Here is a 72089-nt window from a genome sequence, read left to right on the forward strand (position 1 = left end):
TTGCTTTCTAGACAAGAACACATGTCAGAGCTCGAACCCAGTGTCTCGACCGGCGCTTTAATTATAGAAGGTTGTTACGATGACCATGCATTAACGCAGCTACATAAAGAACTCGCGGCTGTTCATACATATGCTTGTCGTGGAGCAGCTTTGCAAATTGTCAGCCCTGTGATATTTTTCAAAAAGATTATTTGCATGTGTGATCATGATATATTAGGGTATGAGTGCTAGCTCTTCTGACTTTAAGCTATTCTTGTCACTTTGAAAGAGCGTAGCCGCATCCTAACAGCCGGCATCAAAAAGAATTCGCGGATATAATAGTTTCAGTTTATTATTTTGGAGATTAATTAAGAAAATTTGATATAGCTTTGCTCAGAAACATTCAGAAGCTGTTCATCTGTCGTCGCGCATAACATAGTATTTGGAGTCTAGAAGCAGACAGCATCTAGATAGACGTTCAGGTTGTTACTGTCACGTTCACCTGTAAGGCTTTCAAATTAGTGACTCTAGCGTTGTACGAATATGGTGACTGGAGTTTGCACTTAGGGTTCTAACCTGTGTTCAGAACCTTTTGTTTTTGTACACTGATTTTAATAAAAGTGCTCGTTTCAATCGAAAATATACTAGTGTGAATGTGGGAATGAAAAATTTAACGGATTATAACTATTAATACTTTTATTGCTACAGGTATTGGCGACCTTCTTTTGTTTTTTGCTGTCCTTTCATTCAGTCTTCTTTAGTATGCATGTATGATGTATTGCAGGGATCCCATCTGTGGAACACGACTGCCAAAATGAGGCTTCGCTTTTGAGGTAGGAAACTTAGCTTTTAAAGATACCACAATATACCACCAGCATTTTTCTATTTTTACAAATAAATTGGTGAATTCAATTTTGTACACTTCTGTCCTACAAAAAGGCGCTTTTACACGCACGTCATCAAGGATGCGGTTCTAACTATATATATATATATATATATATATATATATATATATATATATATATATATATATATATATATATATATATATATATATATATATATATATATATATATATATATATATATATATATATATATATATATATATATATATATATATATATATATATATATATATATGGTAAATATTGTGGCTGTCGCATTTTGCGACGCTGACAGTCGCTACGCTGTCAGTCGCTGCTACGCTGCTGCGTCGTCCGATTGTGATGATATCGCAGTTAATTATCCCGCAGCTCCCAGTGTGGCATCGCAAGAGGCCGCCAGGTGCAAGAGGATTAACCACAGATTAACAGAGTTAGCCGCGATGTCATATCAATCGGTGGACGACACCGGCTTGAGCGCCTTTTTTGGGGAACGTTTGCATCTGTCCTGCGAGGCTTGGCTGTAATCATTATAGAGAATAAATTTTTCTATTTTACCAGTATAAGAGATGAGTTGCGTTATCGCAAGCAGCTTGATTTTAAGATCCATCTTATTCTTCAAAATGCTATGAAAACGTGTAAAATATTGATCGCCAGAAGCAAGATCAAAGGACGTTAAGGGATATAAACTAGAGGGGAAAGGATAGTAAAAAACAACTAAGTGTCCTGCCCCCACTAGGACAAATACATCAGTGATATTGTTAAAAGAATGAAGACTAGAAGTGCTCCCCGTCAGGACGGGCAACAAAAATCAAAGAGAAACCATCCCACAAACACAGTGAAAGAGAGAGAGAGTGGCGGGGTGGGGGGGGGGGGGGGGAGTCTTGCATAGGGTGTAGAGTGATGTAAGGCCGGCTCAGAACCCAGCCGCTATGCCGACATCTCAGCCGACGCGAAATGCAACAACGCCCAGGCTATTTACCCTAGGGGGTCGAATTAGTTCGAAGCGCTCCAGTGCGCTGTCCCTCATAGCCCGCAACCAGCGAATTTGTATTTTTTCATTGTATAGCTTTTGCCAGTTCCCAGGTTACCCTGCCTGCGGCAGCTTTGAGCTATGTGGTCGCCTGAAAAACAAACTATACTGCACTGAACAATATTATCGCATTCTTTGACAGCAGCAGCGTTTCGTAAATAAAAGCATAGACAATTGTAATAGAGAGGTAGAGCGCAACGCTAAACGAAATGTACCAATAAAAACAGTCACGAATTACATACCATGTTATAAAGTTATTGAGAATATCAAATAGGCAGGGAGGTCCTTATAGACCGCAGCGGAAAGCACAATGTCCACAAATTATCATGGATGAAGGGGAGCCTTTGTAACGATGACACTGATGTGAAATGATCTGTTATGTTTACAGTAATATTCGAAGCACAGGAGATTATATTTTTTCTTCTCCTGCCTCTTCGAGGAGGAAATCGAACAAATGTAATAGGTCTATTTTCATGGCGACGCTTTAAACAAACTTGCACTTGTCACACTATCTGATAGCTGATGCAGAAGGGGTTATAACTTCGCCGCAATAAGGCAATGACAAGGGCTATAGTGCGGACATATAATGTTTTATTATACATTTTTTATACATTTGGAAAGAAAATCTCTACAGCCACAGTCACATAGCATCATTACCTTGTGTTCATGTTACATGTGCAACCAGAACGATGCACTCCAAACGTCACGAATATGAATATAACTAAACACATTTCACAGCAAAATAGCATTCAAAAGAAGCAAAAGTTTGCGAAAAGAAAAAAGAATAAGGCCAACTTTTAATCTGTTGCCAAACAAAATCAGTCAGCAAAGAAGGACGTACAAATCAACATAAATGGTGGCATGGAATGTAGTACTGCTGTCATGACTTTTATCGAGCCTGTTTATCAGATGAGTATCAGATGCTCTGCGCCCGATACATCCGATCAGTTTTCTTAGATTCGGTGCAATAAATCGCTTCCCAATGCTTTGATTAGATAAAAGATTTTTCTTACGCAAAGAAAAATCAAAAGATCATTTTAAAAGTGATGATGGCAATACTTACAAACAGCAGATATCACGTTTATTTTACACCAAAAATTTCTCAGCGCATATATGGCAGGTAAACACTCACATAATACAAATACACTATTTTTAGTACACACCGAACACGCCTTTGGGAGCAGGTTACATAAGGAAACGGGAACAGTACTCTTCATCTTCAAACAGTGAACTTTCTAAACCAGAGGTACAGCACAACACTATAAATAAAGGAGAAAACACGCAAAACTAAAAGGCACCTCTCACAATATAACTGTTATCTCCTCCTGTGGCTACAATCATTGCTTTTCTCTTTCTTTCCTTACAAGCTTGCGGAGTTTTTCAATTGATTTGACTTTCGTCGACATTCCCATAGCCCGAAGCTCCGTGCGCAACTCCCGCATCCATATCGTCTATATTTTGTAGAGAGTTTCCATCTCTCACTTTTTCTTCTGCACAGCGTGGCCTCTTCGCCCGTATCTCTTGAATAAGTCCCTCAAACCAGTACTCTTGGTCCCGCTTTTTATATGCACGGCTTAGTCTGGCTTCTCGGCTCCTCATTCACGGCTTATCATTCACTTCAAGCCTTTTCGCCAGCTTCAGGGCGTCACCGGCTGCATTACACTTGTTCGAATTTCCGTGGTGTAGATGCTTTAGCACGTCATTTTTTCCCTAACCCTTGAATTGAAAACCAACTAAGGTACTTGAATTTTTCGTCCTTTGCGGAAGCGTGGTTGCGTGAAGAGTATGAATATACGGCGTAACTCTATCGCCACCATTGCCTTTGCAACCTTGCGCTCCAAATTCTAAGAATGTGTGAAAGATTTCTGAGGTTTTTCTTTCTATGCTGCGACCTTCAACATCATTTTCCAGGTGGTACAAAATTTTTCGCAGAAGCTTCCAAAGGGGCGAAATTTTTTCCTGTGTTTGAGGGTGCATTTTTCCGGTCAGTTTTCCAGGCAAAGCCTTCAGCAGGCGCTCACAATCGTGCCCCGATACCGAGGTGAATGTTTTTCCTTTGTTTCTTTCATTGGCTTCCCGGACGTGAAATTTAATCCCACAGTTATTTATGGCGTCAACGATGTCCTGAACGTGTATGGTCATACAACGTGGGTTGCGGACTTTTTCACGGTAATCTCTGTCTTCTGCTTCTGAAAGCAATCCATCTACAAGGCGGTTAACTATTCTTAAGTTCATGTCAATACATCAGGAATTATTAAATCAGAGTCAAAGTTAAACAATGGCACGTTTTTCATCCCGTTCGCCTCTGCGCAGCAGTCAGCTTTCATGTTCTCAAGAGTGCGGATCAAAGGAGGCTCATTAAAGCTCCTGTTACTTGTCAGAACTGAGCACCTTGTCTGTGGGTTTGCTCAACAAAATGAACAAGGATAGTGTGATGCAGCAGACTGCAGACCCTGAACAACAAGCAAAAATTTCAAATCTGACCCTAGACAGATGCGAATCGGAATCTCGTGGTCCCCTACAGATATGCTACCCCTTCGTGCGAAAACATTAATTTCTTTTATCAAATCCCGAAAAGCCTCTCTTATTTCAAAATAACCCTCCGAGGTCTCCGCCACACCGAGAAGGCGATGAAGGTTATGGCTTTGTAGCTGCCGCGTTTTGCAAATGGTGACGAATGATAATGTTGTCCAGGTCGTGCGTCTACTCACAACGCAGCCATCACCCTCTATTTTTACAAGGAGCGCCTCCGTGGAGATCTCTGTCACACTCATGCCTACATCTTTAGCTAGCTCTCGCGCAGCTAACACAGTCTTCCTCAAATGAAACATGAGCGCCAGGTGAGGTACCTGCTGTCTTGAAGACAGTTATTCTGCTATCTAGGTGCACTCTGTAAGAATTATTTAGCCTTATGGTAGGAAGATTAGGAACGCTCGCGGAGAGGTGCTCCCAGAAAACGTTACTGACAAAATGTACGTCCAAGAGGGCTGCAACTCCTCGCAAGTTTTTTATTTGGAAGAGAAAGGGCATTGTACTTAACTTGACCATTGCGGCAGAGACCTCTTTTTACATCGCAATTACAAATAATTTCTCCATATTCCCCGAATGTCACATTATGCAGCAGGCCCTTTAGGTCAGTTAGGAGAAGTTGGCATATATCTACGCCGTGGCTCTCCAGTACAACTTCAAGTGCTTGCGTGATGAAATATCCAGTGGCATTAAGCTTCCTGCGGTCTGTTTTTTGCACCCCTCGCCGGCCATTATGCATTTGTTGAGTATCAATGTAGTTTTTTTCAGATTTCAGTTTTTTATTCTGCTTCTCTATATAAAGAAGCTTAGCCTTACAGGCATAGACGGTGTCTCATAGTTCATTTATGGGCTTTTCTGCAACTGTTCCTACTCTTTCGAGTTCTTTTTGCAGAGAAGAAATTATGAAATTCTCTATTTATTCTCCGGTATTCTTTTCAGGAGGGTTAGAATGAGACTCGAAGTGAATCTTTATGAACCTATTTTGTATGAAGGACGCTTTCGCACGGCCTGTCAAATTCCTGTAGCGCCTATCCGCAATATTACACAGTGACGTAAACCGGACCTCAAAATATTTACCCATATTGGGAAGCCTTACCTTCGGGGGCAAAAATGATTGCACAGTTTCAAAGTATGTCTTTCGAAGAGGTCCTTCTTGTGTCATATCTTTATAGCTGTCTCATTGGTCAGCGTGAATGTGACACTGCAACTGTCAAAGATAGTAGACAACATTCTATCGTTATCTGGCGTGACCATTTCGTGGAACTATAAACAACAAACTAGATAAAAATGTTAAAATTTGACGAAAAAGAAGGCATATTGCCACAGTACCAATGAATCCAGTGGCGCCATACTGCGGCCGAACTGTTTTAGATAGGACTTGCCATGCCTTGCGCACTCTAGGGGCTAGAGGTTTTTATCTTCTTCCTCGCTCGAGCTCCCCGCTGTCTTGCACGCCCAGCACGTTTAATTAAACCTGGTTCGAGTGCTTCGACCGTTTATCAGTGACATATTTGGTGGAGATGCGAGGTAACGGTCCATGTACGCTGACCTCGAGGACACTCTTGACGTCAGTTCCCAACGCGTGGCTACAACATCAATCCACAAGGCGAGCCGCCTGCGAGGCCTACAACCAGAGTTCGGTCAACTCGCAAGATCAGCAAGGGCCATGACGTCCGCTACGGCTGGCCAGACAGGTCAGCTTTCCGGGAATGCCCCGCCGTTCGTCCTTCACACTCCTCGGTCGCCCCCATCATTCCACGGTGAGAGGTTTGATTACGTCGAAGACTGGTTGGCCAGCTTTGACCGTGTGGCGGGCTTCAACGAGTGGGACGGCGAGCGCAAAATGCAGAACGTGTTCTTCGCACTACAGGACTCGGGCAAGACGTGGTATGAGAACCACGAAGCTTCCTTCACTCAGTGGGAGATCTTTCGCCGAGAGCTCTTAGCCACGTTAGCACCAGCGAACGAAAGGAGAAGGCTGAAATTGCCTTGCAATCAAGGTCGCAGCAGCCGAACGATAGCGTCGCCGTGTTCATCGAGGACATGACGCGGCTCTTCAATCGCGCCGACCCTGCTATGACCGAGGGCAAGAAGGTACGCCACCTAATGCGCGGCGTCAAAGAGCAATTATTTGCCGGACTGGTACGTGACCCGCCAAGAACGGTGGCCGACTTTGCCAAGGAGGCAACAAGCATGGAGCGTTCTCTGCAAGAACGGGGCGCACACTACGGCCGTCAGGCTAGTGTAGCAGCCGCTCACCACTATACGCCCTCGACGTTACCAACTGAGGAGCTTCGAGAGCTCGTGAGGAGCCTGGTGCGCGAAGAACTCGAGAAACTTCGCTTCGAAGCTCCACAGGCCAGCGTCGCTGCAATACAGGACGTGGTCCGAGATGAAGTCCGGCGAGCTGTTCAGTCGCCACCGGCTCCGCAGCCAGCGCCCTATGTGATGACATACAGTCAAGCACTACAAAGTCGTCCTGGGCAAGTGAGACAAGCATTTTCTCCTGTCACTCCTGTGCCTTCACCGCGGTACCCAACAGCAGCTGTACCCGTCGTACCGCAGGAGCCCCTGTCCACCGTGAGCAAAGCGCGCGTTTGGCGTACGCCAAATAATAGACCGCTCTGCTACCACTGCGGGGAGCCCAGCCACATCCTCCGCCACTGCCCCTACCGCAGAATAGGCTTAAGGGGTTTTTCGCCTGACGTGCCTCGACCACGCTACGGAGAACGGCTGCTGGACATCGAGCAGTATCTGTCCGATAACGTGCAGCCAACGACCTCGCGGCACATGGCGGTCCCGGTCGCCATCCCCAAGGCGGTTTTCTTCGCCAAGCCGCCCGTCTTTTTCTAGCCAGTTCAGAGGCGCGTCCCCACATCGGGAAAACTGAAGACGGCGTCCCCCGGGGGTAGGGCCGCCGCTATTGGATCAAGTCAGGAGCCCCCACCCGACGATTCGCGTCTACGATCCGACCGACGACGACCTCAACGACAACGACGTGCTGCGACCGACTGGTGTCTGCCGAAATCCCAGTTATCGCTGATAATCGCGATATGACCGCACTTGGGGATGCTGGCGCTGATTTTTCTGTAATGGGCAGTCGGTTAGCCATGGCCCTCAGAAAGGTTCTGACCCCTTGGTCTGGACCACAGATCCGCACCGCCGGCGGCCATGTGGTTACGCCATTTGGCGTCTGGACGTCAGGAATAGAGATACGCGGTGCTACTTTCCCTGGTTGCTTTGCTGTACTGCCCGAGTGCTCCAAACACCTGATACTTGGTTTGTATTTCCTTCGGGAGTACGGTGCTATCATGAACCTTCAGGAGCTTGTCGTGTCATTTTCCACTCAACCCCCTGTTAACGGCGATCCCGAGCCACGCAGGACTAAGTTACGCGTCTTTGACGACCACGTATTAATCCCGTCGAGAGCTAGCATGTTTGTTACCGTAGATTGCGACAACATCACTGGAACTCGTGGCATCGCTGAAACCAACATGTCGCTGCTCCTTGGTCGGCAAGTCTGTGTTTCTCGCGGAATAGTTGAGCTGAACAATGGTCGAACCGAGCTCTTGGTAACCAATTTTGCCTGTAAACCACAGTGTTCGCCCGGCAGAGTAGTTATTGCGTATTTCGAAGAACTCGGCGACTTCGCGGGACAGCACGCTTTGTCCGAAGCCTCGGCATCAGTGGAGGCACCGACCACTCCCATAAACACTGACGTGAACCCGAACCTCCCGTGTAATCAGAAACGCTGCCTCGAAAGCGTTGTCCAGTCTTTCTGTGACTGCTTCGCCCCGACCTCTAAGGTTAGGCAGACACCGCTCACAAAGCACCGAAGCCGCCTTACCGGATCTCTTCAAAGGAGCGTGATGCCATTCGCCGTCATGTTTAAGAAATGCTCAAGGACGACGTGATACAGCCGTCGACGAGCCCGTGGGCGTCGCTTTTTGTTCTAGTAGGAAAGAAAGATGGAACCCCACGGTTATGCGTTGATTACCGAAGTTTAAACGAAGTCACAAAAAAAAAGATGTTTATCCTCTGCCCCGCATTGATGACTCCCTGGATCCGCTGCGCCACGCCAAGTACTTCTCATCGCTAGATTTACGCAGCGGCTATAGGCAACCTGCAATAGCCAGGCGGCGCCACTGTCGCGCTGCTTTCAGCGCCGCCACCTTATGTATTTTTTTATAATGGGTAGGGCGGGATCTATTCGCGGCGTGCGCTCCCAGTACGAATTTGAAAATGTCTGTTGTTTTATATTGCGGATTCAAGCATATTGATACCATCGATGTGTATTTTCGGCGACCGGAGCTCGAAAAAGGGCGTCGCTTTTACGAGAGCAACCATGTGCACTCACTGAATGAAACGGACGGCGCCGAAATTTCGGCGTAGTGTCAGTCTCAGCAGGGCAAACACGTGTACAACGTTCAATTTGTGGTGAGTTAAACTTGGGCTTACTTGCACCCTCATGCATGCTTCCTCCCAGTGAGGTTTCTTTAAGAAACACTTGTTGCTTTTGCTTGGAGCTTAGAGGCTGTGGCACTGGAGAAAAGTTGAAGCGGCGGTTCGTTTGCATAGTTGCCGTGGCGGTTTGCTTGCGATCTGCGAATTTGAGTCAGCATTGCGACTAAACTCGCGTCTTTCATTCGCAGCTGGTGCCTGGAGGACGACGAATTCTACAAGGGAAGTGCAGCTGCCGCTACGGCATCCTTGGCGATTGTAAGCACTGCGCAGCTGTCACTCTGTACATAAACCTTCATGAAGACGCCTCTTGTACAAGTGGCCCGCAGGCTTTGGGAAAGCCATCATGAGAAAGCCATCAACGCCTGCTACTAACGCTAAAACGTCGATCGGAGAACTCTTCGGAGCTATGGTATCACTGGCGCGCTGTTTCGTCAGTATCGCACTGCGTTTTTTCTATTTCCTCTACTGCATGTGTAAGCAACCGTTTCGCCGCTTTGTATTGGTACCTGATCTGAAAATTAATATTTATAAACATAACGGGACAAAGTTTAGATGCATGGGACCCGCGAATATGTGAATTTTTCCCGTAGCGTGTAATTGAAAGCACAGGAAACAGTGGTGGATATACTGAAAGAATTGCTTCTGTCGAGCCCAGACTGAACGTCCAAGCAACGACACAGTGAGCCTCTTTATGGCTCCCGCGGTATCCAGGTGTTTCCAGCTGAATTCAGGTTGTTTATAATGTTAGGGCAGTTTCGTGCATGACCTTGCTTTTTCTGCAGTACTTTAAGTTTTTGGCTGTTTTTTTCCTGCCAGTACTGTGGCACAATCACTAAACTAATTGCCCACTCCCACCTTTCTGTTCACTTCTTGCAAAGTACCTTGACGCATGGCACTGCATGTAACTGACTCGGTATTGCAAGTGTCCATTTTTAATGTGCCACTATTGTTCTTGTTTTTCCTATTTCCAGACAAGACCAGCCCCTTTGTTGGAAACAGGCCACCTACAGAGTTCTCACCTTTTCACATACTTGAATATTTCAGTGCAATTCATTCGCCCTTCACTGAGGTGTTGCAATAAATGCAAAAGAGCGAGGCTGAAATCATTTGTTCTGAGATTGTTGACGATGCCCTGCAAGCAGCAGTCGCAATTTCACAGCGGAAGCGTATTGACGCATTAATTGAGCCGTCTTGCAAACCACTGCATATGCTTGAAGTGTCGGTAATCTTTCCGATTGTACGCATTGCACCAAAAAACCACCTGCAACAGCTGACAGCCGAGGAAAGGGATTTATACAGAGACCGCATTGTATGCCAGTCAGTGCGTGAACTCTGTGTGCAAGCCATTGATCAGTCAAGTTGCCAAAGGTAACATAACACCGACGCGTTGTGTCGGACATGCTGCATGACCTTGTACAGTGTACTCCCTACTTGTTTGGTTCTGTCAATGCTTTCAGGTGGCACGAAGAAAGAAAACTGCGCATCAGCAGTACAGCTGCAAACACCATTCTTCGCACCCGACGTTGTCCCGAACAGGCCCTTGCTAGCATACTGCAGAAGAGGCATTTTTCTTCAGAAGCTACATCATATGGTACGTAAAACACATTACAGCTCTGTTTTCGATTGTTGCTTTGTTTTAGGGCTGCGGAAAGAGCCAGAAGCAAGGAGAGACTTCGAGCAACATCATGGTGTTGAAGTCACTGAGGTGAGCAAACATTTTATCCTTGCTTAGATATTGTGTAACTTCAGTCATAAGCAAATAAAGGGCACCTTTTTGACAAAGTGGTCAAGCATTGTTCAGAGGCCTTCATAAGCTAGGCAGGATGCAAGGCTATGAATTCAACAGTTGGTGAACTGCTGGGATCTCTTTTCAGGTGGGCCTCCTCCTCCATCCTGAGCAACCATGGCTTTGTGAAAGTCCTGATGGTATTTTTTTAACATCCAAGGCGACATGCTTGCTAGAGATTAAGTGCCCACATAAGTGCAGAGATAAGGACATTCTAGATGCGTCAGGAAACAGTGCTCTTGAGTATTTACAGTGGACTGGCGGCCAGCTGATGCTCAAGAAGTCGCACATATACTACACACAAGTGCAAATCCTCCTGTATCTACATAACGCGAAGGAGTGTTTTTTTTGTTTATTCTAGGAAACAAAGTGTCACTGTTCCTGTTAGCAGAGACTACACTTTTCTCCAGCAGGCTATTCTAGCCCTGGAAGATTTTTACTTTAAGTGGCTTTTGCCCGCCCTTGTGAAACAGCAAAATACATGAATTTTTGTTCTCAGCCCGAAAACCGTTTTGTATTTATTCAGCACGTGGCATTGAGAATTCTAACAATTGTAAAGTGCGAGATAAAAACAGCAAAGGAGCACCCATGTTTTGTACAAAAGCTACAGAAAGCAATGATTTATCATTTCTTTTAGTGTATGAACACTTTGTGGAATAAAAACTTTATTGAAGCACACAGTTCACTGAACTTGCATTCTTGGCAACGTGTAGGGAAACAAAAGCACATATATACTGTAGGTTCCCAGAAGCATAAAATACTACCTTGAAACGTTGGTTGTTACACCATGGCAACGTAACCTTGATTGTGAGTGATTAAACTTCTGTAAAAGAAATTTGGACAAGCATAACCACATAGTCAACACATCATCAGACTAACTACACCCACTGCAGCACAAAGCTGGACTTTGCCCACTGACGTCAATTTAACCTTTAGCAGGAGGAGCGGAAAGTGGGTAAGGGAACAAATGTAAGTTGCTGATACCCTAGCTGAAATCAAGGAGAGGAAACGGGCAGGGCTCGTAATTAAAAGAGAACATATCTGATGGTCCCTTTGGGTAACTGAGTGGATGCCAAAGGAAAACAAAAAAGGCAGGAGGCATCGGGAAGGTGGATGAGATTAGGAAGGTTGCGAGGACAAAGTGGCTGCAACTCAATTAAGGTGCCTTGAATATCCACCACCCTAAAAAAGTGACCCAGAGATTGACAAAAACAGAAACCCGCCACGATGGCTCAGTGATTATGGGCTTCGGCTAATAATCCCAAGGTCCCTGTTCTTCGCATTTTGATTGAGGCGAAGTCCAAAAGCACCCCCGTGCTGTGCAATGTCTGCATACTGTACCCCAGGTGGTCTAATTAATTTGAAACCCTCCACTACAGCATCCCGCAATACCCCGTGTGTTGGTGTGGGGCGTTAAAACCCGCAATTTACAATTTTTATGATTGACAAAAAAAGTGGCTGTACGTGGCTTGTAAAAATGTGACCAACCAAACCATTGTGTATCGCTCGTAGCCTAAATAGTTTTGGGACGTTAAACCCCACAAAATCAAAGCAGGGTGTCATTAAAAAAATCATTGGGAGGAAAAAAAGATACACTGTTTACATTTAATAAGTGCAGGCTGCAGATTTTCTTGTACACAACACATGTGAAAAACATCTGTCATTAGCGGAATTAGCTGAATTGGCACCCTGTTGTTTAAAATGTTGTGCGTTTTAATCCTTCGGATCATTCGCTCGACATGAATCCTCACTTGTGCCACATTATACGTATCCCTGACCTCTTGTGCAGTGAACTCAGGGCCTTGTAAAAATGGAGGCATCACAAGCACAGCATTCCTTGTTACCAAAACTATGCGGATTCCAGGAAATCCTTTGTCTGCTAGAATTAAATCGCCAGCCTCAACCAAGTCAAGAAAGCCGGAAGCAGTGATGTGGGTGTCGGACATCCTGCCTCCATAAGCATTTGAATGAAAACAAATTGCTCCAGATGGCAATATTCCAACCAGAAATTTCAGCGTGTATCCACCTTTGTACGTGGAATACAGAGCTCTCTGTTGCTGAATTGTTGGTGGCCGCTCAGTGCGAACTTCTGTGCAGTCAATAATCATAGTGAAGCCAGGATAGTGTGCTTTGAAGCAAGTTGGCATTGTAGCTTGAATAACTCTAGTTGGTGGACGGAAAAACCACTGTTTTGTAGCAAATGCAAAAGTTTTTAAAACGCTATTGAAGTGCCGTAATGCCGAGGTTTCATTTATGTTAAATACGCTGGCAAATGACGAATAGCTAATGCCGAGCTTGAGCTTCATTAAGAAAATGAGGAGCCTATTTTCTTTCGAAACATCACACTTCCGCTCATGAGATATGGGAAGCATACTTATCAATAGCGCAAAAACCACACAGTTGACACTGCACAAATCTTCAAGAGCACCCAAAGACTTTTCAATGCTGTCATAACCAGCAAAGTAGCTCGTCCTGTGGTCTGGTCCGCTGAAGGTGCTGGTAACAGCTGGCTTATGCTGCACTTTACAGTCACGGGTCTCACGATGTGTGATCTGGGTCGACACATCACACCCTTGGGCACAGCAAATTAACACAGAAAATCTGCCACTGCCAGCACTTCCGTGGTCTGTTTGAGTTTCCTGGAACAAATTTCAAAGTGAACAAGAGATTACAATGCCATTACAATGGCCATACTAAAAAACAATTGTAACAAGTGTTATTCTTTGTAGCTTATGTTGTAAATGCGCTTGCTGGCCCAAAAAGATAAAAAAATTGCCTGTTGCATTCTGCGTCACATTAGGTGGAGGAAGACGATGTGTCGCAGTTAGCAGAACTCTACGCCAGTGCACTGGAAATATCGCTTTTCCTGGCCCGTCATGCACAGAGATAGCAAGCATAATGCAGAATATTACAGCACAGCTGAGTCAAGGGAGAAAGCTACATATGACTAAGTTTCATAATTCAGAAATATTTTTTCACTTGAGCACTGCAACTTTACGGCCCTCATGCATATGTTCTTAATTTCCCAGAAAATTACTGATTTTCACCTCCCTCAGTTAGATCATATTTCAAAACATTTGGTCATTTAGTGTACTGCTCCTGACCTGGTAATAAACAAAACCAGGAACGTGTGGTCCTCAACAGCTAAAAAAAAACATCTGCACTGTGGAGTCACATTTCTGAGCCCTAGCATAAAGTACTGCAGGAAAAAGAGGCAGTTGCACTTAATGTGATGCTGGAAATGCTGGAAAGCATATATATTGCTGCAAACACAGTGCTTGTGCTGCTAAACTGCAGTGAAACGTTCCTGACAGGACATCGAAGCTCACCACAGAAGCAATTGCTGAATGGATTTCAGCTGCAGCACAGAGGAAGTCTAGGCCATTCCAAGGTTCTCCACTGGATATGTCCAGCTCAGATTGGCCAGATGTAAGGGAATGGCCATCGTCAGTGGCACATGCTACAGATTCTAGCTCTTGTGGACCTGCGGTAGCCGGCACTGCAGATCTTTGCATCCTCCTGCAAAACCATTGGAAATCCAGATATGAGGAGTCCTTTCTATTCAACATGCATGCATACGTTTAGTTTTAATGCAAAGAAAAACATGAGTCACAGTCTTGTATGAAGTAAATAAATATAAACAAGCCACCTGTTAAATCTTGACAACTGGCCAGCAGAATCCCCTGACCGTTTCCTGTACACAGGTGGGAAGATTGTCGGGAGATAACCGGGATGCGTTTCAATGGTACTCTTTTCACCATTGACGAAGTGCTTTGAACATATTCTTGTGTTGTCATTTGGGCTCCAGTTGGAGAAGTCTTCACCACTGAAATATAATGCAACGAAATTTGACACGCAACTGCAAAAGCAATTCACCCCTTTAGTTAAAGCATGTAAATCTGCGCGAGGCGCGCAAACACATAAGGGAACGACAAACGGGAGGTGGGACCTGAATTAATAACTTGCGATTCGCCCCGCGAGGCGTGATGCTAAATTAATTCAAGGTACCTCGACACGAACGCGCTAACGTTGTGCGTACGTACTTGAGTGCCGGCATAGGACAAAACCGCGACCAAGAGCCCCGCTTTCGAACACGATGAATCACGATTTGAAGACCGCGATTCTGACAACCAGAGAAACGGCTCCTTAGCGCGGGAGCGCGACCGAAATTTGACGATACCACGCGAGAGAACTACTAGCAGTGAATTTAATAAATGCTCAACATTATAGCTTCATTCAGCCGCTCCGCATTTATACCTTTTTTTATCCTTAGCTTGACACGAATTATAACACCAGCGCTACTTACTTGACACGACGCACTGCGACGATCCACTTCAGTCGCCGGGTTGACTCGTACGGCCTTGCAGGAAAACGAAACAGCTTCACGTCTCCGTTCCCTTCTCGGCTATGGCAGTCTCTGACGCGGCAGTATCACCGGTTAGTTTTTTTTCCGAGTACGACCGACATCCATGGTGTAGGATGGCCGAGGTCAGAAAATCCGCAAAGCTGCACAACCTCGCTGTTGGCGCCTCTCTCGTGAAGCGGAGCCGGCCGGGCCGCGCCGAGCTGCCGACTCAGTGCTGTCGCTTTAGACCACGACACGGCGCCACATGTACCGGCAAACTTCACTGCAGGTTGCCTATTGGCAAATCGAGGTGGACGAACGCGACCGGGAAAAGACAGCCTTTATTACACCGGACGCTCTGTACGAATTCCGGGTGCTCCCTTTCGGCCTGTGCTCGGCTCCTGCAACCTTCCAGCGGATGATGGATATCGTTCTTGCCGATCTGAAATGGCAGCCCTCTCTCGTGTACTTGGAAGACGTTGTCATCTCTGATACGTTCGAAGAGCACCTGACATGCCTGCGCGCTGTGTTCGAAGCAATTCGGTCGGCCGGTCTTTCCCTGAAGGCCCAAAAGTGTCACTTCGCTTTCGAAGAGTTGAAGTTTCTGAGCCACATCGTGAGTGCTAAACGGGTTAGCCCCCGACCCCGATAAGACTGCCGCCGTGGCTGCTTTTCCTGTGCCCACCGATAAGCGAAGCGTGCGCCGCTTTCTGGGTCTCTGCGTATATGATCGGCGTTTTGTGCAGAACTTATCCCAGATCGCTGAACCCCTTACCCGACTCACGAAAGATTCCGAACCGTTTTTCTGGGGCATGGAGCAACAGAAGCCCTTTGAAGACCTCCGAACTCGTCTCCAAAGTACGCCCATCCTTGGACACTTCGACGAGTCGGCCGCCACTGAACTGCACACAGACGCCAGCAACATCGGCCTCGGTGCGGTCCTTGTGCAGTGGCAGGATGGTCTCGAACGCGTAATCGCATACGCGAGCCGCACCTTGTCACGATCTGAGGCAAACTATTCCACCACCGAAAACGAATGCCTGGCCGTTGTGTAAGCAGTGACCAAATTCCACCCGTACTTATATGGCCGGCCTTTCAGGGTCGTCAGCGACCACCACTCGCTCTGTTGGCTGGCGAACCTCAAAGATCCCTCGGGACGGCTTGCACGCTGGAGCCTTCGCCTTCAGGAATTCGATGTGACCATTGTCTTCTATAAGTCTGGTAGGAAGCACAGTGATGCCGACTGTCTGTCTCGTGCTCCTATCGAGGACCCCCGAGCTGACCCCGGCGACGATTCAGTTTCTCTTGGCGCCATCTCCACGTCCGTTCTGATTCAACACCAAAGAGACGACAGTGAGCTACGGCCCCTCATTGAGTATCTCGAAGGAAGCGCTCAGTCTCCCCCACGAATCTTCTTACGCGGACTGTCGTCGTTCTCTTTACGAGACGGCATCCTGTATAAGAAAAATTACAGCCCGACAGATGCTGTGTATCTGCTCATTGTGCCTACGGCTCTTCGCGACGAAGTCCTGCAGTCATGCCATGATGACCCATCTTCTGGTCATCTGGGTTTTTGTCGAATTTTGGCACGAATACGGCAAGAGTACTACTGGCCCAGGGTTGCTGCAGTTGTGAAGCATTACGTAAAGGACTTGCCGCGAGTGCCAGCGTCGCAAGACGCCGCCGACTGAGCCAGCCGGCCTACTGCAGCTTATTGATCTGCCTCAGGTGCCCTTCCATCAAGTCGGCATGGACTTACTCGGCCCATTTCCGGTGTCCGCACTGGGTAACCGCTACATTGTGGTCGCCACCGACTACCTCAGCCGATACTGTGAAACTAAACCTCCTCCCCGTTATACCGCTGACGAAATTGCGAACTTTTTTATCCAAAACATTGTACTTCGTCACGGTGCACCCACCATCGTTTTAACTGACAGAGGAACAGCGTCCACCTCGGCCCTTATGCAGGAGGTTATGCGCCGAGCGGCACCAGTCACCACAAGACAACCGCTTACCACCCTCAAACCAACGGCCTTACCGAACGGCTCAACAAGACGATCGCCGACATGATTTCCTTGTATGTCGATGCGGTCCACCGGAACTGGGACGCCATACTCCCTTACGTCACATTTGCCTATAATACTGCAGTCCAGGAAAAACGACACGCTTCACTCCTTTTCGTTTAGTACACGGTCGCGAAGCCACAACCATGCTGGATGCAGTGCTGCTTCCTGCTAACTGGCTTTGCACGTTACGAGCACCTGCTGCCCATCTCTGTCAAAAGGCACATGTTTTGCGAGCCAGACCAGAGACAGGTGCGTCGTTGACGTTTCCCGGCTCTGAAGGCATCTAAGAAGGGAACTAGCGTTTTGTATTCTGTGGCGCAATTGTTACCTTGTGCGGAGGCGACCGGTTGCGGGAGGGAGGGGAGAAGCTCTTGATGGCGCTTCTAGTGCTGTAATGAGTCATACGATGCATTTACTTGTTATCTACATTTTTCGTTTCTTGGAGTCGCTCTGCAACACTGTAGAACTTGAACTGAAATTTTGGTCTTGCTACAGTGTTTTGTAGACGTACATTTGCAGGTGCGCACTGTAGTGCACGCTGCATGAGGTTGGCTTTTGGTTTCTGCCTTCAGTGTTGCGTGTGTACCACGACTCAATTAGGAATCTCTTTCAAGGGCCGGTTTCGTTCTGCCGAGCAACAGTGTTGTCGAAGCAAATTTTGTAATTTTGTGGTTGGTGAAGTCCTAATTACCGGTTGCTACGTTGCGCTCCCTCGAGAAGTTCCGAACCGGACATTTGTGATGTGCGGCACTTGTTGTGGACCTGCCCAGCGACAGCTGCTATAAGAAAACGGCTACGCAGGTAGGTGGGCCTGCGGTGCAACCGCGAAAGTGACTATGTGAAGTGGACTATGAACAACCGTGTCATTAGCAACATCTGCGACTACCTCAGCGCAATGGGTCTTCACTCCTTCTTTTAACCTTCAATTTCGTGCATTCCTTTCCCCTCTTTCTTTGTTTAAACTTATGCCTCATGGCACACTTCTCGAATAAAAAAAAAGAAGTTCCGAACGTCGCTCTTGCGCTGATTATTTCAGCTTTTTGTTTCACCAGTGTTCGTCGTCCGGCACTTGCCACATGGAATGTCGTTGATTATGCCTTGAGCTCTTTCTATAGGTGGGCTACCTTTAGGTCGAACGATGAATATTTATCTTATGAAAAAGAGGCTAACGCATAAAACTAGCACAATGCATAGGCGAGTGCGCGGTTGGAGAGACATTAATGGATAACAAAACTCGTGTCTTGAAGAGCGAAACGTGTGCCCTTATATAAAAAATACGAAATACAAACACACACAAAAACTGTTCCAATCCGTGCTACACTTGGACTACCACACAGCAATATTGCATGCGTATTGTGCCGTATTTTGTAGCAATGCGTAGACATCGAGCGTTGTCAGCACAGAAACATTTATGAATTTGTCTCGTTGCGCTTGCAATTCGTGTTGTCGCCCAGGACGCCGTCCAAGTGACGTAAACTTCAAGCGATGCCTCATTGAGTGGTCTGCATCCTCTCTGGTCAAGTGTCCAAGGGCGTGGTGAAAGCTCGGGTATAGTACATGCTGGGAACACTACTGTATGAGATAAATGTCGCTTCTCAGCTCTCGGGCGCCGTTTGCCAAGGTTATCTCGGTGTTCCTTCATCGCGACAGATGTCCCAGCTCGCTGTCGCTTCGTCGCGACGTTTGTGGCGAAGGGCGAAAGTGCTTCACAAAATTCTCTGCGCCTCTTCGGACTACTTCAGCTACTTCCTCTGTTCCCATTGACGTTGCCAACTCCACTTTTCTGTGGTGCCTAGGCCGTCATTTGGTATTTGTCTCTTTGGTCTGTTTCTAGAGTGTTTTTTTTTTTCGCGTTGCTTTTCTACCATGAAGCAATCGCTTTCCACCAATTTGCGTAGAGCGCTAATTCTTCAAGGTATAAAAGATTCCTAGAGACATGCACTGGTGACTTGCGATGTTAGCCGAGCTGTTTATAACACGACACGTTTGTGGTTGCGCACCTAATGGTTCGGAAAACTATGAAACTTTAAATTACTGGAGGTGTATTTTATTTTAGGGAGCTTTCTTGCGGCGAAAACAAGGTGTTAATCTCCAAATGCATGTCTCTAAATGCACACCTGCTTAATGCGCTCTTAGCCACAAGTGAACAGTATCGCACAAAAACAAAATATATGACTTCATCGCATGGCCGGACTATAGGAAATAGATTTCTCGTTTTTGTTCACTGTCTGAGTTTTGTTCTTATACTCTTTTCTTGGTCGATGAGGCAGACAGCAGCCTCACGTATTCCTCAGCCGCTGTAACCACAAAAAAAGGTTAATAATGTTTCTCTTACATTCGCGTGTCTTTATTTTGAGATTATAGTTGTTTTCTCCAAATTGAGGGCATAGGCATACCTTGAAGCATGTATCACGGGGTTTCCAGTGTAATATTTGCTCAATTGGCCCCCTGGCACGGTGTAGATAGCACACGCGCACTTGTGCTTTCGGTGCTCCAGCGTGCGTTGCGCGCGTGCGTGCGTGTGCGTGTGTATGTGTGCGTGCGTGTGCACTCAAGCCGCTACCACTGGGTCATGCGAATAGATGCGAAAGATTCGAGATATAAGAGAAACATGGATGGAATAAACGCGCGTCCCAGCCGCCTGTGTCGAAGCGACAACGGCGGCTACGGGAAAAGCCAAATACCCATGTGTCCCCCTTATGCCCCAACCATGTTCCTTCAGCTGGTTGCTGACGCCAAATATTATTCGCCATTTTTTTTTTACTTAAATGCCGTCCTGCCTGTATCCGTCTTTTTAATTTGGTGCGTCGATGTCAGGAACTCTGTCAGGCGTGTCCGTCCTATACTAGTACTGTCGAATCTGGGCGAGTATTTCTCACTATCCAAGCGGCTTTACCTTCCCAAAGCTTTATATCTCTCGCGGCGCTCCGAAGCCAGCTGGTCTGTCCGACGATTAAGAATCGTTGTTTAGTTTTTGCGACGATAAACTCATCTCCATGGCATAAAGTGGAGATGTGCTACTACTGGCGCATTTCGCGAGTGACTTTGGGAATTGGACCTTTTAAAGACTGTATCTATTAAAGAATTTTGAAGACTTGGTTAACTTTCGATGTTTACAGACTTCAATTTATAGTTCATTAATAGTCTTTTAATTGAACTTTATCACGGACATAATGTTCGCCTTGGCGCACAATCCGCCTGCACGGACCGCGACGATGAATCTTTTACGACTTTTAATAGAAATATCTGTGTACACTAGAAAAAAGCAGGTGCTATTTGTTGCAGCCAACACGATAATAATGAGCGTCCTTCACGTCTGTAGCTTGGCAGAGTTTATAACAAGGCACACAACCAAGTAACATTTCAATATACACGCAAAAAATTTTGAGAAGAGTATGATACAAGCAAGAGCGTAAGTTCAGCTTCTCATAACAAGATGAAGCATCTCATATTGAGAAGCTTATTCATGTAATCTCTCTAGTGAGGACATCGCTTTAGTTCTTTTTTTGGTCTGAGATTTCAAGAGCGAGTTAGGAACGAATTCTTCTCTCAAGCGAGACACTGTTCTAAAATTAGGTCGCAAACACTCACTGATGGCAGTGCATTGACAAGGAATCACAGTTAGCAGTCTTCATTTTATTGTTCTAGTGTCGCCGCAGGCAACTAATGCAGTAAACTGTTTCATCATTTTTGCAGGAGCACAATATTATGAATACAAGCATGCAGATACTCAGAGAGTAGTTCTGTTTCAAAGTCTCGAATATAATGCCGGCGGCGACTCTTTTAAAGCGAAAGCCTTTAATGGCTCATGCTCGCAATGTCCGTCCGTTCATGACGATCAACTCGCTAAGAAAAAACTTAGTGCACGATGGGATTCGAACCACCATCCCTTCGTTCCGCAGCTTAGCGTGCTAACGCCTACGCTACTTCCAGACAACACTTATGTAGTTCTTGTCTAGAACGCTGGGAAGTGTTTGCGAAAAGGCGTCGAATCAGATGGATGCCTTCCAAACGGCCTCCAGTGTCTCCAGCATTTAAGATTCACAAACAGTTGTGTACTTAATTAACATCTTAACGACACATCAGTGACACAAGCAGCAACACTCCGCCAAAGGCTTTCACATAACCGCACTTTAGGAATTTCAGCGCCGTGTCTGTGCACTTGTCTCTTCCTTTGTCCCCTGCGCTGCTGAAAAACAACCGCACTTTAGGTCAACAAAGTGCCCCTGAATTTGTTTTTCTGGTTCCAACGTAATTATTGTTTGGAGCCTGAGACTGCGATGCAAACATGTTACATCTGCGCAGATAAGATTCGTATTACACTCCACGTATTCTGTATAGCAACGTGGTGTCAATTTTAGGCAGGTCAAGTTGCTGCATGTACCAATTTTATCCAGATTCCCTTCTGAAACTATCCTGAAAATGTACAAACTGCATGCAGTAGGAGACCGAGACAGGCAACCATAGAGGAATTTAAAGTCGGAACGCGACGCATGGCGTTGCAGCGCTTCTAAAATTGTCGCAACACTAAAGTCAGTGCTCTGAATAACTGTCCGGCCCGAATAGGATGTGCAAGAGCTGTAGTACACAAAACATGGTGAGGACCTCGATACTCCCGACAAAAAGGAATCACCGAGGGCAAGGCGTAAAGGCAGGAGGGTGGGCTATTGGTCTAGGATGAGTAGCCCGCTTACTAATCAAGTCGAGCAGCGAAATTAATCGTTCGTCCTATTGTTTTTCCTTACCGTTTTTCGTTTTCGTCATTTTGTTCTCTTTTTGGTATGAGCGCCTTTACACCCGTCTGAAAGGTCTCAATTTTGTATTTTTTTCCATTCCATCCTGTCATCGTTACTGTAGTTTTCCACTGCCTAATTGGGTTCGCAGCATTCCAAATAAAAGAAATATTATTACACCGGTAAATCGTTCTTCCTCGCTGCTTATAAATTTTCCACAGAAACAAACCTTCCGATAGGAACTGGCACTAGGTTTTCTAAAAACGATTTTGGTCAGAACAGTTGTCTCAGTGTTCGCTTCGGTGAAGAAAACTGCCGATCGATCATAGTGCAAGCGTGCTGCTCACCTGTGCCATTGAAGTTGGAGGTGCGGATGAATGTGCACTCGCGACAGCTTCCATGTGCATTACAGTGATAGTTGCTTCAGCAAGGTACGTATTTCATCAGCTAAACAAACCAGCGTCTGGCATTCACTCAAAGCGGATAACCGCTAAATCGGAATACGTCGTGTAATATATTCAGGCTGCAGATGGGCTCGGCTAAACTCGTCGCACCTCCGCTTCTGCACCTTAAGAGGCAGACTCGTTCGAAAGGCAACCAAGTTGAACAATCATGCATGAAATTAAGCGCAGAACCTTACACGAGGCGCGTCCAGGTTGCTGATACGCATATATGACCTACTTGAACTTAAGATTTGCTTTTTGTTTGTGGCTAAATGCGCGAAATACCATACGCTACAGTGGCACTCCCGGAAAACTTGCTCCTCCTCCTCCTCCTCACCTTGCCGGGCCGAGTCTGAATTTTTACGCGGCTTGTAATGACTCATGTATATTATTTCGGTAGTAAATAAATGCTATACCTATAGCTTATGTTTGGCTCGCGGTGTTTAGCACTAAGTATTTTCGTTACCTATACGCTAGCTTGGAACAGCCTTAATGCGCCACGGAGAATTTTTTCATGATAGCGAAAAGGTTAAAAAACGCGCTGGGGCGCGAACAGAATAGCTTCGCCCGGCGCTGCTTTAGACCACATAGCCACCGCCGCAGCGTTTCGCACCGGGTGTTAAATTGCCAGCATCTCGCGCTGTGCTTCGCAAACGTTGGTCTTTATGCAGTCTCATCCGTGCGCGATACAGAGTGGGCGGCGGAGAAGACCGTAAGACAATTGCCAGTCGACGCCCAGACGAGCAGCGGTGCGTGGTTTGTAGCGTACTAACTACTATGGTCAGAAGTGCACTGGAACAGAGGCACAACTTTCCCCAGCCTTGTTATCCGCTGCGGCCAGACGAGAGAGTGTACTCAGGCACCTGTATTTCTATCATCAGCGGGCCCTTCGCCTTTCTCCTTTGGAAAGCATCTGAGAAACGATGCTGTCGGAAAAAGAGAGCAAAACAAGGTAATGTGTCCGCTATTTATGTCCATTGTTCATGACCTACACTGCGAGCATTCTGTTAAGCGGCGGCGCTGCATGCCGCTTCGAAAAATCATGTTCTTGGAGGTGATACTGCGCATGCATGATGTGCACTGCTTATTTCTTTTTCCAGGAATAGCTGGATTTTCGGCTTTTGCCCAGGGTTACTCGTGTGCGGGAAAATTGATCCTGTGGTGTGTTTCTATCCTTTCATAGTGGCTAAAGCGGAACACTGGGACTAGAGAACTCCTGAGATAGTAAAGGCATATAAGATCTGGGGATACAAATGAATCCTCCATGCCCTATGTTAAGTGCGCCGTTCGGGAGGTTTGCGAGGGAGGGAATCCGCCACCCCCCCCCCCCCCCCCCCCACCCCCCGCCGTGAAGACTTTCCCTCTTTTCCTTCTTACAACGAAGACAACTCCTCTTCACAGCACGGGAGACGGCGCGGTTTCGAGTCGTAGCTTCTTTTGTTGTCGGTTGTGTCAGGGGCGGCGGTCTATAAAGCGATGCTTGCAGTTCCTGCTGCCGGTGTTGTGCACGAAGGAGCTCCTAGCTAAAATACAGCCCAGAGACGAAACCATTGCGCAAATGAAAAGAGAGTTGGCCGAAAGGAAAAGGCTGTTTAAATAGCTACGACCCCCCGCAACCACCATGCCCCACGTATCTCGCACGCCCCCCTCTCCCGCGCTAAGCTCTATACCCTCCACAAGAAATCCGATGGAAACGGACAGCCGCATTAACCTCAAAAGGCCGGCTCCTTCCGACGAGGGCTCCGGATCGAAACGCGCTGCGGAAGCGTCCGAAGAGGACACCCCGCAACCGACAATTAAACCTGAGGCTACAGACAAGATAAGAGCCGAAATGAACGCCCTCGAGAACAAATTTACCGGTCTCGAGGAAAAAGTTAACAATCTTACGAAGGAAGTAACCCAGCTGGGCACAAACATCGCTACATTTTTCAATCAATTAGTGGAGGGCCTCGCGGCCTTGGAGGCAAGCCATAACGTAATGCCACCAGTAACGACCTTGCCCGTGATCAACCCTCCCATATCCCACCACGGCTCCTCCCCAACAAATTGAGCTATGACCATGGCACTGCAGGGGGTTCCGCAACAAACGGGGAAACCTGCAGTTTCACATCCAAAACCTAGGTAGACAACCGGACGTGATAGCCCTTCAAGAATCTAGCGGCCCGGCGATAATACCAGGCTTTAAAGCATTCATTCCCCCCTCGAACGCAGTGACGACGGCGACTACAACGTTCCCCGCTACCTTTGTACACTCTCGGAGCTGTGCGAGGCGCACCTCGTTTCCCAGCTCGGACGACTCACTCGTACGAGCGCGGGACGGGCCATCCTTTACAGACTTAAGATGTGCGAACAGCTCCCAGAGAGGGACTCGAAAATGCAGTTACCCACGCACATCAGGAAAGCACTTTTGATTAAACCTCTTTTTAAAGCTCTTTTAGCAGTGAAATTATTTTTCACCGTTTTCCAGTCTAGAGGAATCCAGGCTTTCCCCAAAGACCTATTCACAATGTATAGTATACCTTACGTACAGTATTCAGCTAATGCCTTCAACATACCAACATACCTTCAACATACTTTGACTCCTTCAAAGCCGAGGACGGGAGACTGCGAAGCACAACTATAGACGCTCATTCAGGTGGAACAATTTCAGTTAACTCTGCACGCAGTTATGGCCAGATCGAAGAAACCGTACTAACTGCATGAAAACGCGCGGCGAGCCTCTGAGCTATGCAACTCGGTTTAACTCTTGCTTATTAGGGTTGCAAATATATTGCCGCGAATCTTTGCAGTGTTTGTTCATTATTCAAAACTACCGCCACGCCGCTTTATCGCTTTCCTTGCGATGCAAGGCGCGACTAGATTTATCTAGATTCATCGCATCTAGGCAGAGCTATTAGGTTTAAAATGAGCGCGGCCGACAGCGGCGGGCATTCTGTTCGACGACCGCCAAGCCCGCTTGTTGCTACGCCGCCACAGAATGATTCAGTCCATTGTGGGCACAAGTTAGCCCAAATAAATAGCTTTGTTTGGACGCCATTTTCGAAGCTTTTCTGCTCTCCGGACTGCAGTAAACACTTCGTGACATCTGGTGGAGGTCCTGGGTGGCCTTCGATGTTCCGGACGCCCCTTTTAAGTCATGACGCCAGCCCTCGGCGCTTTGCACCAAAAGACGAGCCAGCAGTTTACCGAGCCAGCAGACGTCTTCAGGCAGATAAGACTGAGTTCGGGACCCTGCCGGACCGGGCCCGACAAAGAAAAAACGTTGCTACTAGCACATTTATCTCGCCGAAGATGTCGACATCGATCATATTGCAAAAGCCGCGGTGCCGCCAACTTTCAGTGGATCCCTAGGCGAAGACCCTGAAGAATGCTTGACACAATTTAAGCGCGTGACATCATTCAACAAGTAGAATGATGTGGTAAAAAGTTGACACATTTCTCAATGGAGGGCTCAGCACGTACGTAGTACGAAAACACGAGTCGTCCCTAACTACATGAGAACTAATCAAGAAGGAACTTTTCAAGGTATTCACCAGTGTCGTGAGGAAAGGAACAGCTGAACGACACCTCTAGTCTAGGATCCGGCTTCCGAAGGAGCCCGTCCGTGGTTACGTTGAAGAGATGAAGCGTTTCTTTTTCCGCGCTGACCCCGAGATGACCGAGGGAAAGAAAGTTGTTTTTAATGCGCGGCGTACAAGGACAACTCTTTGACAGTCTCGTCTGCCAGCCGCCAAAAACAGTCGAGGAATTCATGCAAGAAGCCTGCACGATTGAGAAGACCCTCGACGTCTGAGCTAGGCAGTACAACCGCCCTTCCTCTGCCTGTGCAATCCGTTCGGACACGCCGGCCACCACCAGCGACAGCTTGCGGGAAGTGATCCGCGAAATCATCCGAGAGGAGCTGCGCCGATTACTGTCATCCTCCCCACAGCCACAAGCAGCGACTTTCATGGATGTGGTACGGGAAATAGTGCAACAGGCACTAGGCACCCCTTCGACCACAGAACCCCAGGCCATGTCCTACGCCGCTGAAGTAAAGACTGCTCAGCCCCAACGACAACCCCTGCATCCTGTCCGACACGAACAACTTGTTCCCGAACGCCACCTCCCAGCCCCCGCCCGCCCAGCCTACGCTTGACGCTCAAGCCCCGGGAAATGCGACGCCTGGAGGACTTCAGACAACCGGCCGTTGTGCGTCCATTGCGTTGAGGCTGGCCATATTCTTCGTCACTGCCCGTACCGACGTCTTGGTCTAAGCCGCCGCGGTGGCTGAGGGGTTATGGCGCTCGGCTGCTGGCCTTAAAGACGCGGGTTTGATCCCAGCTGCGGAGGTCGAATTTCGATGGAGGCGAAATTCTAGAGGCCCGTGTGCTGTGCGATGTCAGTGAACTATAAGAACCCCGGTGGTCGAAATTTTCGGAGCCCTTCACTACGTCGTCTCTCATAGCCTGAGTCGCTTTGAGACGTTAAACACCCTAAACCATAAACCATGACGTCTCGGTCTTCGAGGATTTGCCGTTGATGCCGCACGACCACAATTCGGCCAACGACCGCAGAAAATTGACGAGTACTTGCGTCGAGAGGAGTACACGCCGAACCACCTTTTGCGCTCACCATCCCCGTCAACTACGCGCTTTGCGTCTCCACGCCGCAGCTCCACGCCGCAGCTACGCTGCCACGGTATGAGGAAGGTCTCCCAGCCCCCGTAGGGGAAACTACACACAGCAGCCTCTGGACGTGAGGTTGCTCCCGAGCGAAACACCGAAGATCCTCCACCGACCACGCCCCATGAAGACGCTGCACCCGCGACGTCGCAAGAAGTTACACTCGCTCCACCGACGCCGTAAAAAATGACAACCCCGACCACGACGCGAATTGCCTTCAAAACGACGCCGCCACCCAGAAAAGCTTCGACCACACGCCCCCCCCCCCCCCCCCCCCCCCGCGCGACTCGCATACTCGACGAAGCAGTGACTCGATGCCGTGGGCGACGTGCGACGCAAGATTCAGGACGTCTGACTTATAGTTATCAACGGCCGGAATGTTACGGCTCTACTCGATACAGGAGCCAATTACTGGTTGATTAATGAAACATTTGCTGCGCGGCTGAGGAAAGTCACTACCGCTTGGGACGGCCCACAAATTCGCATCGCAGGCGGCTACCTCATTACGCCATCAGGAAGATCCACAGCGCGAGTGACTGTCAAACAACATACCTATCCTGCAACCTTCGTTGTGCTACGGCAATGCTCCCGCGAAGTGATCTTGGGCATGGATTTCCTTAGTGAGCGTCAGGTGATCATCAACCTGCGGTCGAAGCTGAACACGTTTTTGACGAACGAGGCCATCCCTTAGATGAAAACTCTAGAAACTCACGTTTCTTTGAGTGTCCTGCAGGAAGAGGTGAGCTTCTCACCCCGTTCAAGCGTTATCATGACCGTAGGCACAACTAAAAACATCAAAGCGGAAGCCATCATCGATGGAAACATGCAGTTGCTTCTAGACCGAGGAATCAGCATCGCAATAGGCATCGCACATATCCGCAATGGCAGGCCGAAGTACTGCTGGCTAACTTCAGCTTATAATACCGGCTCATTAACAGAGGAACGATGATCGCTTTCTTCGACGAAATATCTGACGTACGAGACTCCTTCGCCCTCTCCGACCCCTCCACAGAAGATTCGCCTGACCAAGAGAACTCGCCCACTTTCGACATCAACCCAGCCCTGCACCGGAACAGACAAGACCAAATCCGCAATCTGCTTCAAAGCTAAAGTGAGTGTTTTTCGACATCGCCGAAGATGCGACAGACGCCAATCGCCAAACATCGCATTATAACGGATCAACACGCCCGACCTCTCCGTCAAAGCCTCCTAAATTGTGTCGCCACGAGAACGAAAAGCCATCCGGGACCAAGTGAAAGAAATGCATCGCAACGACGTCATCCATCCTTCAATCAGACCATGAGCGGCACCGGTTGTTCTAGTGAGAAAGAAAGGTGGCCCACTTCGATTTTGCTTTGATTACCGCCGCTTGAACAACATAACAAAGAAGGACGTCTACCCCTTCCCCCGCATCTTACACACTGGACCGGCTCTGCAACGCACAAGTATTTCTCATCGATGGAACTCAAGAGTGCCTAGCGGCAAATTGAGGTCGACGAAAGAGATCGCGAGAAGGCGGCATTCATGACTCCGGATGGGCTCCTTGAGTTCAAGATGATTTTAATTGGTATCAGTTCCGCACCAGCGAGGTTTCAGCGAGTAATGGATACAATACTGGCAGGCCTGAAGTGGCGCATTTGTCCGGTATGTTTAGATGACGTTGTAGCGCCCTGCGCGCCGCGCTCGGCTCGCAGGACATTGCACGCAACGCCGGACAAGAAAGAGGAAGTTGGGCTAGGCCGCCGCTGCGCGAGCAGCGCAATTAAACAGTTCGAACCTCAGAGCTGTCGGAGCTGGTTCTTCCTCGCCTTAGCTCTGACAGATTTGGCGACCTGGGTCCGAGCACGCAACTCCATCCTCCTTCATGTTTTCCGCTCGCTCTTCCGCCCTGCCTGCCTGCGGCGACAGGCCACCGAACGCTCAGCCTTTTGGTGCTTCGGTGGCCGCGTTCCAACCACTCAGCCTGCCGCCATTTCGGCCCAATAGTCCCGACGCCTGGCTTCTGCAGGATAGGCGCATTACCAGCTGCGACGTATCACCAGCCAGGGGACCAAGTTCCTCCCCGTCGTGTCGTCCTTGCCTCCTGACTTCGCTGAGGACTTAGTGGACGTCGTCAGCTCGCCGGACTCGGCTCGACACTACGACACGTTGAAGGTGGCTATAATCGACCGCAAGTCAGCGTACGAGCGCAGCAAACTCCAGCAGCTCCTCAGCGCTAGAGAGCGTGGCGACAGTTGCCCTTCGCAGTTCTTCAACGGCATGCGCCAGGTTCTGGGAGACTCCGCTGCTCAGCACAACCCACTTTTGCGTGACTTGTTCCTTCAGCGTCTTCACCAACGCATGAAGCCCATCCTCTCCGCTCCGGGTGATGTTTCATTGGACAAGCTCGCTGAACTCACTGACCGTGTTACGGACTACTCACGGCTTCCCAACGTCAGCTCTGTGGCCAGTCCGCCTTCAACTACTGCCGCAGACTCCTAGCTTGCCAGCACCAAATGTCGACTTGGTGCTCTTCTCAGGCGGCTCGATGTCCTAGCGCCGTCGGGGTTCAGGCCACGCCACCGCTCCCCGTAATCCCAACCATCCGACGCGCGGCCAGCCACCGCGTCCTCGGCTGTCTGTTGGTACCACCTTATTTTCGGCAGCTCCGCCCGCAAGTGCACAAACCCATGCGCCTGGTCTGGATATGCTGCGACCGGCCACTGACGGCGGCAATGGTGCGGGTGGACGAACATGCCGCCTCTTTAACCTCGCGGACAAAATTACTGGCACTCGTTTCCTAGTTAACACGGGAGCACAAGTCAGCGTCATAGCGGCCTTTTGGGCAGATCTCCGTCGCAACGAACAGACCTCCCCGCTCCAAGCAGTCAACAACTCCCCTATTCGCACGTACGGCCCACGGTCCCCGATGCTTAACTTCGAATTATGCCGCACGTTTCGCTGGATCTCAACTATTGCTGACGTCTCGCAGGCTGTTCTCGGCGCGCAATTCGTCAGTTTCTTCAACCTAGCCGTCGACATGCAAGCTCATCGCCTCACAGACCTCAGCATACACCTCTTCGTCAACGGCGTACTCTCCACCACTCCGGCGACCGAGATGCGCGCTCTCGTCCCTATTTGAAGAGCACCTCAAAAGATTTGGAACAGCACTAGACGCCATCAAGTCGCATGACATATCCTTGAAAGCAGAGAAATGCCACTCTACCTACGAAGAGCTGCTGTTTCTAGGCCCCATTGTCAGCAAGGAGAGAGTATGCCTAGACCGGCAGAAAACAGCTGCTATATAACAGTTTCCACAGCCGGCCGATAAGAAACCAGTGCGCAGATTCCTCGGACAGTGCGCATATTACCGACGATTTGTGAAAAAATTTTCTTGCATCGCGGTGCCCCTTACACAACTGACGAAGGCAGACGTACCATTTAAATGAGAAGCGCCGCAAGCGAAAGCCTTCAACGAGCTTCAGCGTCGTTTACAGTCCCCACCGATCCTCGCGCATTTTGATGAAAACGCCGATACTGAAGTTCATACCGACGCAAGCAGCGTGGGACTAGGCGCCGTCCTCGTTCAAAAAAGTGACAGGCTGGAGAAATTCATCGCATACGCTAGCCGTTCCATCTCCAAGGCCGAGGCTAACTATTGGACAACTGAGAAGGAGTGCCTTGCCATCATCTGGGCTACGTCGAAATTCCGCCCCTACCTTTACGGACGACCGTTCAAGGTGGTCAGCGACCACCACGCGCTCTGCTGCCTTACCAATTTGAAGGACCCCTCTGGCCGCCTCGCTCGATGGAATCTGCGTCTCCAGGAGTTTGACGTCCCCGTCGTTTACAAGTCCGGACGCAAGCACTCTGACGCCGATTGCCTCTCACGAGCCCCTGTAGATGCACTGCCGCCGTACGACGATGAGGACGCCTTCCTGGGACCCATGATGCCCAGCACATTTGCTCGGCAGCAACGCTCAGACCCCGACCTAAAACGCCTCACCGAGTACCTGGAAGGCAAGGTTTCTTCACCCCCCGCTTCATTCAACGAAGGTCTGTCTTCTTTCTGTGTACAGAATGATGTCCTCATGAAAAAGAAATTCGCAGCGAACAAAACAGCCTACCTCCTTGTTGTACCTGCTTGTCTTCGCGAAGAAGTTCTACACACGTCACACGACGAGCCGACAGCTGGACATCGCGGGTTTACTCGCACCCTCCGACGCATTCAAGACAAGTATTACTGGCCCCGACTGTCTGCCGATGTCGCACATTATGTGAAAACCTGCCGAGATTGTCAGCGAAGAAGGACCGCTCCCACAAGACCAGCCGGGTTTCAGATCCACATTGAACGCCCCTCAATGCCCTTTCAGCAGATCGGATGGACTTCCTTGGCCCGTTCCAAAAATCAACGTCTGGAAATAAATGGATCATCATACTGACCGACTACCTGCCCCGTTACGCCGAGGCAAAAGCCCTACGGAACAAAACAGCAGCAGGAGTCGCCAAATTTTTCGTGCTGTGCATTCTTCTGCGACACGGCGCCCCCGATGCGCTCATCGCGGACAAAGGATCAGAATTCACGGCGGACCTAACGCAAGCCATTCTGCTTTACAGCTAAACCAGCCACCGGAGCATAACTGCATACCATCCGCAGACCAACAGACTGACCGAGCGCCTGAACAAAACCATCGCCCATATGCTCGCCAAGTATGTCGATGCCGAACACAGAGCTGGGACGTCATCCTATCTTACGTCGTCTTCGCTTACAACACCGCAGTGCAGGCGGCCACAAAGATGGCGCCTTTTAGGCTCGTCCATGGCAGGGAGGCCATGACTACGCTAGACGCCTTGCTGCCCAACATTACCGACGAAGAGAACGTTGACGTCGCCGCCTACCTTTAACGCGCAGAAGAATCTCAAAGGCTTGCCCGTTTACTGATCAAAGACCAGCAGCGGACTGATGCCAGACTCTACAACCTACAAAGACGCAATGCGGAATAGAAGCCAGGAGGCCAAGTCTCGATTTGGACGCCCATTCGCCACCGTGATTCAGTGAAACGTTTTTTTGCTCCGCTATTTCTGCCCGTACAAGGTTCTTCATCGGCTAGGTGAACTGGATTATAAAGTCATCCTGACGCAATGACTGTATCCCAAAGACGCCGCACACGATCAGAAGTTTTCCATGTCATACGCCTGAAGCCCTATTATGCGCGCTAAATAGGACGCTGCAGTATCTCACTTTGTGTTTATATTCGCACGATCCGTTCTATTTGTTGCTAATCGCATTCTTTGTTTTAGTGCATCGGGTCGATGCTTCTTTGAGAGGGGAGTGATGCCGCGAATCTTTGCAGTGTTTGTTCATTCTTCAAATCTGCCGCCACGCCGCTTAATCGCTTTGTTTGCGATGCATGACGCGACCAGATGTATCTCGATTGATCGCATCCAGACAGAGCGAATTCTTCGTTGTTCCAGAATGTTCTAGCAGTTTTGGAAGATTTATCTGGCAAGTTCACTATCAGCTTGATATTGAGCACGGCTGACAGCGGCGGGCATTCTGTTCGACGACCACCGAGCACGCTTGTTGCTACGCCGCCACCGAGTGATTCAGTTCATTGTGGGCGCAGCTCAGCCCAAATGAAGAGTTTTGTTTGCACACCACTTTCGCAGCCTTTCTGCTCTCCGGACTGCAGTCACCACTTGGTGAGATATTTTTTTACGGTAGTGGAAAGCAAAGAGCTACGGTGTTCCATATATCTGTTCAAAGCTTTTCAAATTACTGTGATAGGAGTTGTTTAAATTTGCATTGTATTCCTCTTTAGCTTTATGAATAGCAATTTTAAGCGAAACTGAATAATTTCAATTTTTCGAATTCTTTGGGCACTGGTTATGCGTTGGGGTCTTCTATGCGGCCTTTCATGGAACGAAAGGCGGTTCCGCGATCTTTATTCCACCAGCACGAAGAGCTGTCGTTTTTCAATATGACCTAACCGCAGCACAGAATTCTGAGTGGCTCCTCACAAAGATGTCGGAACTCAGGGGCCTGGGTCTATCTAAGCGGGGGTATAGTAGAGAACAATGCCAGACCAACGTTACTAGAACTGAACCAGTTTCGCAGCTTCCCATTCATGCCACGGGCGGAAGGTGGCCCCTGTGGAGGTCAGGAGAACTAGCAGCGCTGCAGTCGAGTGTTGCTTACGGTCTCAGTGCGGTCGCCTGCTGCTGCCATAACAAAACACGGGAACGAGAGGCGGAGTAACCGAAGTATATATTCGTTTTCTTTTCTAGTGTTTCAATTAGCTCACCTCTATTCAACATTGAAGCGAAGTGTTTAAATCGCAGGTATTTGCTCTCAGCTCTTGCGGTCAGCATAAATTCCGTTTTCATTCTTTGACAATCACGGTGAAAGACGTGTGCTTTGGGCAGTTTGAAACAGCTGCAAAAATCTGCGATTCCCGTATGTGAGTGTGCTCATAAAATCTCTTCTGTGTATTACGTATATATAAGGTAGAACTGCTGAGATATACCGTGAAACAAGCGCGCGAAGGAGCTTATTGAGCCCATACTAGTGGTAATAGGTTTATCTATAGCGGCCGCGCTGATGTGTGCTCAAAGATGCATAGAGCTGCAGTTTGTACAGTTGGAACGTGTGCATGAGAGAAATGCCGCAGTAGTGGTCTAAAGCGCTAGGCCATTCTATGAACGCGGCTTGTAGAGTTCTTTGTGCGATTCTTACAAAAAATGCACTACTAATGCTTCTTTGCGGCACACGTACCGGATTAGCTTTATGCAAAAGATGCCTAATTAGTCACAAAAGCTCCCATGGTAACGACCCAATGGGGGAGTCTAATGGTGGCCGTATGTCGATGTGATTGCTTGGGTAATTTGTTTGGAAAAACATGAGCAATAGTGAATTCAATTTCTCCTTGACACTTCCATTGCCGAAATCAGCTGCTGCCATATATCGAGTGTCCCGTAGGACGTTGCGCGCCTGACTGTAGCTTTCACCTACGTACCCTAGGACCAATTCCCACGTTCTACTTCTTCCATGTACACTTTCCACTTTGCGTTCTGGCACAGGACGAAAGCTTTTTGATATTCTGTGTTCCTCTAAATGCTTGAAATGAGATGTATACAATCTTTAGAGAATTCAAATGTAGAACCATCAAGAAGTTGCGCAACATAATTTTTTTCTCATCCCACTAAGGATCCGATTTCGATTTCAACATCTTCAAAAGGTGAAAGACGAAAACTGTTATTGCTGCTTGAAATAAAAAAAACAGCCGTCGTCACTACAGCTCCCACCTGCAGTATTCTTCACACTGCTCTTGCTTACTTAATTTTCCTTTAATCGGCCATTTCGTTTGCTGCTAAGCGTCAATCCCGGATTTAGGAATCTCGCTTACTGAAAGTGGTACGTCCACAATTATAAACATGAACTTTTATCTACTGTGCCAGGTCTCATTGGTTTGTGAGCGAAAATGAACTTATTACACGAGATAAAGGCAGTCGTTGGGCGCGAAGCATATAATCGTGGCATTGAGCCCTGATATTTTAAACAATATTAAACGCTCCCGTAGGAAGATATACACGCTGGCATTCCGAGTGAACGCGCATTGGGTAGCACTACCGAAAAAACGTGGTAGTAGTACAGCATTAGGAGGTGCGGACAAATGTAAACGGAGCTTGTTGTCGAACCTCTTTAGTGATCGAGTCTCTAACTGCAGTACCAGCTGTGGCATATGCGTAATGGTAGTGGGCGATAATTTTGTGCGGTTTCTCGTGGACAAACAATTATTGTTTTTCTTCATTTTCATTATGAAAGGCTTAATTGCACTTCAAACGGAATAGCGTGCTCCGTTTACTTTTCCTCCACCTGCTCAACTTGCAAGGAAAATTATTTTAATTTGTTAATTTGACGCAATAGTGCTTTCTAGAGGAAATTAAAACGCTTGCAGTAAATCAACAATGACAGAATATCTACTGCTTTCTGCTCAGCATTCACTCTTCGCATTTCTACCGTACATCAAGGACAGAGCGGAGGGACTCAGCCGGTCTCGAAGCCTTAATTGCTACCTCCCGCTCTGCCGGTAAGCAATGAATGTGAGCCAATACATCTTATACCCACCTCTGTGGCTGCAATACCGCCTCTAAAATCGCATGTTCGCACACTTCTCCTCTAGCCCAAATATTTGCAAGGAAGAAAATGTGTCATGCAAATGGTCCCAAGCGCCGGAATGGAATGTGCAATCGAAATCAGGGTAGGTAGATAATTTAGGGTTAACCTACTCGGATGGAGTGTTCTGCCGCAGTTTATAATTGCAAAACGACCAAACGAAGCACATGATATTTTTTCGCTCTTTCATCCTTGTACCGTTCAAATCCACATTTTAAGGAGAATGAGAGATTGTCTCAACAGAAAAAAAGAATTATTTCTTCTTTTAGGCTGTCACGACAGCGATCACCTTCAAGTTGCTTGCGAGATAATGCATATATAAAAGAGGACACCAAGGGACTTTCGCAGCACTTGAATTAACCTCGGCATATTATTATCGTGTAACACAACATGAATAAGCAGTTTTGACTTGTCTGGTTCGTTCTAAAGAACACTTAGTTCCAAAGATCGCATATAAAGCCCATATGCGCACAGCCTCTGCGCTCCGCAGCGCCGTTAGTAAGCGTGACCGCCGCTGGGGCCATGTTTTTGGCGGAGCTGCGAAACTGGCTTGTACTAGTAACGTTCTGCCTGACCTACTATGTCCTTGAACTTTACAGTGTGAACAAAGTTTGTGTCGTACCAGTCACCCTAAGTGGACTGCACACTGCAGTGATCCCTAGGCGCAGCGCAATCAACTGAAGGCCACGGAGATACCCGAGTCCCGCCTACAGAAAAAGTGGAATGATTGGCGGGACGAGAACAAGCCCGAATAAAAGTTATAGCGCGACTGTTTAAGCAGCGTATATGAGCTGCGCACATCCAAGACCGAACTACTTGCCACTGGCTTCTTTGTGGAAACCCCATATCGCATGATGAGAATTGAAGCCTTGCGCAAAAACCATGCCTTTGTTAGTGCTCAGCAAAGCATCCAAGCAGTTCGTCTTAAGGAGATCAGCGGTGAAGTACACATTCGAAAGTGTTATTCCCAACGGCACACTGCGGTATAAGGATATTCATAGCAAAGATATCACAATCCGCGCACATAATATTTTTTGACGCATTCGCGCGATGAAACTATATGGTCGAAGTCAAATTTAATAACCCTCCACTCCTGCCCTTTTGTGCTGTCAGCTCTAAACACACGAAAATTCTTAAGTTAGAAGGACCGATTGGGAGAGAGGCGAGCTTTCCTGCCGTAAAAGATATCCTAACTATGCTTAAGTGTGGGCTCTTCCCATATCCAACAATTCTGAATAAAAACATTTTTGAAACTGAAAAAGCTTATGATCGCAATTTTTTTTATATTGTAAAACTTCACTATAACAATCCATATATCGGTAGATTTTCCTTCGGCAAGCTTGCATTTTTTTGGTCGTAACGGTTTTGTGGTCGTCAAAAGCGTTCTTCATTGATTTTCTACTGCAGTCTTAACTGCTCGATGCGAGCGATGGAGACACTATACAAAAAACGATTTTGCTACATGGAGGAAGGATAGATCATTACCTTCAATATTTTTACAACAGTATCCTTTGAGTTTTCTAGTATACAAATTTTTTGTCCAAGAATGTCGGCCATGAAACCATGGAAGGAAGTTACGATGGAGCAACTGTTAATTAATAGAGGGACCGTTAATCCCGCCACAAAGGAGGCCGCAACAACCTCTTTCAACAGGTCAGATTTTTTGTGATTTTTTTTGGTCTTTTCGTTTGATCACGTTTAGGCAGCGATGAAAAACCGGGACACTTCTGAGTTGGACATATCATTTCTATGTCAGAGTTAAAATGTTATAGGGACTGTGCCAATGTCATTCATGTGCACAAGAGTCGATGTAAGAGGTAGGAGGTTGGATTAAGTCAGCAATTCCGTAGGAGGATGGAAATGTTTACGGGGATTGGCTACACAAAGCAAGCAGCCTGCGCTGACATGACCTGGGACAGGGCAAGCAGCAACAACTGACTGCGTGAAGCCGGATTCATTACCTGTACCAGCTGTGCAGACAGTATAAGGCATACGAGCGGCTTCTTCTATCCAACAGGAAATGCGCATCTGCTCGTGAGCACCTGTTACGCTGAATGATGTCTAGGACAGCCGGCCCATCCGCGTGCCTCGGACATAAGGGATTGTCCGCTGGGTGAGCGCAGTGGCAACCCCAACAGCTCGGTGATTCTTAAGTGCAGGTATGTTATGGATAATCGTCGCCGCAAATGCGACAGCGTGTTGCTGACTTACATGGCTTCGTGCTGTTGCCAGCAGTTCCTACACTGCAATGCTGGTTCGTTGGGTTGTTAGCCTCAAATAAATATGACACTAAATATTCACTACGGGGCAGTGGCCAAGACACAGGCGGTGATTGCTGGAAGTAAGAGTGTTTAGAGGAAAAAAAAAGTAAAAATAGGGTGCTGGCTGAAAACGACTGGTTACCTGTTAGGAAGGAGAGCGAAGACTGGACAATAGCTTTATGTGGGAAATCGAATATAATGCATGAAATGTTTCAAATTCGCATTCAATGCGCGCGTAGGCAAAAGAACTGAAAGTCGAAGACTGCGTTTCTAGAGGAAATTTTGCACAGCAGGCGCACACTCCTGTTGCTTCGACCGTGGAAAGAACAACCAATCTAAAAGAGAATCGAAGTTAACACAGGCAGATACAACTGGAGAACCAGAATCTCTAATAAACATTCATGGTTAACCAGCGCAAAAAAATACGGAGACGAAGAGAAGAAGACGACAACACGACACAAGCGCTCACAGCACAAACGCCTCCTGAATGAGGAGAAGCGGCGGCAGAACGGCAGGTATTGATCTATTGTCTGAGGTTCGGCAGAGAATTGGCACATTGGGGAAAACGCCAGGTCAGATCTGTGAAGGTAGAAATTGAGCTGAGGAACCCAGCAAAGCAAACGCAGGAAAGAGATCTTCAGTCTGCGCGAGCTCATTCATTACTACTCCACGGATGCAGAAGATGCTGATATTCGGTAAATGATGTAATAGCCGAGGCAGCAAATCTAAGAAATATTGCGTAGCTGCGAAACCTCACCCCACCTGTATATTCAGAGGTTGGCAGAGCAGCAATTATTGCACCGCAGAGGAAGGTCCTTGCTAAGGAAGCTTCGTTAAGTGAAAGCCCATGTGCCCCAGTACCCAGAGAAACTGTGTTGGATTTACATGGAGCGGGATTAGGAACTCAAAGAGGTGAATTGCCCGAGAGTCAATGGTTGTGCATACTGAAGAGCAAATAGAAAGACTCCGTCATGACCATAATCTGGGTAACGGTAATTTCTAAGTTACGTAAGGTTAAGATTGCTGCTAATAATGCGGCAAGAAGAACATGTTAATGAAGAGACTGAGACAGCCTGCCCGTGACGGCACCAGCCCACTGGCCTCGGTTGGCGTCTCCGCCGCGTAACTCACCACGAATGCTGGAAACAAAGTTTATCCACGACTTACCGGGGTGTGAATTGCACTCCCTGTTAGTGGACGAGCGTTGTGTATAGTGTTTTAGCTTTAGAGATCACCTTGAGACATTTTTCAACCATGTAACAAGATGCAACAGCGTTCACTGTGTTCTCCTGTGCGCTCTGCTAGATATTGGTGCCGTCTGCTGCGTTTGAATATGCGAAACTTGTGAGTTCATTGCGGCTCTCTTCTGGAAGAAACTTGTGAATTGCGACTGATGCAGATAATTGAGACTAATGCATATAAAACTGGTTCATATAAGACTGATGCTTATAGAACTGTCCTGTACCCTCACCAACAATGAGCTAGTGAACTGGACAGAGTCAAACCTATCACAAAGAAAGCAATTTGTTTCATTAAACTCTACTCATAGTTCTGAAAAAACAGTACGATCAGGTGTACCGCAAATATCGATAATAGGGCCTTTACTGTTTTCAATATATATGAGTTATATGAGCACAGGTTTTTCCCCACAAGTCGCGATGAAACATTATGCAGATGATACCATTGTGTATTCAAAAATATATTCCTCTTCTGACCAGCAAGAACTTAGCAACCATTTGTAGAAAATTATTTTCTGGTGTGAGCAATGGCAAATGGAACTCAGTGCATCGAAAACATTTCTTATGCGCTTGACATGCAAAAAAACCCCTTAATCTTCCCTTAAAGTACCGATGGTGCAGCATTAATTCAAGTAACCGATGTCAAAAACTTGGGAATTCTTGAAAGACATGAGAGCGCAAAAATGGCAACACGGACGAGTAAGGGAACAGGACCAGCGCTGCACTTTCACAAGATTTATTCAACGAAGAGCGTTTATATAGCCCCTGCCTTTACCCATGCTCTTAATCGCAGTTGACAAACAATCGCCTCTCACGATGTGCATCAAGAAACAAAATTTCACTGTGGCGAAGAGCAACTGACGTGTCACTCATGAAATAATCACCTCGCTTCTTGATATAGAAGGCTTCCACGATCTCACGTTTGGTCTTATCTCGGCTTTTCAAGAGCACTTTGCAATCCGATAATCGAAGCTTGCAGGCTATACGTTTCTCTTTCGAGAGGCTTGGCAGTGGTCTGGCAGATGGGCACCTTTCTTGTTTAATGAATTCTTGTGTTCAAGCAGGCGCTCATTAAGACACCGTCCGGTTTGTCCAACGTACACCTTGCCGCATGTAAGCGGGAACCCGTAAACCAAACCTTTCTTGCACCCAACATGTGGAGTTCGGTGTCTCATGGTGCACTCTTGCACTTTTTTTCTCCCAATGCGAGAGAACATTCCGTCAAGTTTTCGAAGCGCTGAAAATACCACGTCGACGCCGTATTTATTGGCCACCTTCTTGATATTATGAGCCCTGAGGTGTACGTAAGGTACAACATCCTGCCTTGCCAGCTTTTTTTTTCTTGAGGACGGTTGTTTTCCTTGCTGCCCTTGAGCTTTTTTAGCAAGGTCTGTGTCGCGTCACGGAGAGAACCAGGCAAGCCGGTCAATCTGGATCGATGCATCAAACCGCTGAATACTTCTGGCAGCAGAACAAAACATTCCAAACATATCACACCACAAGATATCAGAACCGATTCGTTCACTCTTTTATGGTTTGCACTACTGACGAATGGAACAATTTACCAAAACACTTTGTTCAAAGTTCGGATTAAAAGGCTTTTGAAAACGCCCTCACGAAGTAGTTGTGACTGAATTGAACTTGTACGTTTTGACCCATATCAGATGCAAATTTGTCTCAGTCCCTCCTACAATTTACTTTCGGCTGTTTGCGCCTGCTTGGGTCACTGTACTCTTTCAAATTGCTTGAAGTATTATTTGTATTCCTCCTGAGACGGTGATCTCCTTATGTGTTGCATACTTGATTTTACTATTTATTTCCGCTACATTAGCGGTTTCTTTTGTAAATCGTTTGAAGCAAACCAATTTTGAACAGTTGATGCTATGTTGTGCTGTTTACTGTAAATGTTATCTGCTGAATTGTCGCATATCTGACTGTAGAATGTAGCTTTGCATTGCGTTTTATATTATTCACCAATCGCAACTCCTGCATTGGCAGCAGCTGACAGTATGATTAGATAAATAAATGAATATTTACCGAATATTCGTTCGTTTTTCACCCAAGGTATGCTAATATTAGGCAGTCAAAAGTTTGTTTACAATCTGGCTTGCTGGTGCTGCTCTTTGTTCTTTTTTGTGCTTGGGTTCTGAACATCCCTCGCAACATGCATGTCTGCAAAATGCACTTAGTGCCAATTATAGAAACGCTGCTTGTAGTTAATAAGTAAGGAATGCTTCCAGTGAAACCGGGCTGAAACCGGGCGTGAAAACACGTCTAACTGTTTTCTAGGAACAGGCACATTTACTTGTCATACATCTAGTTATTTGCACAGTCTTTAGTGTAAGCGGCCTTTTAGAACCAGAGTTTTCTGAATGTTTAAAAAACGCGACAGGGTGTTGTTAATTGCATAAGTTATGTGCTTTGTCGTTGTTTTGCGCTTCAAACAGAAGCAGAAGAGGGATTTGTTTTTAGAACGCCTGTGTTGTTTCCTACTCTTGCGTACACATTTCCGTTCGAGTTGCAGCGAAGAGTATTAAAAAATGAAGAGGTGACTTACATGCACTGCATCGCACGAGATAGGGATGTCAAAAACTACGCACGCCGGGCATCGTACACATTGAGCCTCCTATTTCTTTAGGCAGGTATCTTCTTGTGAAAAGAAACGTTCACTTGCTTGCATAATCTAGCAACCTTGTTCAGGATTTCGCTGCCATGTGCCTCGTTGCGAGGCCATTCTTTTGTATCCTCGCTTTAAAAAAGACTGATAAGCACAGGTGACGGCTGAGGCCAATTTTGTCAAACCTTTATAATCCAACCACTTGATTGCATTCTTTTTTATGCTTGATAATACAACACCCCTTATAATCCGAAAGTTGTCATAAACTCCTTGTTGCGTCTTGAGGTTCGTCTTCTGCCGAGATGACTGCAATCTCAAGTCAAACTGTGTTTGGTTTTGATGTCTGATATCGTTACGTTTGTTTTGTAAGTATTTTCAGCGCTTCATTTTTATTACTTCGTTGCAAATAATCTTCCAGTTCTTAGCAGAACTGCTTTTGTCTCTTCTGTCGTCCCGTTTTCTGCGCTAACTCATGTGAGACATGCAGACTGTGCGGCAACAAACGCGCGCTACTTCTGTGGTTCCGAAGCCGCGTGAGGGTACATACCATTCAGAAGCGTCTCGCGCAGGTACTGCGTTGAAAATAGATTCAACAGCAGCGTACAAGGGATACAGCATGTCAGTAACCGCCCGGGAAATCGGCCCTCGCACTGCGCACTTGCGCCACCCTGACCATTTGCGGCAAAACACCGCGTAAATGAAACTTGGAGTGCACTAGCGGAATTTTTTGCTTATTGTCTATCCCTAGCTCATTTACCATAATTCTGACTATCCGCGACGGCAAAACCGTCACACTGCACGGTCTCCCAGCGCACCACTCGCATGCATGCAGCCGCTTCGCCCGAGGGCGCGGGAAGAACATGGCGGACGACACGAGCAGCGCAAGAAAGGAGGCTGGGTGAGGAGGAACCTGTCGCCGCTTAACAAAGCTGATCTAGCGACTTTAGCCTGACCTAGCGTTGCACAGACTGCGCAGGATGCCAACTAATTGAACTCCTTTTGGCAGAAAGTTGCTCAGTGTGTGCCCGCCAAAATAGAGTTGTCCCGTATATTACTCCGAGATGTTTCACTGTATGAACTTGAAGAATTATGTGAGTTCTTTAAAGTACGCATATATTTACAGGATGTGAAACCGGAAAGACTGAAAATGCCTATTTCTTCGTATTGAAGGACAGATGAATTCCTCCTAACCAGCTGTCAAGACAATGAGGTAATTCTGCAATGTCTGATAAAGAGTGTGAATATCACTCACGAAGGCAAAAAAAATGCAATATAATCGGCCTACACACAAGTTCTAACGTTGTAAATGGATGTAAATAAGTTTAGAAAGATGTTAAAAGAGAACAGGGAAGACAAATGACCATTGCGGTACGCCTCTTGACTGTCAAACTCTCCTAGAGGAAACACGATATTGGCAACAATAAAAATTCTGTTTCGAAGAAAGCAGAGGTCCAGGCTGAAAAATACTCTCGAAATTATGTTCCTGTAATCTTTTTAACCAAGTCGACTGCTGCACAAGCTTGGCAAACTGTTTACTGTTCCGAGCTAACTTAACACGACTCTCGAGGTCAGTATACGTGCACACCAAATGGAGCAGCCGGCCCTGAAACCAGTTTGTCACGGACTCAAGAGATCATTTGCAGAAATGGAATGATGGCACGATTGAGCCGGACTCTTTCAACAAATTTCACTAGGTTGGATGTTAATGAAATAGGGCGTCTGCTGACTAAAGTAAAACCCTACCATTGCATTTTAGGCTACTACTACTGTTGTCGTTCTTGTTGTCATGAAGAGAACAGTGAGGCGTATACACTGCAGGGGATTGGCCATGACAGTGGGTAAGCAGCACCAAGACACACTTCAGCACCGAGGCCACATGCGGACAACAGCGAACAAGCGATAGAAACCATGTCAGTCGCCACGCGGCTACTGACCTCCTCTAGGAGACTTGTCCTTTTCGTTTTTCGAGCTTAGAAAGATTCCATACTGTAATTTGTCTTCGACCGCAAGTTAGAAAATTTTGGAGTTTTCGCCTACCTTTTTTTCTTTGAATAAACGAGAAAGAGAAGAATTGCAATAAATGTGTATGGCACGCTGAAACACTTGAAATAAAAATAAAAAGAAAACCGCTTGGAAGAAGACAGACCTATATATACGAATCATGCCAATGTCTTGTTTTTTGATCCGCGCCGGCGATAAAATGGCTGAGCTATGTGTGCTGCGTATGCGATCCAAATAACATTGTCGAAAATTCTTTTAGAGTATCACACTTTCTGATCTAGAAAATTGTGAATGAGGGGAGTGCATCTTCAACAAAATGGAGGAAAAAAATGAAGCCCTTAAGATGTATCTAACTTTACAGGTCGAAATTTCTTTTCATGTTTTCACAAGCGCGAAAAATTATACGCGATTTACGTTTTTCCTCTTTTATAGTTACTCTGGCAGTGAAAGAGTTCGCTATTTTTCGGACACCGGCGGTTTCGCCTGCGCAGCAAGAAGACCTGCGTTATGAGTCATTCATGCGTGTACACTGTGTACTTGTTCTGGCGAGCTCTTGAGAGCTCTTGAAGATGCCCAAGCGTTTGCCTCTATGCCTTCACATGACCCACGTAGTGGACTTACGGAGCGCTGTGACTGTGAGTAGTCATCGGCGATTCGTTCACATATGCACCAGCGACCGTCTTAGATTTCACTCAATACCAACAATTCTGGGCAAAAGCATTTTTGATCGAAAAACCATTTAGGAACGAAATTTTTTTTCATATAACGTATGATCTCAGAATAACAATCAATATATTCGCATATCACCTGACGGAAGTCCTGTTTTTTGTATTAACGTTTTTGCTATCAACAAAAGCGTCCCCCTTTGGTTTTTATGGCGGTAATAACTTCTCCATGAGACTTATGGAAACACTTTAAAAGAAAGATTCTGCAACATATCAAAGTAATATATCATTGCCTTCAATATTTCAGTGACAGTCTCTTACAATTTTCCAATTTGCAATATTTTTGTCCGACAATGCAGGACATGCAAGCAGAAAAAATCTTTGGCCAATTAAAAAAAATCGTTCACTTCAATCGTTTCTAGACCGTATAAGGCAGCTCTTAGGGGCGCCTCAGAAGCCCAAATACCTAGAATGTGAAGGCAACTTGGCTACAAAGCCTCTTAATGTTTTATAACCGAATCATCGAAAGTTTATATACTTGGAGCTTCGCATGAATTTCGACTTTACTCCTGTCCGATAGCGATGCAACATATGGGCGTCATATTCCAATGAATAGCATTGTACCTCTGTTAATTTAGATAGTATTATGCTCCGAACATGTTGGGCGTTAGCCTCGTGGACGAGACAAAAGACCATGCTGCCACGGTACCATACTCGTCCACAGGAAAAATGAGATTATACAAGTTTGTAAAAGGCAAATACAACTTAATTATTCCATGCGCTCTACTAGAGGTATTCAGAGGACTATATGACGACCTAGGTACAAATCATCTAAGATGACAGAGTGATCTCCGACTGTCTCATTACATTTCCGTAGTCAATCATGCAGGGGACGAATTTCCTGCACCCGTTTGGCGACTGCAACATGCAGTTAAAATTATCGACATATAATATTACGAATAAATACAGAGTTGCATGTGTTACTAGAGAATGAAACAAAAGTTTTTAGTGTGCAGTTACAAATCTTCCTTTCACCCAATTTTCTGCCTGAGCGAGAATTTCGTGGTGCAATATGCCCAGGACACAAGTGCACCGTCGCTGCAAAAAAGTCAAAATTAAATAATTCGCTCCTTTGCAATTTATCCCCGATACTGGTTTCAAACCACAGTTGCGCTCATCGATAATAGCGGTGCGCAAGTAATCTTGAAACTCTTTCTGGGTGCGAAGTGTAAAGGCCAAACTCGAAAAATTGAATTTATAATAAAAACTCTCAGCGAGCTAAAAACTGTATTATTTTTACAGTCTGTCTAGTCCTTGAAAGCAGGTGTAACCATGAGTGCAAGAAAGGTGTGATGCATCCTTAGACCCCTCATAGTTTTCGGCAGTCGCGCTCAGGTGTCAGCCAGGTCTGGATCCTTTGTCACGAATTTAGTAGCCACTGGCATAATCCGCCTGCAAAGAAGCTTAACAGAGAGGTTAGCATCCCGTGCTGATTGTTATTCTTCACGTGCCACATCGTTCAGTCGCTTATTTCTCTGACGCTAAGCAGACCAACCAAAGACCCTGGGCGCATTCGCTGCCTGCCTCCATGAGACGCTGTGATGCTCTTCGCTTGCAGTAATGATTCTTTGGGCTGACAAGGCAACCTTGCCACCTTCGGGTGCCGCTACATAAGGCTTCAACGGGAACGATGGCGAGCCATTCCAGACCTCAACTGAAGAAGCAGTATTTCGCGTCCACGGGGAAGCACTACAACCAGAGAGCATTTATAAGAGCAGAAATAAGTTAGAAACAGTCAGTAAGACAACGACTTCCTAACACCGCTCGAGGTCACCAATTAGAACACACAGCGCGAGAGACTGCGCTGATCACGCAAATTGGTCTAAGCCATCGGGACAGGGAGCTGCCGTTTGTGATTGCGTTGTTTCAAATGCACCTCAGGGCAAATTGATCTAAGCTATCGGGACAGTGAGCTGCCGTTTCCAAAGCAGCACAAGTGATTGGCCCAACATTGGAACCGTATTGGCAAAGGCCGGCCCTACAAAGGGCCAGGATGGGGCCATCCTGGTGCAATATTGGGCCGATGACCTGTGCTGCTTGGGTTGTGATTGCGTTGTTTCAAATGCACCTCAGGGCTGAGGTTGTGTTTTACAACGCGAGCTCAAGCTGTGCTAATCTGAAGCATCCACGCAAAATCGTATCTAAGCTCGTACCTATCTCGTGACCTCAAACACGGGGCCTCGCTCCGTTTCACGCTGCGTGCAACGGGGGCGCTGGAGTCGCTCGCAGCGGAAGATCGCGGCCTGTTGGCGGGCGCTTTGCGTGTGTTTCCCACATACGATGTGTTAACCTGAGACATTCTCTTTTAGCCCGTCCTGTTGCAGTACAGTCCTCCTTGTATCCACCATGGCGCGACCGGCTTGCCTCGGGCGAGCCGACGAACCCTGGCACAGCGCATCCTGGACACCACTGTTACGTCGCATTAAAAGTTTTTTGTCTCACTGTTTGCACCCCGAACCATGCATGGCTGTAACATGCTTACGTCGCCGCCCGTTTCATAGCTCGTCGGATGGATGGCGCTGATATCGCTCTAAACGAAAGCACGGCGCGCGGGTTGCCATTTCAGTGTCAGCATGAAATCGTGCTTAACAGTAAGGCGCGCGCGAGGAGAGGGTGAAGCGGGGTGAAAGCTTCATGCCGATGGAAACTCGCAGCGTTTACAGGTTGCGCATGCGCAGTAGGACGGACGTGGACAGAACGCAATGGAGCCATAGGAGGAGACGAGTTTACGCAGGCTTCGTGAAACTCATCGAGAAGTGCACGCGATGTGCTTTATAGGGTGTATGTACCCGGGTTGCACCGAACATTCAATTATTGTCATATAACTGGTTTGTAATATTAGCAACGTTTCATGACACCTGGATCGTTAATGTTAAAAATTAGCATATTACGGTATATCATGTTCTCTCCGTGATCCCAATTGAGCTACACTCTCCGCCGATCTCTAGACTTTGTAACACACCATGTGTGTGATGCACACTGCCGCATTCAAAATATCGATCCAGGAACTATTGTACCCTACGCTGGCTCTGCTGACACTTCTACGTGTTACACCTTTTTAGAGAACCTGCACTCCCCAAGTGACACTCCAATTATTCCACTCGGCGACTAAAAACTGCTGCTGTCAGCCGCTTGGGCCGCTACGAACACAGAACACATTATAATCGATTAAAGACCCACGTTAGGCTGACAGCTTCATTGCTTATTAGAAAAAAATTATTTACATATGTACACATGCCAAGGTTACCGGATACACTGACATTCACAAGTAGACATGACGCTAAGCATGTAAGACGAGGTACCATAAGCATCTTTGAGCAACTAACAGGAATTGCTTGCAGGCGCGATGTAAAGCGGGATATCATACCTATTGACGGAAGAGTAACACAGCAACAATCTGACGCAGAAAAAAAAGGAGATGCTAGCGACTGTTTGGCCTAAAAATCTCGGCGTAGTCCGGATAGCTGACGCACGGCACGTGTGGCTTCCAAACAGGGCGCAAGCTGATGCCAGTAAACGAATGAAGGTGGCGTGGAAAAACTCTATGATTGCACCAAAAACTGCTTCCTCCTGTCACTAGGCTGTGTATGACAGCGCTGCAATCGCCACAGCAAACCTCAGCGCTGGTTTCCTATAGTGCTGTGTGCTTCCTTTTTGCCGCGTTGATCTTTTTTATCGTCCTGGGCTGCTCAGCGTGAGCATTTCTTGTCAACCTACGTCTGCAGATGTATAATTCATTACGCAATTGTTCTAGTCCCTGTGTTGATACTGGTAGAATATTTGTTAACGGCAAACACCATATTGCCCGATTTCTCAACTATTAAATTATACCAATGTGTTGTAGCCTGTTTTCGCTGTCCCCAACAAGAACCACATATTACGCATACCAAAAACACAGAAAACATTGGGCGGTTGCTTGCCGTTGTCGGCTATACGCTAAACTAAGCCCAGGTCCAGCCTCCGCAATCATGCGATGACTACCTGATGATGGAGAAGAAGCATAATGTCCGGGGCTGCTAAATGAGGGCGGAAGCCGAACATAGTGTCTGTTCGGCTTCCGCCCTCATTTAGCAGCCCCGGACATTATGCTGCCAAGGCATTCGACAACGTCCTCCATGAAGTGATTCTTCAACAACTTCAAGCTCTCGGTGTCGGACATCGCATGTATGCGTACATCCGAAACTTTCTCACCGACCGCACAGTGCAACTTAAAGCCGGCACGGGAGATCCTTCCATCATCTCTCCGGGAAACCGTGGCACGCCGCAAGGCGCCGTACTTTCGCCGATGCTTTTTAACGTCGCACTGATAGGCCTGCCGAAGCTACTGGCCGACATCCCCCACCTGCATCACAGCATTTATGCTGACGACCTCACACTTTGGATCACGCGCGGCAGTGACGGCCAGATTGAAGAGACTTTACAGACCGCGATCGAACGGATCGGAGATTATCTAAGTACAGTTGGCCTCACGTGCTCGGCGACAAAGTCCGAGTATATCATCATTCCTTCCCCGGGACGACGCCCTTCAAAGATACTTCCGGACATCAACCTCCAGGTGCAAGGAAACCCGATTCCTCGAACAGACAACATCAGGATCCTGGGCTTGCATCTACAGTCCAACGGCAGCAACAACATCACGATCCAACGCATCGACCAGTCGGTTGTGCAGATCGGACGCCTCCTTAAGCGAATCTCCAACAAGCATCATGGCATGCGAGAGTCCAACCTCCTGCGCCTCGTTCAAGCTTTCGTCTGCTCCCGCATTACCTACTCTGGACCCTACTTACGTCTCACTCGTGCCGAAAGCGAACGGCTAGACGCGTCACTTCGAAAAGCATACAAGACGGCCCTAGGTCTTCCCATGTCCACAGCTACCCATAAGCTCATGGCTCTCGGAATCTCCAATACCGTGAGCGAACTGATCGAAGCAACCCTCACCGCCCAGTATGAGCGGCTCTCACTCACACACGCTGGCCGAGCGGTACTGCAGCAAGTTGGGATCTCCCCGCCGAGATCGGCCCCAAGTTACGCTGAACTTCCATCGGAATATCGCCTAAATCTCCGCATTCCTCCCATTCCCAAACGGATGCACCCGGAACACCACGCCGAGAGACGGGCCGACCGGGCTCGTCAGTTCGAGAAACGCTTCAGCGGACGTCCGGACGTCACGTATACGGACGCCTCTTACCATCCATCGAGGCCAGCGATGGTGGCGGTAGCTCTCGCCCCTCACCGCAGCTGGTACACAGCCTGCAGCATTCGCAATACAGAAACAGTCACCGCAGCTGAGGAGGTTGCCATTGCGCTCGCGCTAGCCGACCCTAATACCAAAGTCGTCATCAGTGACTCTCAACAGGCTATTCGCAATTACGATGCTGGCCGTATCTCTTGCCAGGCGTTACACATTCTACGTTCTACAGCACCCTCTTCCACATCTCGCTTACTTCTTTGGGCTCCAGCCCACGAGTCGCTCAGCGGAAACGCCCAGGCACACACACTCGCTCGAGATCTCAGCTGCCGAGCCGAGAGTATGATCAGCCACCCTGCTTCCGCTGACACTAATATCCCACGCGCTTCACTATCTCTACTCACCACTTACACGGACATACTCCAGCACTACAGACTCCAAAGGTGCACATATCCTCCCGCACACCGCGATCTAACAAGGCGCGAGGCCGTCCAATGGCGCAAACTACAAACTGGCAGCTTCCCACACCCCCTCTTATACAGCAAGATCTTTCCGGACCAGATAGCACCCATGTGTAAACACTGCTCAACTCCGGCCACACTCATACACATGGTGTGGACATGTCCACATTACAACAGAGACAACGCAAACACCCCAGAGACGTGGGAGTCTCTCCTGTGTACTTCCAAGCCAGCAGACCAACGCTGGCTTATCCAGCGCGCGGTGGAGGCCGCGGCATCCCAAAGGATCCCCGCCGACCTCCTCTAAGTCAGCGCAACCGGTCCTTTGACTGGTCCCCTGTTTTTGGGCGCAATAAAAGAGTTTACCGCAATCATGCGTTCCATCCTTGCTGTTCTATTTTAAGCAGCATTATCGTTAAGGGGCACGCAACCCTGCCGTAAACTTTTTTGCATATTCACCTCATCCGTACTAGTTCGACATTCCCAGTTAATTTAATATTCTAGCACACTGTCATGTAATGATGATGACAGTAAGGAAAAGAAAAAAAGGTTTCCAAAACAAATTGCTTATTATGCTGAACCGCGCCTACTAAAGAACTGAATGACTCGATGCTGGCGCTGCAACAAGCGTGCTCGGCGGTCCTCGAACAGAATGCCCATCACCCTCATCCGTGCTCACTTTGAAGTCGGCAGAGACTGTCGAAGTAAGGCGCCAATGCAACTGGAACAATTTTTAACAATGCAGAAGCAGCTACCGGAGGCCGCGACCAATAGGATTCCGTAAAATAACAAGAAGATCAGAAAAAAAAACATAGTTACTCCGAAATGCACTCTGAGAACGGACACACTTTCCATTGCCGCTCATAATCATCACTGGTATGCTGCCATTCAATCATGAACTACTTTATAGTCAAGTTTATCAAATCGGCCAACAATATGCAAGAACATTGTACGGGCCGAAAAAGCGGAGCAGTAGTTTTGCATGGAGTCCGCGGCGGCGAATGGGCGTCCACACCTACACACACTCACCAGGCTTGAATTTCGCGTAGCGCCCGTGTAGATTGCAACGTCGGGCGTGTTTGCGCTGTTGGTCTTTGATCCGTAGCCGGGCAAGCCGTAAGGCTTATTCTGCGTTCTGAAGGCAGGCAATGACGCCGATGTTGCCTTCATCGCTGGCGTTGCGGAACATTGCATCGAGCGTGGTGGTTGCCTCCGTGCCGTGTGCGGGCCTAAACGGCAACATCTGGATGGCCACCAACACACCAAGGTTGTACGCAAAGACGAAGTAACGAAAAACGGCATCCCAGGTCATCCGCTCAGCGTCCACATATTTGGCGAACATATCAGCGATGGTTTTGTGCAGACGCTTCAAAAGTCCGTCGATCTGCGGATGGTGTGCAATAGTTGCCAGTGGCTTGTATGGCTTTAGTTCAAAATGGCTTGGATAAGATCGCCAGTGAATGCTGTTTCCCTATGCGTGATGGGAACTTATGGGTCGCCGTCGAATAAAAAGATCTGTTCAACGAAAACTTTTGCGACTTCCGCCACTGTACCAATAAAAGGGCTTTTGCTTCTCCGTAGCGGCTCGAGTAATTGGTCGCCACGACGATGGCCTTGTTTTCCGACGTTGACGTTGGGAATGCGCAAAGAATATGCATTCAAATCTGTGGAAAGGTTTGACCGGTGCTCGTATGGGCTTTTGTGGTCTAGCTCACCTGATCGGGCGCGTCTTAAGTTTTTGACAGTCACGGCACGTTTTGAAGTATCGTGCAGCCTCGTCAGACACTCGTGGCCAGTAAAATTTATCTTTAATACGTTGTAGGGTGCGGGCAAACTCGAGATGCCCACCTGCTGCTTTGTCTTGTGAAGCCTGCAGAATTTCTTCTTGTAAGTTGTTCGGAACGACGAAGAGGTGCGCGGTATTTTCGGGTATGGAAATATTCACGAGCATGCCACTTTGTAGATCGCTGACGACCTTTATTTGTCGTCTGTACAGGTAGAAGCAGAATTTCTACGTCGCTCACATGATGCCAAGGCATTCCTTCTCATTAATAGAATTGTTAGCCTTGGCTTTGGGAAGCGAACGGTTAGAGCAAATGATTGCGTTCTACAGTCCATCGGTTTTCTAATTGAGGACGGCGGCTAGGTCGACACTGCTTGCTTCGGTATGACTTTCAGTCTAGGCCTTTCTATCAATACCCGTAGACAGGGGGCGACTGTAAACGACACTGAAGTTCCTTGAAGGCTTTCATTTGCGGCTCTTCCGATTTAAACGGCACGCCTGCCTTTATCAGCTGGTTCAGAGGCTCGACGATACGCGAAACTTTCTTGAAAAGTCTTCGAGAATGCATGGAAAGTCCGAGGAATCTGCCCACCACTTTCTTGCCAGTTGTTGGCTGAAACTGAGCGATAGAGAATTTTTACTGCAGGTCAAGAGGATGCCGGCCTGGTCGATGTTCCTGTTCTGTGTCTCCGTTCGCTGCGCTGGTTTTCTTTCTAGAATCATGTACCGCCGCGGCCAGTTCTCCACTCTATTAATCTTGGTTAGGATGTGACCTGGAAACAGCAGTTTTTCGTAGGATAAGTGGCACTTCTCTACTTTATGCACTTTATGTAGGCTAAGTTGCACTTCTCGAGTTTATCGCAGACAACTTAATTACTTCCAGCACTGATCCTTGTCTTTTCAGGTTGTCATAAGAATTCGAGGCGAAGACAATGACGCCGTCTAAGTATATAAAATAAATCTGCTGCTTGATACCTGCAGTACTGTATCCATTACCCGTTGGAACGTCGCTGGCAAAGAACAGAGTACAAGCGGCATCACTTTGAACTTGAAGAGGCCATCCCGTGTGATGAACGCTGTCTCCTCTCGGCCTCTTTCATCGACTTCGATTTGCCAGTATCCGCTCTTGAGGTCCATCGAAGGGAAGTAGTTGGCGTTGCAGAGCCGGTTCATTGTGTCGTCGATGCAGGAGGGGGGGGGGGGGGTGTTGACATTCTTCTCGGTTACGTTGTTGATTGGCGGTAATGAATGCCGAACCGAGGTCTGCTGTCTTTATTCCTCACCAGAGCACCGGCGCCACCGAGGGGCTCTTCGAAGGCTAGATGACATCGCAGTGAAGTATTCAAATCGGCCCCAGATAGCTTGGCATTCTCGCGGCGACAGACGATACGGATCTGTTGGAGAGATCGGGCATGTTTGGCAATGGGCCTTTGTCGGACCTTCGACGACGATGAAAAAACACTCGCTGCAACATTGAAGACGACTGCGTCTCTGGTTTTGTCTGTTCCTGGGCAGTGCTGGGTTGATGTTCAAGGTGGGCGATTTCTCTTGGTAAGGCCAATCTTGGTGCATACAGCGGTTTGATGTGGACAGCCCCGCTTGGACTAGCAGTGTGTTTGTGAGCATAGAACACACATTGATATTTCATCTGCTCTCAAAAGCCCGACAAGAGGCCGATTTGGGCTAGAGATGGGAAGTAGGAATGCTGCATGAGGTAACCCTTGGAACACAAATATGAGACTCATGTAGAATTAATCCCACGGGGGGCCTTCGTAGGTATTCTTGCGGTTGCCCCAGCCCCACTTGCCCCATTGTGACCCACTAGGGCTCACCACGGCGTGCTATTTGGTTTAGCGTTCCTGAACCTTTGATTTGCCTGCTTCATTACTTCCTTCAGCGTTCGGCACAGAAATATGCCCACTTGCACGCTTCTCACAAATTTTATTCCCTCAAATATTACTACTTCGCACTTGCCATGGCTGACTCACTAAATAGTATTTATGCTTTGCTGTTTAATGTTATTCATTATTACGAACGCCAGATGGATGGATGGATGGATGGATGGATGGATGGATGGATGGATGGATGGATGGATGGATGGATGGATGGATGGATGGATGGATGGATGGATGGATGGATGGATGGATGGATGGATGGATGGATGGATACGGCTGAACCCTTTACATCGGGCGGTGGCTCAAGCCACCTAGCCATGTCTTGTGAAATTTTACTCCTGTCTTGCTTTTAGCCAGCAATCAGATAACCTTCGCTTGGTTACTTCTAACCTCTTAAAATCCACTTTCCCTTCACTATCCCTAAACCCCAATGCCTTGGGTAAGTCAGCCCCGCTGCCTTCCACTGTAGGGTGAAGCCCTTTACAGAAAAGTATCAAGTGTTCAGCTGTTTCCTCCTCCTCTCCGCACGCAATGCACAAAGTGTCTATCTCCTGGTACCTGACTCTATACGTCGTAGTCCGCAAAACTCTAGTCCTGGCCTCAAACAACAAAGAAATTCCCCTACAATTATCATAGATATTTTCTTTGACAATTTCCTGTTTAAAGGTCCGGTATGTTTCTAGTGCCGATTTCGTCAGCATCCCTGTTTTCCACAAAGCTCTCTCTGTTCCTTTAACCTTTCTCTTAACCGATAATTGCTGATTTGCCCCCTTACTGCTGTCCAGATATTTGCTTGTCAATTTTCTAGTTCGCTTTCTCCATTTCGTGTCAACATTCTTTATATACAGGTATCTGAAAACTTTCCTAGCCCACCGCTTTTCCTCCATCCTTCTCAATCGTTCCTCAAATGCTATCTTACTGCTAGCCTCTCTGCTCTCGAAAGACGCCCATCCCATATCACCCTGTACCCCCTGATTTGGTGTATTGCCATGTGCTCCCAAAGCTAACCTCCCTACTCCCCGTTGCCTAAATTCTAGCCTTGCTTGAACATCTGGCCTCATACACAGGACCGCATTCCCGAAGGTCAGGCTAGGGACCATCACCCTTTTCCAGATCCCTCTTACCACCTCATACCTATTGTAATTCCACAGTGCCCTATTTTTCATGACAGCTGCATTCCTACTAGCTTTATTCATTACATATTTTTCATGCTCTGTCAGATACTCAACACTGTTATTTATCCACACCCCAAGATACTTGTACTCATTCATTACTTTTAGCACGAACTCCTGTATTCTATGCTCGCCGCCCTCTTCATTAAATGTCATGACTGCAGATTTTTCCTTACTATACTTGAAGCCTAAGCTATCTCCCTCTGTACTGCATATGTCTAACAACTTCTGCAGGTCTTCCTTGTTGTCAGCCATTATCACTATATCGTCCGCATATATTAGTCCCGGTAATGTCTGTTTAATCAATTCCCCTTGCATGAAAAAAGATAGGTTGAAACCTAGTCCGCTCCCCTCTAGCTTGGCCTCCAAACCTTGCAGGTACAACATGAACAACAAAGGGGACAGAGGACATCCTTGTCTAAGCCCCCGCTGTATCTCTACAGGCCCTGATACATTTTTTTCCCATTTTATGAGCACTCTGTTACCTCTATATATATCTTTTAAAAGATTAATTATTCCATTTTCCACATCCAATGTGCCCAATATGTCCCACAAATGCTCCTGAGTAACGTTGTCATAGGCTCCCCTAATATCCATAAATGCTAGCAATAAGGGCCTATGTTCCTTTTCCGCAATTTCTATACACTGTGTCAATGAAAATAGATTGTCCTCCAACCTCCTTTGTTTCCGGAACCCATTCTGTAGTTCCCCTAACACCCCCTCGTTCTCCACCCGAGCCTGCAGACTATCCTTTATAATTTGCATCACCACCCTGTAAACCACAGATGTCACTGTTATGGGGCGATAGTTACTTACGTCTGCTTTGTCCCCCTTTCCCTTATATATCATGTTCATTCTACTTAATCGCCATTCATCGGGAACTTTCTCATCCACTATCATTTTGTTCACTACCTGTATTAATGTTTGCTTGGATTTTGGTCCTAACTTCTTTATCAACATAATCGGGATGCCATCTGGTCCTGTTGATGTGCCACTAGGAACCTTCTTCTCTGTCCTTTCTCACTCTCCTTGCTCAAGTGAAGCTATTGCTGTAACCGGTCTATCCTCCTTCGATAAATTATGTACCACGTGCTTTGCTGAAAATATTTCCGTCATTATTGTTCTTATGTGTTTTCTTGCTTCATCCCCTTCTAGTCGAATACCCTCATCTGTAACAATAAACCTTTGTTCTAGCCTAGTTTTATTACTCATTGCGTTTAGATATTTCCAGAATTTTTGGGCTGCTTTTCTATCCTTTTTATTTACTTTTGACATCCATTGGGCACCCTTTCTTCTAATTTTCTCATTAATCAAATAGGATGCGTCCCTTCTACACTTTATGAAGGTATCCCATTTTCTGTGTACTTCGGGTTTTGGTTCCCCCCTCTTCTTGGAATATCTGTGTTCCCTGGATGCTTCCTTGCGCTTTTCTATTGCCCTCTTGACCTCTTCATCCCACCAACTCTTGGGTTTGCATCTTTTCCCTTTTAGCTTTACTCGCACCTTAGCTAGCTCTAGCTCCAGTAATCGAGTTAATTTGGTATAAGTCCATTCTGTTTCACTATCCTCAAAAATTACTTTCTCGATTCGTTTGGCTGCTACTTCCAATTGCTTTTCTGAGTAAAAATTTCCCCCTGATTGTTTATCTTGATTCAGTCCTACATTGCTTTTTCTTCTGAAGCTCAACTTGATACGCTTGCGGTCACTACCTAGACTTCTGGAACAATCTTCATCTATGCTCATTACCCCTAATCTGTTATACATCCTCTGTGACATTAGTGCATAATCTATCGTCAAGTGCAGACTCCCCGCCTCCCATGTTATGAGCCCTTCACACTTCTCGGTGCGGTTGCATACAACTAAATCATGCCTGTCACACATGTCCTGCAGCATGCTTCCTGTCGAATCCGTGTACCCATCCAGGTCTTCTATGTGTGCATTCATGTCGCCTAATATAATTATCTCGCCCTGTCCTCCAAGCTCATCAATGTCGCTTGCAATACATTCTAACATTTTCCTGTTTTCCTCTTTGGCATTAACCCCTGTCCACAGGTATACAAAGCCAAGGAGTGTTTGCTTGCCTGCCACTGTTCCTTTTAGCCATAAATGTTCCCTGCATCCCAGTCTAACCTTTTGAAAATTCATACTTTTATGAATGAATGCCCCAATTCCACCTCCCTTTCTGCTGCCCTCTGTTCTATTGCAATATTCCCATGCGTAGTCTGGGTTACAGGGTGGTTGCTCCATGTCTCTAAGATGTGTTTCCGCTAAACCATATACCATTAATTCCTCCTGTCTTAACTGTTCTTCTATTTCCTCCCATTTCAGTCTATTCCTGCCACCTTGCATGTTAATGAAACCTATATCTGAATTAACTTGGCCCTGGCGCTTGCGTCTCTGCGGCATCCTGCGGACGCGATGCGCAGCGGAGCGAGCCTTGTCATTACTTTGAAAAAGAGTCACGTATTTTCGGCGGAGGATACAGGTGCAACTCCGGCCGTAAAACAAGGAACGCAATGCAAAGAAGTGCAGCACTTAATATAGAAGTATTTGGCCAAGCGTTATCACTGCTGTATTTATCATCATCCTCAGCCAGACTACCCCCACTGCTGACCTAAGGTCTCTCCCTCATCGGTCCAGTCAACCCGTACTGCTGAAATATTATGTTGCAAAGGATGTGGGCAGTTTGTGTGTTACGTTTTAGCAAAACAGTTGATTGGAAAGGAAGCAAAACATGGCCTATGTTGGAAGAAATTCTGTCGGAAATGAGCATGTTTTCTGCGACACTCCGGTTTGGGCTGCTACTTCACTTCACTAAAATCTCGGACATTAAATAGGCGTCTTAGATTATGAGGCAGTTTCAGAGGTTTTTTTTTTGAATATTGGACACTAATGATAACCTTTCCATTCATCAAGGATTGGTGTCGTGCAAATGGTCTCGCATTTGCTGTCTTATCGCAGCTGAAACTTCATGCACAGTTGGAAGCCGTGCTTACAAAACTGTGAATACGTCGTAAGGTGTTAATAATCGAAGGCGCTTTGCATACCTTCTTTTCTCAGAGCGTACTGTAGCTTGAAATTGCTTCGTTTGAGCAGAAATATCCATCCTCCACCTTGTCAATAGCGATCTTTTTTACGCTAGCTAGAGAACACAGCATAAAATAATTTACGCACCAGTGAGCAGGGTAGCAGATCTCCTACGATTTTCTTCTAGAATGATTTTGTCAACAGTACTATTGTTCATTTTGTTCTAGATTTCTTTCGGCTTGTGTGTCTTCAAAGCAAAATTTATTCCACATCCTCAACGTGTTAGTCTCATAATTCATTGTGTTTTAACGTTACAGTGTGCCACTTTTTGTGAGCTTTAAGAAATTTGGTATATGCATGTAAAAATTTATCATAACTCTAATCCGTTTTAAAAGTAACAAGTATAACAGAGAGAGACGGGCTAGTTGGTGACTATCAGTTGAAGTTCCGCGCTCGGTCCTGTTAGGTTCTTCTTCGTCCCTTGTCTTTTTTGCGTGGTTTCAAGATGCATTCTATTAAATGTAACGCCTTGGGTTTATTTATGATGAAAATCAACAGCGACTGAAATTAAGGTACACAGTGTTATTACTGCAATGTTCTTCTTATCAGTTATCAGATGATGTCGACGGCTACACGTACCAATCTGGTTGCCTATCTTGTTTTCTTACTTTGTTTCCCTTCCCCTTCTTTCTTAAGCTGTCTTATATATTTGGACGTGAACTGCAAATAAACGCCCATTCTTCCAGCTTGTCAGCTTGTGTCTGCCTCGACTGCGTCAAGCGCAGTGTCCGAGCTACGATGTAACAGTGGCGACGAGAAACGAAAATCAAAACCCCTGGCAAAACCTTGAAGCACCGGACGGCAGCTACGCTCCGGAGCGACGACTCGAAGATGGCACACCAGCAACTGCCCGACTTCGACGACGAAAGAGACAACTGGAAGGCCTATGTTGTCAAGGCAGAGGCATACTTTGAGGCAACGGGCGTGACGGAGTCGGCAAAGAAACGGGCGCTTTTGGTAGCAGCTTTAAGCACACGCACCGTTCAAATATTAGCAGGACGAGTAGCGCCGAAAAAGCCGAATTCTTTGGAGTACGAAGACGTCGTGGAAGTCCTGAACCAGTTCTTCGATCCCAAGCGCCATGAAATTACCGAAAGTTTCCGCTTCTTCAACCGCTGCCAGCTTGACGGTGAGTCCGTTCAAGAATTCACCACGGAAATTCGTCGAATTTCGGACAGCTGCAATTTTGGTACCTTGCTCGACCGAATGATACGGGATTGAATTGTGTGCGGCATAAGATCGAGTGCCCTGCTGAAACAACTCCTGACAAAGAAAGATCTGTCCGTAGAGGACGCTGAAACGATGGCACTGGCGGCTGAAGCTGCAGATAAGGATGCCAATAAAATGGCCGCAGACACATCGGCGATGTTTAAAATGAAGGTGCAGTCAACCTCAACGGAAGAGGTACTGGTCGAATGTGGGCGTTGTGGCAGCACAAAGCACAACAAATGCCTGCCATTGGAGTAAGTTGTTATCACTGCGGTCGACGTGGTCACCTAGCAGTAAAATGCTGGAACGAAGAAAGCGCAAGATCTCGAACTCGGGAAGGAACCCGGAGGTTTCGCGGCAGAGTACTGACTGTTAAGGAAGCGGAGACAGATGAAGACACAGAGGATAGCATGCACATTTGGACGTTAAAATCAACACGGGAGGTAAATGTGAAGCCCCCAAAACGACGCACCTTCACATGGGAAGGTGTGGACGTTTCGATGCTCATTGATACGGGTTCCCCAGTATGCGTAGTATCCCGACAGCTATTTGATCTGCACAAAAACACTTGGCCTTCGCTACGGCCTTCACGCATGAAGTTATGCTACCTCGGAAAATTGCTAGTTCTTGGAGAGCTCCTCTTGCCGGTGTCGTCCGACAGTACAACTGTAGAATGCACACTGGTGGTGCCAGATTGCCCCGGTCCAAGCTTATGTGGTCGAGACCTAATTTCCCTCCTGAGCGACGCAGGCTCCCCGGTCCTTAGCCTCTCAGCCAAGCCGCAGACCGCACAGTCGTCTACCACCACGCAGGTCACTGCTGACGTGCTCGCCGAGTTTCCAGATGTTTTCAGCTCGGATCTGGGCCTCATCAAAGGACCCGCAGCACACCTACAGCTGAAGAAGGGAGCCTCGCCGAAGTTTTTTAGGGCACGATCTATTCCCTTAGCTCTACGCGACAAGGTATCTGAAGAGCTTGATAGGCTTGCGGCATTAGGCGTCTTGTCGCCAGTGCCGCATTACGAATGGACTACGCCCATTGTACCCGTCCTTAAGAAGGACGGCACCGTTAGGATTTGTGGAGACTTCAATGTCACTTTAAATTCGGCATGTGAGCTAGAGCGGTACGCGTTGCCAGTAATCAATGACATGTTCGCGTCCTTAAGCGGCGGAAAACATTTCAGCACACTGGACTTACGAGAAGCATATAACCTAGTCTCTCTCGATGAGGAATCGCGCCAGTTATGCGTGATTAATACGCATAAAGGTCTGTTCTGGTACAACAGATTACCTTTCGGCATTGCCTCTGCGCCAGCCATTCTTCAGCGCAGAATGGAAACAGTTCTACAAGGCTTATCAGGCGCGCAAGCTTCTCTGGACGATGTCTTGGTGTCCGAAAGAGCAGGAAGTGACGACGTGCTAAAAGCCGTTCTACAGCGTTTCCGCGACAGTGGTGTTAAACTGCGCCTCGACAAATGCAAAATTCGGCAAGAGTCCGTTACATATCTCGGCCATCGAATCGATCAGCAAGGGTTGCACCCAATAGAAAAGAATGTCGAAGCTATCACAGAAGCCCCTAGCCCGAAAAATGTAGCCAAGCTTCGTTCTTTTCTCTGCATGATCACTTGCTACTCAAAATTTTTGACGAACATCTCGTCCCTGCTCTCTCCATTGTATCGGCTGCTGGAAAATAACACACATTGGCTCTGGGAAGAAGAGCAACAAACGGCTTCGACAAAGCAAAACGGTGTTTGCAGCAAGCAGGGGTGTTGCCTCATTTCGACCCTTTACAACCGCTGAAACTAGAGTGCGACGCATCGAAAAAAGGAATCGGCGCAGTGCTTTTTCATGCGAAAGGGAACGTCAACAAGCCGATTGGATATCGTTCAAGGACATTGTCGAAAGCACAAAAAAATTATTCGCAACTTGAACGTGAAGCATTGGTCCTCGTATTTGGAGTAATGAAGTTTCGTTCTTACTTTCTAGGCTGAGAATTCATCCTGGTCACAGATCACCAGCCGCTCCTGGGCCTGCTGTGACCGGACCGGCCCACGCCGCCTCTGGCTGCTGCTCGCATACAGCGCTGGGTGATGTATTTGGGAGGATTTCGCTACAAGTTACAGTATTCGCCAGGCAAGCAGCTCCTGAACTCAGACGCACTTAGTAGGTTGCCACAAGAAACTTCGGAGCCAACCACGGAAGGGGAGCCACCTCACTACGTTCTGGCACTCGCAGGTGTCCAGGAGTGGGCGGTCTCGGTTGAAGAACTGCAGGCGCTGACGGTAGGTGACGCAGTACTTTCAAAGGTCGTGCAGTACACACGGGTCGGTGGCCTCCAAGCGCTAAAGCATTAGAACGTAGCTTACTCCCCTTTTACGACCGCAGACTGGAACTGTCATTGGCCCACCGTTTGCTGTACTGGGGCCGTAGAGTTGTCATTCCTGTTAACGCGCAACATAGAATGTTGCACATGTTGCACGAGACACATAGAGGATCATCGGCGATGAAAGCAATTGCTCGGTCAGCTTTCTGGTGGCCCGGAATGGACCATGACATAGAACAACTGTCAGCGGGGTGCACAAGCTGCATCCAAAATCGACCAATGCCAGTATCTGCTCCGCCAGTTAACTGGCCGACTTGACAAGAAAGCTGGTCAGGAGTGCATATAGATTTCGCGGGGCCAATCAAAGGACACATGATCCTTGTTCTCGTAGATGCTCACAGCAAATGGATTGAGGCCGTACCAATGAAACAGGCGACCACGTCTTCGACTATTACTTGCCTGCGCAGCTTCTTTAGCAGGTTCGGCGTTCCTCGCACCATTGTTTCAGATAATAGGGCGCAGTTCACTAGCCAAGAATTTACTGATTTTGCGAACAACAATACTATAACCAACCTGCGCACGGCTGCGTTTCATCCACAGTCGAATGGCCTAGGCGAGAGAGCTGTCCGAACTGTTAATGATGGTCTGAAGAAGATGAACCAGGGCAGATTAGAAGACTGCCTTTGCCGACTACTTTTCAACTACCGGAGAACATCCCTTGCCTCGGGCAAATCTCCTTCGGAAGTTTTTCTTGGCTACCAATTCTGGTCCCGCCTCGACACATCTTTTCCTCCTTTGGTTGCAGGAAGATCGGGAGCATCGGATGAGTGGACCATTGCACCAGACACAAATGTTTACGACCGTAACTTTGGTAAGGGTGATAAATGGAAGACGGGCACGATAAAGTCAGCAGACGGAGCTCGGATGGTGACAGTGGAAATGCCTGAGGACCTCGTTCGGCGACACGTGGATCACGTTCACGCAAGGAAAGACCCAACGGCTACACAAGGCCACAGGGAAAGTGCAAGCTCGTCGATCTCGAGAACTCCGCAAGCAACTCCCGGAGCAGGGCCAAAGGCAAAAGCCGAAACGCGTGAAACGCCACCACCACAGCGTCAGTCATCGCCCGAAACCCTGGACGCACAAGAGAGAAACGGTGAACCTACAGTCGCCACCCGAACTCCGACGCACAACACGAGAGCGCGGACCTGTGCAGCGTGTTTAGTATTATTGATGGAGAAGTGTTTTAACTGCAATGTTCTTCTTATCAGATATCAGATGATGTCGACGGCTGCATGTGCCAATCTGGTTGCCTATCTTGTTTTCTTACTTTGTTTCCCTTCCCCTCCTTTCTTAAGCTGTGTTATATATTTGGACGTGCACTGCAAATAAACGCCCATTCTTCCAGCTTGTCAGCTTGTGTCTGCCTCGACTGCGTCAAGCGCAGTGTCCAAGCTACGATGTAACACACAGAGGAATGTCTCTTGAAATTTGTGGTACCTATGAATGGGATAATAATACTGTCATTAAACTGACGCCTAAATACAATTAATCATAAAGCGAAAGAAAAAAATAACCTCGCCACCGGTCACGTTCTTACGTACAACCTCCGAATTTCGTGTCCGGTGCTTTACCAACTGAGCTATGGTGACGGCTCTCCGATCTTCTACTTTCGAGTGTATTTATTTCTGCTGCGAACCTTGAGGGTGCCGATCAACGCCACCCTCGTTAATAGCAGCGGACGTAGTACGCGCATTACCGCTAGTGTGACGAGGGATTTCATCGAACGATGAGGGCCGATGCCCTGCGAGAACAGTCTTATGCTACCTATGGCATGAAGACTGCCAAAATCGAGACCCTCGTGAAGCTATATAGAAAACAAGCAAAGGGAAAGGAGGGGCTCGTTTTACATGTATATGAAGGAAGCCAACAGCCGCACAAACCATGGTGCATAGAGGAATGTTTCTATCTCTGTTGTAGTTTGGGGTGTTCGTCGATGGGAGAATAATACTGTTGGCGCAGACAATTGGGCTTGTTCACTTTGGGTATGCGACATTTTTCCAGCACACACAAACACACGGACGAAGAGAGCAGACCGCATGGACGCCGAGCTTCAAGTGAGGTCTATTCAACAAAATACGTTTTTTTTATTTGCAAAGAGGGTAGTAGTGAGCCCTGAGGCTGAAAAGTATTTCCGCGACCAGACAACACATACCCAGCAATTCTAGATAAAAGAATGTTAGAGATGAAAACCGTTTAGGAACGCAATTTTTGAACATGATTAGAGATTTCACTACAACAATCATTATATCCACAGGTCATCCGACGGCAGTATTTCATCTTTTTTAAATTCACGTTTCCCTGTCATCAGAAGCGGTCCCCCTCGGTTTCTTATAGCAGTCCCAACTGTTCGATGCGGTCCTTGGAAACACTGTTAAAGAAATATTTTGCTGCATATGACAATAATGAATCATTATCTTCAATATTTTCACACGAGTGTCTTACAATTTTCCAAATATTCAATATTTTGTCCGAGAAAGCAGGACATGACTATTCAAGGCAGCAGAAACCAAAACCATAGGCATAAGGATATCTTGTCAATAACGTTCGACACATCGGCGCGCCTACACATCGCCTACCTCGCTGACGCAACAAACAGATAAAAAGATTTGTTTTTTTAAATAAACATGATTTCAAGTACGGCATTCGTGGTGTCTTCTTTCTTCGAGAGTGTGTTTTTGTGCTCTGGAATGATGTCTCATAATAATACTGTCATTATCCTGCCGTTAAAAGACAACCAATTATAAAGCGGAAGAAAAAACAAACCACCTAGCCGATGAAATCTGAACTCACGACCTCCGAATTTCGCGTCCGGGGCTCTACCAACTGAGATACAGCCGTGGCTGTCCAACCTTCTGCTTTCAGGCGTATTTCTTCTCTTCGCGTAACTGAACCTTAAGCGTGCTGACCAGCTGCACCCTCGCTCATAGCGGCGGACATAGCACGACCTGTATTAGCGCGAGTGTGACATGGCACGTAATCTCACGGTGAGGGCGGGAACTGTGCGAGAGCCCTCTTAAGTTACCTATGGCAACAAGAATGACAAAAACGAGACTCTCGTGAAGCTATTTAGCAGACAAGGGAACGGAAATGAAGGGCTTGTTTCAAGTACGTGTGAAGGATTTGAGGTGGTGTTCACCAGTGGGAGAGTATTGTGATTATTTTGTCGCTCAAAGACGTTTAATTAGAAAAGAATAAAAAAAACTCATGGTGACGGTAAGATACGAACCTATCACCTACAAATTTCGTGTCTGGTGCTCAACTAACTCAGCAACGGCGACAGCTCTCTAAACTTGCGCTGTCGGGGGTATTTATGTTTTTCGTGTAACCGAACCTTCAGAGTGTTCACCAGCGCCACCCTAGACAGCGGCAGACGTAGTACGTCCTTAAATACAAGAACAATGTTCCCCTATGTACCATGACTTCGATGGCTGTTGACTTCCTTAATATGTATGTCAAATGAACCCCTCATTTTCCTTTCCTTGTCTGCTAAATAGCTTACGAAGGTGTCAGTTCGGGCAGTCGCGATGCAATACGTTGCATAACAGTGTTCTCGCACAGCTTCCGCCATCACTGTTCGATGAGGCTCCACGTCACACTTGCGGTTGTAAAGGACGTACGTACTAGGTCAGGCGCTATGGAGACGGGTGGCGCTGGTGAACATTATCGAGGGTCTTTGACACGTAAAACATAAATACCACCCAAAAGCAGAAGATTGAACGGCCCTCGCGGTAGCTCAGTTGGCGCCAGTTGTTAGTAGCTTTCCAGTTTGTCGTGTTTTCCTCACGTGCTCGTCTCTTTTTCGCTACATTTTATTCAAGTATGTGCCACCAACTAGCCCAGCAACATGTTTTATTGAACTGAAAGCGGAATTCGGAGATCATAGATTGAGATCCCACCGGAAGCATTGTTGTTTTTTCTTCTGCTTTATAATTAGTTTTTTTATGCGGCAGCTTAATCACAGTTTTATTGTCAAATTGATGGACACCACAAAGTAAAAAATAGAATCATTCCCCTATGCACCATGCATTTGGTGGCTGCTGCCTTCCTTCATATGTGCGTCAAACGATCCCCATTTCTCTTTTCTTGTTTGCTATTGAATTTCTTGCCAGAGGGCACGGCAGCGCTCTTCAAAGAAACATGTTTCACCACGTTTGGATCGCTGTGCAGGTCCTTTTCTTCGTGCTGCCGTCGTCAAGCTTCAGCCGACCTGATCCGCCTGGTTTGCGGGGCATGCGCTTTTGATTCCTGGATCTTCCGACAAGTGGAAACAACTGCCCCGGTCACAGGATACCGCTCCTGTTATCACAGAAAATGGAACGTCGTATTGGCTTCACAGCTGTGTGAAGTTGACGGAAAAGACTACAAAAGGCCCGGATTATTTGCATCACCTCAGAGGGCACGGCAGCGCTCATCAAAGCATCAGGTTTCAAAATGTCTGGATCGCTGCGCAGGTCCTTTTCTTCGTGCTGCCGTCGTCAACCTTCAGCCTACCTGATCCGCCTGGTTTGCCTGGGCATGCGCTTTGGATTCCTGGATCTTCAGACACGTGGAAAGAACTGCCTTGGTCACAGGATACCGCTCCTGTTATCATGAGAGAAAATGGGACGTCGCATCGGCTTCACGGCTGTGTGACGTTGACGGAAAAGACTACAAAAGGCCAGGATTCTTCGCATCACCTAATAGGGCACGGCAGTGCTCATCAAAGCAATATGTTGCACTATGTCTGGATTACTGTGCAGGTTAGATTTCACAACCTATTTCCCACTGTCCGCACGAATTCCCGTACTATGGTTATGCTGCCGTGCAATCGGAGGTGTTTTCAGATTGCTAATGACTGCTGGTTCGTTCTCTTACTCCTTCTTTGTAGTGATGTTGAATGCAACCCTGGCCCTGTTGCCACCGTTACCGAAATACTAAATGCTATTCTAGTTGAACTTAAGAGATAAAAGATGCCGGCAACACACGCGATGCTTCTCTTTCAGAAAGAGTAAGAAGCTTATGAAATTAGACGAGGTTTTGGAGTTAACCAGAACGAATGAAGTGAACATAGAACAGCTAGAAGAAACGATACAGCACCTGGTAGAAACTTTGTTGGCTCAAAGCAACCAGCTGGTCGATCTCGAAAACCGAGCTCGCAGAATCGCAGAAATAGCTTTTTAGTTTCCTGTATCAAGGAAACCCCGACAAAAATAGACAGGATCTTGAAAGTAAAGTAGATCACCAGGTCTTCAAAGAGAAGCTTGCCGTTAATGTCAGTTCAGTTGAAAGTATTTATAGGTTCGGTAGACCAGGAAAGAAACAGATAAAACCAGTGATATAGCGCCTGCGTAATAACAATGAAACAATTTCTCTGTTTAAGAACTGTTCGAAACTCAAGGGTACCGACATGTCATTTTCCGATGACTATTCACATGAAACTCTACAGATAAGAAAGAAACTATGGCTGTCCAGACTAGCTGACAGCCGTCCTAATGACAAAATGAAACTGCTTCCGATGACTTTTCACAAGAAACTTTCCAAGAATTGCAATACCGCCATCTTTAGTTTCACCTATGAATACTTTCCACTGAACTGAGATTAACGGCAAGCTTCTCTTTGAAGACCTGGTGAACTACTTTATTTTCAAGATCCTGTATATTTTTTTCAGGGTTTTCTTCATAAAGAAAACTAAAAGGCTATTTCCACCTTCCCTTATTTGTTATCGGAAAGAAGGTGAAACTTAGGATGGCGGTATTTCAATTCTTGGAAAATGTGGACATTTATTCTTTCCGCTGCAAGCAGTTCATAACAATAATGATAGCGTTTTTGCAAAGTTGGCAAAGTGGCAGTAGTGTAATTATCACTGGAGTTTATAGGTCACCTGCTTCCACGCCAGAATTCTTGTCAAAAGTCTATGATCACTTAGAGAAGAACCACGATCAAAATATACTAGTTGTGGGAGATTTTAACCTTTTGAGTATTAACTGGCTGGAAGTGAAGTGTGGTCCTGTTGACGTTCATAGTTCCGAAGTGTTGTATGGCATGTGTCTTCCATTTCCCCTTCATCAAACAGTATTTTTTCCAACACGTGTAACAGATTCTGCTTCCTCAAGTTAAACTTTTTGTTTTGTCCTAACTACATTCAAAAACATGTAACAGAGGTTCACGATGGCATTTCCGATCATAAACTTATCTACTTCACTTGTGTTTTTCCGCGAAGGGCGAGTTCTTGTAAACCGAAACCTATTGTTGTTAAAAAATATTCAAAATAATAATAATTGGTTCTTGGGGGGGAAAGGAAATGTCGCAGTATCTGTCTCATATATCGTTGGACACCTGAACCGCGCCGTAAGGGAAGGGTAAAGGAGGGAGTGAAAGAAGAAAGGAAGAGAGAGGTGCAGTAGTGGAGTGCTCCGGAATAATTTCGACCACCTGGGGATCTTTAACGTGCACTGACATCGCACAGCACACGGGCGCCTTAGCGTTTTTCCTCCATAAAAACGCAGCCGCCGCGGTCGGGTTCGAACCCGGGAACTCCGGATCAGTAGTCGAGCGCCCTGACCACTGAGCCACCGCGGCGGGGCTAAAAACTATTCAAATTACACATTTTTTAGAGGATTGCCTTTTCTTCTTCACTGATGATGACGTTGGCGTATTGTGGACTAAGTTGAAATCTTGGTGTCACCACTGCATAGAGAACTTTATTCCAGAAAAGCTGAAAGAGGTTCGTCGCGGAAACCCTTGGATAACCAGAGATCTGCTCCAGGTAAAACGCAGGTTGAAGCGCCGTAGGAAAGTAAATAGAGTTGACGACGAGGTGGTTACAGAACTAAAAACTATACTAACAATTAAGTTGCGAGAGTCTCAGGAACGTTACTACACTAGCACTCTCGGCCGTTTTAATTCAGAAAGCGCACGAAAATTCAGGCAGTTCCTAGGGAACAAAAGTCTTGGACGTGTCGAGATGATAGTGGCAGGCAACACTGTCGTTACAGACTGCAGACAAATAGCAAAAATGTTCAACTCTCACTTTCAAAGCGTGTTTTCGAAGCCGGACGAAAATTGTGATCTCACGCCAGCAACGGGTGGATCAGACACCCTGTCCATAACTTTGGAGGGTGTAGTCGAACTGCTGTTACGACTACAGTATTTCCCGCTCAGATTAATTCAAACGCCAGAATATTTAATCTGAGTGCCCTTCAATTTAATCCAGGTGCCGCAGAAATTAATCCAAGTGCTAGAGCATTTAATCCAAACACCAGCGAATTTAATCCTTATGCATTCTCACATTGGACCCCTCAAACCTACAACGCGGTCTACAAATCCCAGACGCGTTATCGATGAGTTGTTACTGACGAAGCATTAGACACCCAATGAGCAAGTAATAATAACTTTTTTAATCATAACAAATAAGGGCCGTGTATTTATACCCTCCACCACATGAACCGAAGTAAAGGGTGAGAGCGAAGCATATTGCAGAAATGCATCGGCGGGGTCCTACAACTCGCATCATGTCACACCTTTGTTATCCTGATAAGATGAGCGACTCACTCTAAGGTTATGACTAAGATAAACTCCCTGTGATCAGCCGATAGTCCACTCACATGACTTCGAATCACTTGCAACCCACTGCAGGGTTGCCATAACGTCCCGTCTTGATGAAAGTAGGCTCTTTGTGACGTCACAACTTGTAATGACGCAGTGAAACCGTTTGGAGTTAGCGATAGCGATAACATTGCAATAGCGACTTGATGTGATGCATGATACTGCAAGTTGCGTGAGACCGGAGAGCGGACTCAACGAAATAGCTGGGTGCAAATGATAGCCGTATTGCCCACGGAAATCCGATACGAATATTGTTGGGTCGCGAAAGTGCCTCCACTTTCCTGAAAGTCAAGTGACTTTATAAGGCGGGAAGAATTGCACATCTTTGTGCAATTTAATAGTGTCATGTAGGAACACAGTAAATGTGCTAGCTAAAGGTGCGTCGAAGTGAAAGCGTCATTACATTCAACATAATGTTTCGTTCCATACCCCTCATGACTTTGGCAGCGAATGTGGGACGTCAGGTTGCAAGTGATGCGAAGTCATGTGAGTAGACTCCGGGCTGATCACAGAGTGTTTATCTTAGTCACCACTTTAGTGTGAGTCGCTCATCTTATCAGGATAATAAAGGTGTGACATGATAAAGCGAGTTGTAGGACACCGCCGATGCATATCTGCAATATTCTTCGCGCTCACCATGTACTTCGGTTGATGTCGTGGGTGGTATTAATACCCGGCCCTTATTTGTTATGATTAAAAAAGTTGTTATTATTACTTGCTATTTGGGTGTCTAATGCTTCGTCGGTAACAACTCATTGATAACGCGTCTGGAATTTGTAGACCGCGTTTTAAGTTTGAGCGGTCCAGCATGAGAATGCATGAGGATTAAATTCGCGGACGTTTGAATTAATTGCTTTGGCGCTTGGATTAATTTCTGTAGCATCTGGATTGAATTGAATGGCACTTAAATTAAATATTTGGCGTTTAGATTAAAATGAGCGGAGATACTGTAGACGCAAAAAATCGACTGGTCCTGATAAAATTTCAGCTGATTTTCTTAAGAGATACGCACAACTGATAGGCAAATTTCTCTTAAAAATATTTGATAAGTCTTTAAAATCTGATAAAGAACCGACTGGTTGGCTCCTGGCTCGTGTTGTTCAGGTTTTGAAGAAAGGTAGCCCGGCGGAAATTAATTATTCCCGACCTATTTCTCTTACATGTATTTCTCGTGAGGTGCTGGAGCATATTGTGAAATATGTCAATACCTTCTTAGATACAGACATATTTATAAAGCGCCACATGGGTTCAGGCACGGCTTTTCCACCAACATGCAATTAATAGCAACCATCAACGAAATCGCTATATTCTAGATATGAATGGCCAGGTAGACATATTTTTGAGCTTGTCCAAAGTTCGATAGGGTGCCTCAGAATAAATTAATCGTGATGATGAAAACAATTCAAACTCCTTCCTAAATAATCAGTTGGGTTATATCGTACTTGACTAACACAAAACAATATTCAGACAAAGGCGGCTCTTCTGAAAATCCAGATGTCTACTCGGGAGTGCTCCAATGATCTGTAATAGGACCAGTCTTATTTAATATTTATATAAATGATTTGGTCGACTCTGTAAGGCCAACTGTATCAGTTAATCTGTTTGCAGATGACTGTGTCATTTTTAAAACCTAATGTTTTGTTACGGATCACATTGGGCTGAACACAAATCTAAAATTACTTGCAGAATGGTGAGATACATGCGATATGATGATTAACAGTGAAAAGACTGTGCATGTGTGTGTTACTAATAAAAGAAAAAACTAGAATTTTCATATAACAAGAGTTGCCATATGATTAAACAAGTATTAGAATATAAGTATTTAGACGTCCCAATTAAAACAGGCTTGAATGGACGGCGTACACCGACAACATATGATCTTCGGCTCCTAAAAAATTAGGCTTCTTAAAACACAAATCAGCAAGATCGTCAAGTGAAATGAGAAGCGAGGCGTACAAAGCGCTAGTAAGACGTTCCTTGGAGTACGATAGTATTGTGTGGGACCCTCACACAACGGTAGATGTAGAAAAAATTCAGAGGCTAGCCGCCCGTCATATATACAACCGCTACAAACGCTACATCTGCTTTGTTGCATGAGCAAATATAGATTGCTTTAGAGAACGAAGAAAAAAGGCTACAATTTCTTGGTCGTTTGTATTTTTCAGAACTCGGCATAGACCCCTCAGGATTACATAACTAAATAGACATTAAGAAATCTCGTCATAAGGATAAGCACTGAAGTCTAGGGTTCGACGGAATCCCGTCTGGCGGGGAAAATTCATACTGATGAAGAAAACATACACTCGCCAATGTTCAAAGAAAATAAGAATGAATTGACGTTTCGGCGCCCGTACGGGTGCCTTGATCACAAAGAAGCGAAGGACGGGCAGGTGAGCTACATATGGGCAGTTTTTTGAAGGGTGCGCAGGTATATCTCTGGGAGATTGCCACGGGTCCGGTTAATCGTGTTTGGCGTGGATTGAATGCACAATGATTCTATGAGAAGGCGTTTTGGTAATGATTTTTTCTTTGCAATTACACGTGCTGCGTCCCAGTCGATGGTATGGCCAGTTTTTTGATGATGTTGCGCCAAAGCGTTTGAGGTAGATTTTCGTTTGGCGACGTCATTTTGATGCTGTTTGAGCCTTGTCTTGAATTTGCCTGTTTCTCCGATATAGGAAGCGTCGCAATCATGACAGGGGATCTTGTAGATCACGCCTGGAAAGATATCGATGTCAAGAGGGTCCTTGACTCGCAAGAGTCGTTGCCGAAGTTTGCACGACGGGACGTGGGCCACATGAATGTTATAATCTGAAAAGATGCGAGCAAGGTTCTCACTCACACCGTGGGCATACGGAATCGGAACCCGTTTTTTTGCGCATGCGTCAGTTCGGATAGTCGGAGCAGAGGCGAGTCGTTCCTGGGATCGTAGTATTTGGGCTGGGTAACCGTTCCGTATCAGGTCTTGCCTGACCTGTTTCACTTCTGCTGCTCTGCGCTTAGGACTTGAGCATATCCTAAATGCGCGGTTGAACAGAGACGCCGCGACTGAGCGCTTGTGCCCGATGGGATGAGATGACTGAAAGTTTAGGTACCTTCCGGTGTGAGTGGGTTTACGATAGACAGTGGTTTGCAGAGAATGCGGTGAGCGTTCCACGAGGACGTCGAGGAAAGCGATGTGGCCATCCACTTCCTCCTCTAGGGTGAACTGAATGCTTTGCTGGAACGTGTTGAGGTGCGCTAGGAACCTGTGTACGTCTGGCCGGTTGATGACAGAAAAGCAGTCATCGACATAGCGTACAAAAAAAAAACTGCGGTGGGGGGTCGAATGAGGCAAGTGCTGCGGATTCTATTGATTCTAAGGCAAGGTTAGCACATACTACCGAAACTGAGGCACCCATG

The 72089-nt window shown here is 46.9% G+C and overlaps 1 protein-coding gene across 1 annotated transcript; it reads right to left on the reverse strand.

Moving 5' to 3' along the window:
• Positions 1–12246: 12246 nt before the first annotated feature.
• Positions 12247–30854, reverse strand: LOC144133873 (uncharacterized). Its single transcript, XM_077666941.1, has 2 exons — positions 30797–30854; positions 12247–13247 (listed from the first exon to the last, which is right to left on the reverse strand). The coding sequence occupies exons 1-2, from the start codon at positions 30852–30854 to the stop codon at positions 12247–12249; spliced, it is 1059 nt and encodes a 352-aa protein (XP_077523067.1).
• Positions 30855–72089: the final 41235 nt, after the last annotated feature.

This window comes from Amblyomma americanum, chromosome 5, assembly GCF_052857255.1.
Source record: "Amblyomma americanum isolate KBUSLIRL-KWMA chromosome 5, ASM5285725v1, whole genome shotgun sequence".
Taxonomy (NCBI): Eukaryota; Metazoa; Arthropoda; class Arachnida; order Ixodida; family Ixodidae; genus Amblyomma; species Amblyomma americanum.

What these genes read in the sequence shown, in the direction of transcription:
- LOC144133873 (XM_077666941.1), bottom strand. Translation starts at nt 30,854, where the DNA reads ATGGGTCCCAGGAAGGCGTCCTCATCGTCGTACGGCGGCAGTGCATCT. An exon ending in CAGTGCATCTACAGGGGCTC is followed by an intron (nt 13,248 to 30,796) that starts GTGAGAGGCAAT and finishes GCTGTGCCCAAG; the next exon opens with GGTGTGATGTGTCGACCCAG.